At 38.5% G+C, this 70,189-nt stretch overlaps 6 protein-coding genes across 12 annotated transcripts; 1 reads left to right on the forward strand and 5 right to left on the reverse strand.

Annotated features, from left to right (window-relative positions):
• Positions 1-17,192: 17,192 nt before the first annotated feature.
• Positions 17,193-17,797, forward strand: LOC149949427 (single-pass membrane and coiled-coil domain-containing protein 4 homolog). Of its 2 annotated transcripts, none has more exons than XM_090167774.1 (2): positions 17,193-17,353; positions 17,511-17,797. In XM_090167774.1, exon 2 carries the CDS (start codon positions 17,558-17,560, stop codon positions 17,735-17,737), a length of 180 nt encoding a protein of 59 aa, XP_090023900.1. In that variant the 5' UTR covers positions 17,193-17,353; positions 17,511-17,557; the 3' UTR covers positions 17,738-17,797. The 2 variants fall into 2 exon arrangements, with proteins under 2 accessions (XP_090023900.1, XP_090023899.1); XM_090167773.1 differs by having other exon boundaries at positions 17,193-17,450; positions 17,511-17,796.
• Positions 17,798-20,099: 2,302 nt separating this feature from the next.
• Dp (transcription factor Dp) lies at positions 20,100-26,537 on the reverse strand. Of its 5 annotated transcripts, none has more exons than XM_090167768.1 (12): positions 26,435-26,537; positions 25,325-25,454; positions 25,180-25,237; positions 22,150-22,286; positions 21,937-22,079; positions 21,656-21,872; positions 21,452-21,595; positions 21,151-21,219; positions 20,942-21,087; positions 20,710-20,876; positions 20,571-20,640; positions 20,100-20,300 (listed from the first exon to the last, which is right to left on the reverse strand). In XM_090167768.1, the coding sequence occupies exons 2-12, from the start codon at positions 25,436-25,438 to the stop codon at positions 20,123-20,125; spliced, it is 1,443 nt and encodes a 480-aa protein (XP_090023894.1). In that variant the 5' UTR covers positions 25,439-25,454; positions 26,435-26,537; the 3' UTR covers positions 20,100-20,122. The 5 variants fall into 5 exon arrangements, with proteins under 5 accessions (XP_090023894.1, XP_090023898.1, XP_090023893.1 ...); XM_090167772.1 differs by lacking the exon at positions 26,435-26,537 and adding an exon at positions 26,207-26,424 and having other exon boundaries at positions 21,656-21,866; XM_090167767.1 differs by lacking the exon at positions 26,435-26,537 and adding an exon at positions 26,207-26,424.
• Positions 26,538-26,634: 97 nt separating this feature from the next.
• Positions 26,635-34,024, reverse strand: LOC149949429 (uncharacterized). 2 transcript variants are annotated; one of them, XM_090167766.1, is made up of 12 exons: positions 33,880-34,023; positions 33,667-33,707; positions 33,565-33,600; positions 33,446-33,484; positions 33,155-33,388; positions 33,038-33,072; positions 31,758-31,840; positions 31,657-31,696; positions 27,956-31,588; positions 27,720-27,884; positions 27,093-27,182; positions 26,635-27,029 (listed from the first exon to the last, which is right to left on the reverse strand). In XM_090167766.1, the coding sequence occupies exons 1-12, from the start codon at positions 33,925-33,927 to the stop codon at positions 26,866-26,868; spliced, it is 4,608 nt and encodes a 1,535-aa protein (XP_090023892.1). In that variant the 5' UTR covers positions 33,928-34,023; the 3' UTR covers positions 26,635-26,865. The 2 variants fall into 2 exon arrangements, with proteins under 2 accessions (XP_090023892.1, XP_090023891.1); XM_090167765.1 differs by lacking the exon at positions 33,565-33,600 and having other exon boundaries at positions 33,446-33,535; positions 33,880-34,024.
• Positions 34,025-38,976: 4,952 nt separating this feature from the next.
• LOC149949430 (phospholipid scramblase 1-like) lies at positions 38,977-45,454 on the reverse strand. Its single transcript, XM_090169418.1, has 6 exons — positions 45,283-45,454; positions 45,016-45,210; positions 44,812-44,954; positions 39,580-39,747; positions 39,175-39,323; positions 38,977-39,094 (listed from the first exon to the last, which is right to left on the reverse strand). The coding sequence occupies exons 1-6, from the start codon at positions 45,452-45,454 to the stop codon at positions 38,977-38,979; spliced, it is 945 nt and encodes a 314-aa protein (XP_090025544.1).
• A 1,045-nt stretch (positions 45,455-46,499) lies between these two features.
• LOC149949431 (phospholipid scramblase 1-like) lies at positions 46,500-49,599 on the reverse strand. Its single transcript, XM_090167776.1, has 5 exons — positions 48,451-49,599; positions 48,249-48,388; positions 47,582-47,749; positions 46,822-46,983; positions 46,500-46,738 (listed from the first exon to the last, which is right to left on the reverse strand). The coding sequence occupies exons 1-5, from the start codon at positions 48,626-48,628 to the stop codon at positions 46,706-46,708; spliced, it is 681 nt and encodes a 226-aa protein (XP_090023902.1). The 5' UTR covers positions 48,629-49,599; the 3' UTR covers positions 46,500-46,705.
• Positions 49,600-54,479: 4,880 nt separating this feature from the next.
• Positions 54,480-58,414, reverse strand: LOC149949432 (phospholipid scramblase 2-like). Its single transcript, XM_090167775.1, has 6 exons — positions 58,182-58,414; positions 56,127-56,309; positions 55,919-56,058; positions 55,644-55,808; positions 55,006-55,167; positions 54,480-54,933 (listed from the first exon to the last, which is right to left on the reverse strand). The coding sequence occupies exons 1-6, from the start codon at positions 58,231-58,233 to the stop codon at positions 54,868-54,870; spliced, it is 768 nt and encodes a 255-aa protein (XP_090023901.1). The 5' UTR covers positions 58,234-58,414; the 3' UTR covers positions 54,480-54,867.
• Between the last annotated feature and the right edge of the window lie 11,775 nt (positions 58,415-70,189).

The following is a 70,189-nucleotide window of genomic DNA, read 5'->3' on the forward strand; positions in this document are numbered from 1 at the left end:
TCATATAAAATTACAAACCAGCCCTTACTAAATATACAATATTATTCTAGGTTTAAAAAGATGAAAGCTTAAAACTTGTTGAAACCTAATTTATTGCGCTTATAATATATTTTAACTTAATATTATTTAATAAAAAATGTTAAAATAATATATTTACCCTGAAGTTACAGTGATCTTCTTTTCAGTTTTTGTTTTATTTATTTATTTACATGTGTTTCAAGTATTAAACAATAACACTATGTTGCTGGCAGCATCTAGAGTATGTTCTTTCTGTTTAACTCTTTTATAATTTATAAACACCGTTAAAAAATTAGAATCATGAAAAAAATATTATACTATTAGTTAAATATTAACCTACATTCGGTTTAATTCAATGTTTTTCAAAATTTATGTAAAAATAATTGTTTTTGTGGATTTTTCCTATCTGAATAACGTTAAATTTTGGTCGTAGCAAGAGACATAGAAGAAAAAGAGTCTGCCTCAGCGCTGCCCCGTGAAAACTTCCAACTACTCCCTCAGTTCTGTTTCCCCATTGGGGGGGCGCTAGATTACTAGGAATTTGACGGGCGTAGCACTTTGAAAATGCTGAAATTATACTCCTTGCATAGTTGCAACTTGCAGCATTCTAGTTACCTATGAGATTTCTATGGTAGAAACGTACGCGAAATGCGTTGTCTCATGCGATTCCCTAGTGGGAGAGGTGGGGGACTGGGGGTGGAAGTTTAGTCTGAAAAGTTTCAGCGGGTTCGTCTGCTTCGATATATGGACCTCGTGTCCTCGTTCGGGCCTCGGACTAAAAATGGATCAGGCTTATTGTCAAAAGGAAGTTCGTCAGTGTGGATTGAACTCGTAGTTTGTCTTGAACCTTTTGTTTGGTGTAACGAGTGATGAAGTTTTTTAATGTCTCTTGTTGGTTTATTTAAATAAGAAAATAAGTATCTCATTGTGGGGCTTTTAGAGCATTTATAAGTACATATGGGGAAGAGGGCATTTATAAGTACATATGGGGAAGAGGGCATTTAAAATTTTCGAGCTCGTTTATTCGAGTACTCACTTTCGAGCGAGGCATCTTAAGCGAGTGTGCCCACCTACCACTGCTCACCACCCGAACATTTAACATTTTCGAGCTCGTTTATTCGAGTACTCACTTTCGAGCGAGGCATCTTAAGCGAGTGTGCCCACCTACCACTGCTCACCACCCGAACATTTAAAATTTTCGAGCTCGTTTATTCGAGTACTCACTTTCGAGCGAGGTATCTTAAGCGAGTGTGCCCACCACCCACCACCCACCACCCGACGCGAAGTTTGAGGTTCACTTGACCTTAAATTCCGAAAATATACGTAAAATAAGGCGGAAAAACGGACGAGAATTTCGACAACTTAACTAGCCAACTCCCCCCGCGCCGCTAAAACTGACGATAATACAGTAGAAGTTCCGAACATATTTGGGAAACTTCCAGTGGCCGAGAGCGTAAAGGCGTCATTATACGGAGTTTTTGACTGTGAGTTCGATTCCCGGTTTCGCCAATACGGCAAATTATTTTCGCAGCGCCATCTGCCGTGTCGTTGCTTTCCACACCAAACAAACAAACACACACACAACACTTAACGACAATCCGTCCATAGCAATAGTCCCACTTCGATATATATATATCTCGATGTGGAACTAATTATTTTCGCAGCGCCATCTGCCGTGTCGTTGCTTTCCACACCAAACAAACAAACACACACACAACACTTAACGACAATCCGTCCATAGCAATAGTCCCACTTCGATATATATATATCTCGATGTGGAACTAATGATGACAAATGAAGCATTCCATTAGGCCTACTTGTCCATATTTACAATTGAGGGCACCAACGTTATTAATAAACTTCGCTACAATTTCAATTTAACCCAACTTATGATTAAAGATGATTTGTGATAGTTCTTACAACTCTTGAATTGGCAAGATTTTCCCATATTTAGTTTACACCTTGGTAAAATAAAATTCCAATCAGTAAAATAAAGAAAATTTACGGTTCAAATCAAACTTGGTCGAAACCAAAGAATATATAACGCTTCGCTTACTAGACAGGCGTGTTCTATGGCTCAACTTGCATACCGACTGTGGCTCCATCTCGACGCTGGCCCAAAATTTCCCCTACCTTGAGCTGTGTTACTAGTGGCGCCTCTAGCCGCGGGTCCAAATATTACCCCAGCTTTTCCAGTGCTACGGAGGTGTTAACAGGTTTTTCCTAGGAACACGCCTGTCTAGTAAGCGAAGCGTTATATAGTCTTTGGTCGAAACCTCGGGCCTCGTCCTCCAGTCCCGATTTCTTTTGTTTAGACTGCCAGCAGCCAGCACCGAACTCGGATACGAGATTTAAAACTGAACCGAACTGAATTTTTCAGACTTTTTAGCCCCACGCTATTACATTGCCCCCCGCAACTAGGGAATCGTATGGTTAGACGGGAGCCCGTAGGAATCTCGCTGAATTTCCAATCTAGGGTACGTAGTCTAGATTATCTTTGATTTCAGCAGCACTATTTGCAACTTACCGAACACGTTTTTACCAAGGCTTAGTGTATTATTTAATATTATAAGTACTGAAAATTTTAAAAACCAATTGAAATGGAAACTAGGGAAATTGGCTGGGAAATCATATTGAAAGATTATGAGAAGAAAACAGGAAATAAATGGCATGAGAGATAACGGATGCCTAAAAGAAATATTAGAAAATATGAGTTCTCAGTATAACTTAAAGGGGCTCCAAAGTTCGGTGGCAAAATGTGTGTAAAGTCAGTAAAGTGCGAAATTTACGGTTAACTCTGCCCGCCTCTGCCAAGGCCGAGTGAGGGGTTGGGGGAAGGAAAAGCATGCTCAATTTTCTTTTTTTTTGACATCGAACTTTGGAGCCCCTTTAAGGCACTGAACACCAATTTAACGGACATCTTTAAGCTTTGCAAAAGCATTGTACTGCGTCGACTTCATAGAAACCTCATAGGTAACTAGAATGCTGCCGCCTACGGCCGAGCTTGACGCCAGTTCGCCTTGAACCTTCAGCCAACGAGAGGCCGTAGAGTGGTTCCGCCAAGGAGGATAATAATCCTCCTTGGATCCGCTACTATAGCTGGAGATAGGAGACGTAATTCTCTCTGGTGACATTAAATTCTTGTTAGAACCACTCTTTGAGCTCTGATTGGCTGAGATCTGGCTATCGTCTGCCACGGCGTTTGGCCCATTTGCCAGTTACACGGCAGCATTCTAGTTACCTATGAGATTTCTATGGTTGACTTATTGGTCAACTTCACCCTACTTTTCTTTCCCGACATTTTAAAATTTATTTCACGTAAAAGTATAATAAAAAACGATTATAACGTAATAAGCCTATGTTTGGAAACTCGTTGACTAAAGCAGACGAAGTTTCGTGAATTCGGCCGAATTACTAATAGGGTCGCTAGTGTCGCGATACTATTTTTTCCCCAAAAAAAGATTGGCTCGCTAGTATAGGGCGTAAGAGGGAGGTTGGTGAAGTTGGAAGCATGGAGGAAGCACGTGACTGATTATGCGTTCAGTCAATAGGAGCGGACATCTCCATAGAAGAGGAGGGGTTCAAAAATCAAGTGGCTCTGCCCACGGCCAACTTTGATTTCTCGCGCATCTCTCGCGCTACAGCGGCCATCTCATTCGTTGACGTTCCTGTGTTAACCTATGAGCAAAAGATGTGTATGACGTCAGCGCCATTAGCGGATTATTATTTTTAGTATAGTTTTTACATTGGGGACAATATAACCACCGAACGTGGCGCTGAACTCCTACACATTATAGTACAGTTTATAGGGGGAAAATCCTTGCTCGCGGAATTTCGACGAATGTGTTGGCCGTAGTAGCGCGAGCAGCACGTGATCAAAGTTGGCCGTGCTCTGCCGAACGGCGGAGACACGAACTGAGTCTAAGCGGACGAATTTTCGTGAAAATTGTTTTTCTCCCTAATGCTTTTCCTACGGGAATCTGTTTTCCTAACTGTGTTGCAATTCGGAGACTTTTTAATAATTTTAGTGTTTGTACTCAACTTTGAATTTTTCATATGATTTTTAGTAAGTTTCCAGGTTTTATTTAAGACTACTTTCATAATTTTCCCTTAATTATTTCGCTTGTAATCTACTTTTAAAATCGACGAAAATTTTAAGGCGAGGAAATGAATTCCCCGCCTTTGGGACCTGTATTTGTGCTAGGCCTTGGTTTTAGTGTTTGGAATTTAAAAATCATTGCGCAATACCGAGGCCTAGCACAAATACAGGTCCCAAAGGCGGGGAATTCATTTCCTCGCCTTAAAATTTTCGTCGATTTTAAAAGTAGATTACAAGCGAAATAATTAAGGGAAAATTATGAAAGTAGTCTTAAATAAAACCTGGAGACTTAATAAAAATCATATGAAAAATTCAAAGTTGAGTACAAACACTAAAATTATTAAAAAGTTTCCGAATTGCAACACAGTTAGGAAAACAAATTCCCGTTGGAAAAGCATTAGAGAGAAAAAACAATTTTCACGAAAATTCGTCCGCTTAGACTCAGTTGGTGTCTCCGCCGTTCGGCAGAGCCACTTGATTTTTGAACCCCTCCTCTTCTATGGAGATGTCTGCTCCTATTGACTGAACGCTGTATCAGTCACGTGCTTCCTCCATGTTGGAAGTTTTCAGGAAACTTGTGGTGGAAGCAAAGATAATCTAGACTACGTACCCTAGATTGGAAATTCAACGAGATTCCTACGGGCTTCCGTCTAACCCAGGGGCTAAAAAGTCTGAAAAATTCAGTTCGGTTCAGTTTTAAATCTCGTATCCGAGGTCGGTGCTGGCTGCTGGCAGTCTAAACAAAAGAAATCGGGACTGGAGGACGAGGCCCGAGGTTTCGACCAAGTTTGATTTGAAGCGTCAATTTTCTTTATTTTACTGATTGGAATTTTATTTTACCAAGGTGTAAACTAAATATGGGAAAATCTTGCCAATTCAAGAGTTGTAAGAACTATCACAAATCATCTTTAATCATAAGTTGGGTTAAATTGAAATTGTAGCGAAGTTTATTAATAACGTTGGTGCCTTCAATTGTAAATATGGACAAGTAGGCCTAATGGAATGCTTCATTTGTCATCATTAGTTCCACATCGAGATATATATATATCGAAGTGGGACTATTGCTATGGACGGATTGTCGTTAAGTGTTGTGTGTGTGTTTGTTTGTTTGTTTGTTTGTTTGGTGTGGAAAGCAACGACACGGCAGATGGCGCTGCGAAAATAATTTGCCGTTTTGGCGAAACCGGGATTCGAACTCACAGTCAAAAACTCCGTATAATGACGCCTTTACGCTCTCAGCTACTGGAAGCTTCCCAAACATGTTCGGAATTTCTACTGTATTCTCGTCAGTTTTAGCGGCGCGGGGGGAGTTGGCTAGTTAAGTTGTCGAAATTCTCGTCCGTTTTTGCGCCTTATTTTACGTATATTTTCGGAATTTAAGGTCAAGTGAACCTCAAACTTCGCGTCGGGTGGTGGGTGGTGGGTGGTGGGCACACTCGCTTAAGATGCCTCGCTCGAAAGTGAGTACTCGAATAAACGAGCTCGAAAATTTTAAATGCCCTCTTCCCCATATGTACTTATAAATGCTCTAAAAGTCCCACAATGAGATACTTATTTTCTTATTTAAATAAATCAACAAGAGACATTAAAAAACTTCATCACTCGTTACACCAAACAAAAGGTTCAAGACAAACTACGAGTTCAATCCACACTGACGAACTTCCTTTTGGGTAATAAAAGCAATAGAACCATAGAGAAACAATTATAAATTGAAGTCACTATCGGGAGAAGCTATTATATTATTAAGAACACGCGTACGCTTAAAAAGTTAAAGCATTGAAGACTCTATTTCCCTTCACACACTTACGTACCGCCATTATTAATTATTGGACTCCCATACTCATCCAAAAACTAGGGGCATTCGGGCATATGTAGTTTTATATCTATGAAGGTAAATTTTTATTACGATAATCTTTGCCGTATACCATTAGGTATATTAACTTACAAGTTCACGTAAAGACTACCCGTTTATAGCTCTACCACAAATAGATCGAAATTTAAAATATAGCTTTTTGTCAAATTACCTTGCAAGTTAAGTCAATAAATGACCTCAACAGCTTATGAATTGGTTTGCCCACCCATGTATCCTGAGGGTGGGCGGTGGCCTCTCTTTAACATAGGATGGTAAATAGTATATCTAACTATAGGAAATCACATGGGCTCAACAGTTTTTATATTAGTTTGCCCACCCCTAAATAGTATATCTAACTATAGGAAATCACATGGGCTCAACAGTTTTTATATTAGTTTGCCCACCCGGGTCTCCTGATGGTGGGCGGCATCCACCCTTTCACTTAGGGTGGCAATTTATATATCCAACGATAAGAAATCACAAAGCCTCAAAAGGTTTGTATTAGTTTGCCTACCTGTGTCTACTAAGGGTGTATGGCTTTGCCCATTCGAATACACTGATGTAGAACTAATATTACGGCCTGGGCCGACTTGTTTTTTATTGGATTTGCCTTAATTAGAGATCGGCGTTTGAATAAGGAATTATCCAATTATTTATTTTTATTCAAAACCGCAAATTATCCCAAAAAAATACGAAAAAAAACGATTATTTTTGCAAGTTAAGTCGTTGTTTATTCCTATAAAATGTTCATAAAAAACAGTTAACCAAACGTTTTATGGTTAATCGAAATTTTGCCGGTTAATTTATTCGTTCCGCCGACCTCTAGCCTTAATTTTTTTCTAAGCAAAGCTGTTTAAAAAGAATAAAAATATAGAAAAACATTTGAAATTAAGCATTTAAAACTTATTTTTACAAAAGGTTAATCAGGAGATTCAATCTCTTCATTGGGCAAAGATATTAATTTTGAAGAGTTTTTTTAAGTTTACCACTGAAATTATATTTAAGACAAACAATTTATCGATGATAATTAAAATTGTAATACTAACCATTCGGCTTTTTAGATTTGGGTTGTTTCTTTTGACAATAAGCGTGATCCATTTTTAGTCCGAGGCCCGAACGAGGACACGAGGTCCATATATTGAAGCAGACGAACCCGCTGAAACTTTTCAGACTAAACTTCCACCCCCAGTCCCCCACCTCTCCCACTAAGGAATCGCATGAGACAACGCATTTCGCATTACGTTTCTACCCCCTGGTGGAAGCTAGGGGAGAGCTCAATAGGCAGACTCTTTGTCTTCTATGTCTCTTGGTCGTAGCGAAAGCCTGGTGGGAAAATATATACACGGTAATTTCAGGCGATTGATGGGGCCGCTAAAGCGCGGTACGCGCGATCGAAGTTGGCCGTGGACTAGCTGTCCATATTAAATGTAAGTTTGTTTTTCTTTAAAATAAATTATTACTTTTGATGAATGAAAAGTTAAATTTTTAAAACAAGTTCATTATTTAAATTTCACTCTAGAGTTAAATTCTTAAATGAGATATGACAACTGAAAATGGGTAACTAATTTGTTTCTCAGCTAACTTTAATTAAAGTTTGTAGACTTTTCTAGATATTGACTTACTTACAATCTCTCTAACCTTTTCATGTTTTGCAGAAATTGTGCGGGTTAAATTATCAATAACAGCAGGAATCAGACGTAGCACCGCCAGCGGTAGGCACAAGTAGGCACGTGCCTACGTTGAAAAATTTTGGGCCTACTTGGGACCTCCAATTTAAGAAAAGGTGCCTACTTTAGGCCTCCAATTTACGAAAAAGGTGCCTTCTTGGGGTCTAAAATTCATTGAAAAGATGACTAGTAGACTACCAGTTTTTTTTATTCCTGAACGGCCGGTAATCTTTGCTTTCCACTTTAGAAAACAAGCCCCCTCAGGGGCCCCCGGCAGCCTAAAAATGGTAGTTTAAGCGGGGTTAACATTCCGAGTTTATTTGTAGTTCGGGGAAAAAACAGCTGCTTCCATAAGCCGCACACGTTATCGTAAAACGTAACAAGTCGGCCCAGGCCATAATATTAGTTCCACATCAGTGTATTCGAATGGGCAAAGCCATACACCCTTAGTAGACACAGGTAGGCAAAGTAATACAAAGCTTTTGAGGCTTTGTGATTTCTTATCGTTGGATATATAAATTGCCACCCTAAGTGAAAGGTTGGATGCCGCCCACCATCAGGAGACCCGGGTGGGCAAACTAATATAAAAACTGTTGAGCCCATGTGATTTCCTATAGTTAGATATACTATTTAGGGGTGGGCAAACTAATATAAAAACTGTTGAGCCCATGTGATTTCCTATATATAGATATACTATTTACCATCCTATGTTAAAGAGAGGCCACCGCCCACCCTCAGGATACACGGGTGGGCAAACCAATTAATAAGCTGTTGAGGTCATTTGATTTCCTATCGTTAGATAGACGTAAAGTATCAAAGGTGAAATAGGTAAGCAAAACACGACAAACATAATTTTTTTAAATTATTGAAATTAGTGGAAAAAGGATTTAAAGAAATTCTTAAACTGGGATTCAAATATGTTTATTTTAGGAAATTTATGTCAAACATTTGGGTATGGTTCAAACACCAAAATTCCTATTATTGCACAAATTCAAAAAAAAAGATACCCTTGAATGTAATTAAGCTTAAGTCCGACTGCTTTGGATTTTTTGGTCTCCCATATTCTAAGTACATAAATTCATTCTTGATTAATGCATAGTTTTTGGATGAGTATGGGAGTCCAATAATTAATAATGGCGGTACGTAAGTGTGTGAAGGGAAATAGAGTCTTCAATGCTTTAATTTTTTAAGCGTACGCGTGTTCTTAATAATATAATACCTTCTCCCGATAGTGGCTTCAATTTATAATTGTTTCTCTATGGTTCTATTGCTTTTATTACCCAAAAGGAAGTTCGTCAGTGTGGATTGAACTCGTAGTTTGTCTTGAACCTTTTGATTGGTGTAACGAGTGATGAAGTTTTTTAATGTCTCTTGTTGATTTATTTAAATAAGAAAATAAGTATTTCATTGTGGGGCTTTTAGATCATTTATAAGTACACTCTGTTTGAAAAGTCTTCGACAGCTGAAATTTTTGCCCTCTTTTTAATTCTGCTAGAAAACTATAATAGATAGCTCGATGAAACCAATTGCAATTTTTATTTATTTTCCAATATCTTTCGTTATTTATCGGTTTCGTCCGCCAAAAATTAATAGTTTGGCGGGAACCGTCAAAACTCATTTTTGCCAACTGTTTAAATATTGGTTCTACGGCACTGACTCGCGCGTTTTTGAATTCACAATGGTCGGTTCATATTTAGAAAGTGGAAAAATTATCCCTCTACAACCAACGGTTGAGAAGTTATCGCGTTTCCAAATTGTCGTCGAAGTTGCGTTATTTATAATCGCTTGATGTATTTTAGGTGTTTCCTAGTTCCGAGGAAAGTTTGGAAACGCTATAACTTCTCAACCGTTGGTTGTAGAGGGATAATTTTTCCACTTTCTAAATATGAACCGACCATTGTGAATTCAAAATCGCGCGAGTCAGTGCCGTAGAACCAATATTTAAAAAGTTGTAAAAAATGAGTTTTGACGGTTCCCGCCAAACTATTAATTTTTGGCGGACGAAACCAATAAATAACGAAAGATATTGGAAAATAAATAAAAGTTGCAATTGGTTTCATTAAACTATCTAATATAGTTTTCTAGCAGAATTAAAAAGAGGGAAAAAATTTCAGCTGTCGAAGACTTTTCAAACAGAGTGTACATATGGGGAAGAGGGCATTTAAAATTTTCGAGCTCGTTTATTCGAGTACTCACTTTCGAGCGAGGCATCTTAAGCGAGTGTGCCCACCTACCACTGCTCACCACCAGAACATTTAAAATTTTCGAGCTCGTTTATTCGAGTACTCACTTTCGAGCGAGGCATCTTAAGCGAGTGTGCCCACCACCCACCGCCCACCACCCACCACCCGACGCGAAGTTTGAGGTTCACTTGACCTTAAATTTCGGAAAATATACGTAAAATAAGGCGTAAAAACGGACGAGAATTTCGACAACTTAACTAGCCAACTCCCCCCGCGCCGCTAAAACTAACGAGAATTCAGTAGAAGTTCCGAACAAATTTTAGGAAGCTTCCAGTGGCCGAGAGCGTAAAGGCGTCATTGTTCGGATTTTTGACTGTGAGTTCGAATCCCGGTTTCGCCAAAACTGCATTTTATTTTCGTTGCTTTCCACACCAAACAAACAAACAAACAAACACACAACACTTAACGACAATCCGTCCATAGCCATAGTCCCACTTCGATATATATATATCTCGATGTGGAACTAAAAATGACCTCGGACCTTAGCTCCCCTCTACCTCATGGCAAGTTCAAAGCGAAATGTCTCCCACCCCCACAAGATGCAAATCGAGAAAGGGGGCCCCCGCACCTGACACCTGTTCATCCGAGAGCTAACGTGTTGTCAAGAATTTCGTTTGTTGATAAGCGCAATATCGTCCTAGAAGGGGTGGGCCTCCAACATGGGGTTAAAACTGGAAAGCTCCAGCTTATTTGGGGGTTTGTGACTCGCCCACTGGGTCACGTGTTCGAAAGGCCGGTGGTCACTCTTATCTTAACGAAGTCAAGACATTATTTTTTACCAAAGTTGCATTTTATTTTGTGCGCTTCTTCAAAGCAGCTCTCTACATTTCGAGTCTTTCTCAGTCAGTTAATTTAGTGTCCTTTTTGTTTAAATATTTTTGGCAAGTGCCGACTTCTACCTCCTAGAGGTTTAAAGAAGCCGTACTGCGCTTGTTTTAAATAAAAACATTTCGGGCTGGTTTATATAGTTACTTGGCTTTTTTCAAGCTTTTAGTAGCTAGATATTTTGAACCAAACTATTGGTGGTGCCGAGGGTGGTACCATTCTTAAAACTAGTTTTTTTTAAGACTATAGTGGTACCATTTTTAAAAGGCGTAATATCTGGAGTTTTTACTTCAAAACTAAAACCAGAATGAGTTCCCGAAAGTTTATGTCGGGGGCCCAAACGCCAAAAATGTAAGAGAGAAGCGAGCATAGTTAGAAGTCAGAAAGACGCAATGGAACGATTTCTTCAACCGTCAGCTAAAATAAATAAACTGAATTCAGGGGAGAAAACAGTAAAAAAAATGTTGTTGACGTTTTACCTAATGTCCATGTCCGTCCGGCTAAGGAGGTAGTTCTAGTTCTAAATTCTGAGTTATCGGAAATTTTGGTTGAATCCTCTAATAGAGCCTCGAGTGCAAAGATAGACAATTCAAACGTAAGACGATTAATTGCTTTAGATATTAGTTTAGATAAGGATTGTCTGCCCGTTCAACCTAACTTCGCGTATTTTACCAAAACCCTAATGGGTGGTAAAAACCGAGGCTTCAATTCTTCTTGGTACACCTAATACCAAATGCTCGAATATTTTGTAGCAAACGATAAAGTTTATTGTTTTGGTTGTCGGCATTTTTTAGGTGGCAGAAATACGGGATTTATTGAGGGGTTTTCGAACTGGAAAAATATGGCCAAAACGTTCGAAGAACACTTTACTTCGACTAAATCTTAACACCAACAGTCTTATAAAAAATATTCAGACTATTTGGAATCGAAATCTCGAGGCTCAATAGTATGTCAGGTTGATCAGCATCATAAAACAGACGTTTCTAGAAATAGAGATGTCTTAGCTGCTCACGTGCAGATAATAATACTGTGCGCCCAAAAGGTCTCACTCTTCGGGGGCATAGGTTGGACGATGAAAATGGTAACAGGGGCAATTTCGTAGAAATTTTAGATTTATTAAAGATAAATTGTCCCGACTTAAAAGCCAAGTGCGAAAGTATGCCAAATAATGCTAAATACATACATAGCACTGTCCAAAATGAGCTGATTAACCTTAGTGGAAATTTTGTTAGGGGAATGATGGTTAATGAATCAGGTGGTTTCTTTTCCGTAATTGCCGATGAAACTAGAGATAATGCGGGAGTAGAACAGCTGAGTGTTTGCATTAGAAAGGAAATTGGCGTAGTAGAGCGATTTTTAGCATACACAGATTTGCATAAGTTCGACTCTGAAAGCATCAGCTATAATTACCCTTTTGACGGAGAATGGACTGAAAATTGAAAATTGCGTTGCTCAGACTTATGATGGGGCCAGTGTAATGAGTGCACTGGGCACGTAAAAGGGGTGAGGGTTCAAATAGAGAAGGCAGTAGGTGGAAATTGTCCGTACGGCCATTGCTATGCCCATCGTTTAAATTTAGTTTTGGTTGAATGCTGCTCCAATATAGTCGCGGTTAGGGAATTACTCGGACTAGCTCAAGTGATCTATAATTTCCAAAGCAAAAAGAGCTGGGCTACGAAATAGTTCTTAAAATGCCGCAAAGCTGCGACACTAGGTGGTGGAGCAAAAAAAAAGGTCTTCATTACTTCAGAAGTAGATTTGATTCTGTTCTATTAGCATTGGAGAACTTGGTAGAAAATGGTAAGCCCGATTAAGAAGCTGCCGAGTGTCGAGGGTACATATTGCAATTACAAAACTTCACTAACTTGAATTTGATTACGGCTTTAGATGAAATATTAGGTATTACCTACTCCTTGTCGGAATATTTACAAAGTTCGAGAGTCGTTCTAACTGAAGCTATCGCTATTTGCAAAGCTACCATAACTACCTTAGAGGAAGTAAGGAACCCCGAAAAATTCGATTTAATTTGGGACGAAGCTTCTAAGTTAGCAGAATCCGTTTTTAAGCACGGTTCCCGATCGCAACACTGCACCTTTAGCTTTAAGAAAACGAAAAATAATCCCTAATCAAAGACTGAAGCATAATGTGGTAACGTGTACAACAGGAAACCGAGACACTGAAGCAAATACCTTAAATGAACAGTTGCAAGCACGTAGATATAGAAAGTATAAGGGGGGGGGGGGACGGGTTATAACACAACCAGATGAAATCGCGAGCGCGAAATTTTTCGTTAGCAATAACGCATATTTAAAGTACTGGCTAGACGAGTGACAATGACATTTCCGCACGTGTATCAAACGACGTTTTTTAATACATTTGCGAGAAAATGATAATAAAACAAAGAACAAAATTGATATTGTTTTGCAAAACTTAATTTCGCAAGAAAGGAATCGAGTCCTAAGGGGGGGGGGGGTTGAACCCCCTAAACCCCCCCCCCCCTTATATACGTCCTTGAACAGTTGAGATCAACTTACTACCATATAATCGATAACTTTATATGAGAAATGAAAAACTGATTTTTAGAAAATAATAGCCTAATTAAAGGAATAACTGCGTCTGACCCCGACTCGGAAAACTTTCTCGTAGAAAATGACGTCCTAGCCCACTGCCAAATATACACTCGCTTTAATTTCGACCTAGATTCATTGAAAGGTCAAATTAAAATAGCCAGAAATTTAATAAAATCGAAAAATTTGAAAAGCGTAACAGACTGTTATCACTATCTAATGACGATGGAAAGTGGCTTTCCCGACTTACAAGGAGACGACCCGAGGTGTAACACACCGATTTTGTTGAAACTCGGGGGTTTGGTAGACCTTCATATAACTTGAAACACCCATATAAGTCAATATAACAACCGAACGTGGCGCTGACCTCCTACACATTATAGTACAGTTTATAGGGGGAAAATCCTTGCTCGCGGAATTTCGACGAATGTGTTGGCCGTAGTAGCGCGAACAGCGCGTGATCAAAGTTGGCCGTGCTACGGCCAACACATTCGTCGAAATTCCGCGAGCAAGGATTTTCCCCCTATAAACTGTACTATAATGTGTAGGAGGTCAGCGCCACGTTCGGTTGTTATATTGACTTCAATGTAAAAGCTATTCTAAAAATAATAATCCGCTAGGGGCGCTGACGTCATACACATCTTTTGCTCTTAGGTACACAGAAACCATTATAGCGTATCTGTATTCACCTTGCACAGAAACGTCAACGAATGAGATGGCCGCTGTAGAGATGCGCGAGAAATCAAAGTTGGCCGTGATATACGTTTTCTATATCTATGATTTCGCCTAAGATTAAATGGCCGACTTTAGCTCGACGCTAACGCGGTTTTTTAAAGCGACTTATGTTTAATTAAAGTTGAAGAATGGCTCAAAATTGCGTAATTAAACTGTGTAATAGTAACTATACAAAAGAAAACATATTTTTTCACAGGTTAGTGTTAGAAATAGTTTTCTTTTTACCATAATTTCCAATCGCTAACAACGCACTATAGAAAACGCGTTTCTTTCAAATCATAGAAAGATAGTTTTTTTTAAATAAAAATGAAGAATGGTTCAAAATTGCGTAATTAAATATTTTAGGAGTAATTACTCAAACAAAAACATATCTTTTCACAGGTTACTGTTAGAAATAGTTGTTTTACGCCAAATTACGCGCAATGGTTATGGGGGAAACCGGTGTACAGTAATGGTTTATCGCGAATATCTACGCTAGTATTGTATGTACGGCTATAAACCCAATTACCAAAATTAGGGGCCGGCTATTTCCTACAAAAAATGTTCTATGAGCATTTTACATACGAACAATTGTTGTGTCGTATTCGCGGTTTTAAAGATGCACCCGAAACACGTAGATTTTGCGCCTTTGTTGATTAAAACGCGTCCGCCGCTCTTCATGTAACCGCGTTCAATTTACCACCCAGCTAACTCTTGTTACTTCTGCAATAAATCGCTTGAAAATTAAGCTATTTTGAAGGTTCTGTGAGAGAAAATGATGGGAAAGTCGGAATAAAGGGTCACTTCAATTTAAGTTCATATTTACTACCGTAACGATTAAATCCACAAGACTAGTATCAATGCTTTGAAAAGAAAACACGTAAAGCCCCATTTTCATGCTCGCTGGTAGCGCGTAAAAATCGAAAAATTCCGCTTCAGCTATACACTTTTTCACTTTCCGCGTCGATCTGTTTCAAACAGATATTTTAGCTTTATTTTCACGCTTGCGAGTGGCGGATGCGAATTTTGATGATTTTTATCCGCTACCAGCGAGCATGAAAATGGGGCTTTAGACTGTTCGACAAGTAGAACGCGAGCGAATCAAACGTAAAATAAATTATATTTAATACTTTAAATTAGGACATATACATTGTGTATTATTTCAATGATAAATGTAGACCTCAGAGCCAGCAAGAATATACTTGGTTAATACCTTAAATAATCCTTTAGAAAAGACAGTTTCTCTAAACAAAAGTTCATCTAATTTTAACAGAAAACTAACTGAAAACCTACTATTATAAATAGTGAAGCCTATGCGACCAATGTAAAATTCCCAAACAAACAGTGAAGAAAAATTTAACTTTTGGATATGAGCTAGCTAGGTAACATATAATTGCATAACATTAGCTTGTCAGCCATTCGATTAAGCGTTCTAGTTTGTTATCCGATTTTTATGGCCACGGCCAACTTCGATCACGCGTACCGCGCTTTAGCGGCCCCGTCAATCGCCTCGCATCTAATGTTAATTTGCGTGTATGAATAATCCCGATAGGGGCGCTACATACGACCAAAAACCTACTATACAAGCGAAATCGCGGGAAAAAATTTTTCTTCGGTTTTCCACTTTCCTATTTAGAAAAAACAAGGTATAGTAAGTTAAACTATCTTTATTTATGTATAATTCAAAATTTAAAAAAAATAAAACCTTATAAATATTAAATGAAGAAAAAGAGACGCATTTTTTACGAGAAGGCGCCATATTAGAATACATAGTTTCGAAGGCTGTAGAGGTGTTTAGAGCGTTTTGACGCGTATATAATGTATCTCTTAAAATTTATAAATCTTTAATAATAACATATCTTTATTAATAGTATATATATATATACTCTTGCCTTTGACTTTAGAAATGTTTGGCGCCACTGCACAGGGTAATTTGAAAAAATGAAGGGGTCTTCCGTAAAGATTGCTTTGCAGGTTATATTCCCTTTAATAAAGTCAGCTAAAATTACAAACCGGCCCTTACAATATTATTCTAGGTTTAAAAAGACGAAAGCTTAAAACTTGTTGAAACCTAAAATTATAATTTATTGCGCTTATAATATATTTTAACTTAATATTATTTAATAAAAAATTTTATAATATATTTACCCTGAAGTTTCAAATATTAAACAATAATACCAAAAGTAAATAGGGGGAGAAAGTCTGGCACTTGGGTCCAACCGCACGACGTCTTATTTGAGGGGTAAAATTTTTGGGCTTCGGAAATGACTTCCCCCTCGCCTCTTTACTGGGACACAAAGGTATCGGTTATACTCTGCCACGATGAAAAATAGTTCTCTATAAAATACGTGAATATTAAACTTTTGCTTTCGATAATTTGGTTAATTTAGTTCCTAAATAAAGTAGATATATGATAGAAACTAAAATGCGACATTTAAAAAATAATAACACGACTTTTGAAAATAAATAAACCGTAACTAGAAAAACGCTCACTTAAATCGTGGAGAGCGTGGCTCCATCTAAGAGCAGAGATCGGGACTTATTGGTATATCTACGATGTTAAGGCCTAACAATTTGCAAGTTTAACTGAAATAATAGATATAGCTACGAGCTTTTTTTGTTTATTTTACAATTGATATAGCAATTATTAATTAAAATCAACCGTTATCGAAGGAAATTAAGGTCAGCATTTGACAGAAAGACCATGGACTAATTTATGTATTGAGAGACTATTTGAAATCGCGAGGCGGTGACATGGTTGCCAGGGAATAAAATTCCAAATTTTCATCTTGAGCGCGGACCGGAATACCACAAATACACTATTTCGCGCGTAATGTGCTATCCTTATTGGTTAGAAATATAACGTGATCACTAGCTCTTTAAAAAGGGTGTCAGGCATGGCGGAAGGTAAAATCAGCATCTAGAGTATGTTCTTGGTTTCTGTTTAACTCTTTTATAATTTATAAACACCGTTAAAAATTCGAATAATTAAAAAAATATTATACTATTAGTTAAATATTAACCTACATTCGGTTTAATTCAATGTTTTTCAAAATTTATTTAAAAATAATTGTTTTTTGTGGATTTTTCCTATCTGACTAACGTTAAATTTTGGTCGTAGCGAAACCCTGGTGGGAAAATATATAAACGGTAAATTCAGGTGATTTACGGGGCCGCTAAAGCGCAATACGCGCGATCGAAGTTGGCCGTGCTACGGCTATGGCGCAACAGCGAGTGACTGCGACAATCAAAGTCGACCGTGGTTGCAGCTAGTAGTTGGAGCCATAGAATCTTCCGTCTTGTAAAACGTGTTAAATTTTCCATGTAACATTTTTTCGAACTTTATCTAACTTTGCACGTGTGCATTGGTAAAGGTCTATATTAATTTTATTAATATTAAAATGACATTAACCTTGTAATGTTTATGATATCAAAATTTCAATCGTTGAATTTCCAAGCTTTTATGTAAGTTTCAGAAAAATGTTTGTTTACATTTTATTCTCATTACTTTTTCATCATTTTTAGCCAAATGTAACTGATGACTTATCTGAAATATAAAGAACGATAGGAAAATGAGACAACTTAAAGGAAAAGTGAAAGAAACACGCAGAGAGAAAAGAGAGCGCAAACAAGATAATGTGAAAAACAAGCATTTGTTTTTTACAATTGCTCTTCCTGTATTAGCAATCATTATTGGCATGTTAATAACTTATATATATCTGAATACCAGACCAAAAATTGTTCAGCAATAAAACATTCCGCAGATGTATTGTATTTTTCTACAAACTAAAAAAATCTATACTATTTTTTTTATAAATTCTTTATTAAAGAAAACAATGCTCAAAAAATGTGTAGTACATGTTTAATGAGCTCACAATGGTTTTATTTGAAAACCACTATTACCACCATTTTTTTAGTTTCCTAAAGCTACGTAAACATGTAACAAATAGGCAAATTATGTACATTTGGGATAATCAGGTTGATTCAACACTCCTTAACTTTGACCTGTTCTGTTCAACTTACATTCAAAACCCCCAGAAAATTGTCAGGAGGGAAAATGTAAAAGTGCAATATGGTTTTTTTTTCTTAAAATGAACTATTCCTATCCTTATCTAAAAATAGTTGAGACAAATAATTACTTTTTTTTTGGTACCTCTAAAATGAAATTATTCTGGTATTTTAAATTTCACACGAATTTTAAATGCCAAGTTATTGTGCTACACAACAGTTTTGGGGGACTAGTTTATAGAGATTTGGTCCTTTTCTTTTTAGTTTTCAAGTTTTTTCGCAGTTTAAGCTTTGCATATTATTTAATCTATCATAATCATTGCAAATAAAATTTAAAGGCCCATGTTTCAACATTCCATATTGTCTTTCAGTTTGTACTGAAAGTTGACTTCCGCGTATTGCAAATACGTTTAAATTTCAGCCAACCACCAGTTAAAACTACAATAAAATCGCTAATGTTGGCCTTTAAAATATAAAAAACTTTGGAGCCAAAGAGGTAGTTAAAATTAAGTGTAGTTTCTACATAAACTACTTTAGTAATTGCTTCTTTAAATTATTATCTAGTTACAATTGCCAATTTCCGTGTACCCAATACCAAAAATTATGGTAAAAACTAACGTTTACAATGATAAGTTAGTTTCTTAAAACGTTGTAGGTGTGACCAACTATACAAAACATACTAGTCTTGTCTTTAAGGTCAAAATTAAATGGTTAGGCACTTTTATGGTCACTAAAAAGTAATATATCACTGACCAAGATTTGGAAAAAAGGGGGGGGTTAACAACTTGTTTTCAAAAATAAAATGGAACATTGGACAAAAAATAAGGGGTCAATGAAATGTTGCATTATTTTTTCATCATATGATCATATATATACTTTGTTTTATAAGTTCACATGACATTATCAAAACATATTTACAAAAAATCTTGGGTGAAAAATTATTTTAAAAGATGGGCAGTTACGTTCCCATCCCAAAAACAAACTTAAGAGCAAATAAGATCATAAAAATGTGTATGCGCTATGTGAAATATAATTCTTAACAAAATACCAAAACTTATTGGCATAATAATTGTGATGGCTTGCAAATAAAACATTTAAAGCAAAAAAAAACTTAAAATTTATGCATATATAATGTATGGTAGTGGTGTTAAAAGTTTGAAAAGGCAAAATTAAGTTATATAAAAAATCATCTAACTTTAAAAATTAGAAGCAATACATTTTCTGTATTGGCAGGATTCCTTTTTCTTAAACATGATCACAGAATTACTTAAAACTACCTAAAGCCGCTTTTAAATAATTGAAGCATTTTCCCATCACCAAAGAAAGGTTTCAATCAACCTTACGAATAGGAAGTGCAGATAATTATGTTTAAGTTTGGTTTGGAAACTACTTGCTATAGTGAAAAATACATTAGATGATAGTTGGGCTAAAGACTGACCCTTCCAAACAACCTAAAGCCAGAGTTAACCTTCATTAAAATATTGGTCAAGCCCTGCACTCGCCATCTATAGCAATTGAATCTAGTTTTTCCTAAAGAATGCGCACTTTTTCCTAAGACCCGTGAAATTTTTACAAACTCCAAAGTCTAGCCCCTACAACCATCTAATGAATCATTACAACAAATAGCTTCTTCCAGACCATATTTTTAAGCTCATAAGCAAGGCTTTACAAGTTTACTGTTGCTAATTCTTAATTATTCAGATTTTTGAGCTCAAAATGGAATTTCTTCTCTCTAAAAACACATTTACAATTTTCATCCTAAAGATGTGCTTTTAAAATCAATGTTAAGATTTTTAAACGTAACGCTAACTATTTAATGTGGTGCTGAAAATTAGTAAGTGACAAAAAAATTTAAGCGCATATTGACGCAAGTACTAAACAAAACCACAAAAAATTATGTCTAACAATAGAATAAATATCCATACAAAAAATTGAAGAAATTTAACGTTTAAAACTGAGTAGCTTAATGTAAAGGAAATAAATTTCCAAGGGCATATAATGTTTTCTTTTCTCTAAAACAAAGACACAAACCCCTTTTTTCCATGTGTTAAAATTTGTTTTTAGGTATTACTACATAGAACCAGAAAATAAAAAAAAGCGTAATACTTGAAAGTAATGGGCACAAAACTTTACTCTCCGCAACTTGAAGCTTGTGGCTCGGAATCACTGTCTGAGAAGTCATCTTCGGATTCGCTGCTGGATTCGGGGCGTGAATGCAAATCCGAGGAAGACCCAACACTAGATTGTCTGGAAAAATGAGCGCTGGGGTCTCCATCCGCAGCACTAGAGGATGAAGCAGCTCGATGTCTAAACAAATAAAAATATCATTTAAGAATACTTTAGTCAAATTAAATCATACTTCTATACTGAAACTGTCTATGTTCAATACCAATAGGATTACTAAATACATATTCAAGACCATCCAGAGGAAAAAATTTTGATTTTCATTTAAAATAAATTGAAAACGAATATATAAATTCACAAAATTTATTGTTGACTAGTCAGTTTCAAGCAATCATAATATTTTCACTGAAAAAAATTACACATCGCTAAGCGATTGTAGCAAAATTGCAGTACCTGTCAGGTCGGGATGCAGCAGCGCTGAGAGTCATACCAGGAGGGAGATCGCCGCCTCCGTTGGCCATTTCTAACATTAAAAAAGTATTTTAAGTTATGAGATTTAAAACTATAGAAAAATCGAAGGAAAAATTTTTACGTATGACATAAGGCTCTAAGGCTTTTGGCACCATTTTCCTAGCTTTCTCCAAGTTCTCGGGAGTGCAAATCCCTTTATCCAAATCAAAAGCTAGACCCATTCTCTTTAATACTTCAATATCATCATGAATTTCGAATGTGTCATCAAAAGTAAACAGGTACTCGGATCTAATCAATATAAACCATTATTACAATCTCTCCAATTAAATGAATGATTGATGGGCAAAATTTACTTGTCACTGGAAATGCTGCAGTCAATCACAGTTCTCTTATTTGTATTAACGATTATGAATGGCAGTTGAATGGCTGAATTGTGGGATGGTTGATTCTGCTTTTCCAAATGTTTATTTCTCTCAACCAAATTTTTGAAGGCAATTTGCTGGAAAATATTAATTCCAAATTTTAATTATCTTTATCAACGCATCGTAATCAGTAAACTCACTTGTAATATAAGATCATGTAATTGTTGATTCTTTAACCTTAACCTTTCCAATCTTTTTGATTTTTCAATCTAGAAATAATAAGGGATTGTCATTAAGAGCCCAGCGTTGTTAAGTTTAAAAAAAATTATCTTGACAAATTGTAAAACAATTTAAGTGAAGTGGTAATGTAGAATTAATTTAATTACGAATTAATACATTCGTAAAAACATTGAAGTATAATAAATTGACTTAAGTCAAAATTTAGAATAAATTAAATTTAAATTGGACCATCCTGCACAGTAAAAGAGGACCAAAAATTACTTCTAGATTCTGGCATTCCTGAGCGGAATTAGTAGGCAACCCCAGCCACTTTATTTCCTTCTTCTCCTTAGAAATGATATTCATGGCCATCAGAACATTTAGAGCATCGTAAACACGTCTCCTTATATTTTTCTGATCATAAGCCTATGGGTGAAAAACCATGTTAATAGTTTTCCCAAATTTCGATCTGGAAGAATAAAATACTATTGCCTGATCGCAGCTGTTAGAGGCAGCGGCTCTATGAGACTGCATTGTGAATTCAGCCACAAGCTCATCAGCCACTTCGTTATACGAAGTTGTGCCTTTCTTTTGTACTTTTTCGCAGACTTTCATGGAGAAATGGCGCAAGCCCTTCCCACTTTTGTCTCCTACTACTCCTCCATTTCCACCAACACCAGCGACTCCTCGCCGATTCCTTTTACTAAAGTCGTACCTCAGTTACAAACATTAAGGAACCACCTACCCTATAGAGAAATAAAACTTACGCGTCATTAAAATCATCGACGTAATCGTGAGATCGTTTCCCGCTCCACGACCCTTGTTCAGAGACCAATTGAGAAGATTTGGGGCTTGGGCTCAACAACTGAGGGCCTGTAGAAGATACAATCCTTTGTTGATTGTTCAGTATCTTTAAAGAAATAAAAATAAACCATTTTAGAATTTAAAAATTGCATTGTAATTATTCAATCTTAACTAACCATGGGTGCATGTGGTAGGTGAACTGTTTTGGGTAGAATGGTGGGTTCCGTTTTGAACGTGGCCACTTTTGAGGGTGTTGCGGTGGCTGCATTAGTAGCAGCTATTGGCACAGCTATGTATTGCGTTGTCCCCAAATCTAAAAGAAAATATCAATTCAAAAAATAAAACAGATAAAACTATAGAAAATACTGAGATAAGCCTTATGATAAAATCTTATTTCAATTATCAATTTTTAATTTAAGTACCCACCAAAAAATTTATTAAAGTTGTAAACAAAATTTTAATAAAAATTGACCTATGAAATTTAGTAAACCATATGCTTTGGTTGCCTTTCACTTCACAAATTGCCTTGGGAAAAATATCATTTTTGCTTAAAAATGAGAAATTTTAAGTATCCTTAACTATAATAAGGCTATCCTAACTCCCAAGCACCCCCCTTGGAAATGACAGAAGGTTCTTTAATTTAATATAAAAAAGGCCAGCATCAATGCTTTACCTAACCAAGAGTCTTAAGAATATTAGTTTTTAACATGGTCCAATGAGCATTTTTACCCTGGGGCTTTTTTTTTCAGATATCTTTTTTAGCCCCCAGAGATCAACTAAAAACCCACCCTATTTCCTGGGCAGTAATGACTCTCTGCCATAAAAAACTTCAATATTTTGTTCAACAAGTTATTATTTCCTCCAAGATTAGTCCATCACCAACAGTGGTTAGTTACCTGCCCCCCAAACAGACAGACAAAAAGTACACTGATACAACACCAAAGAATGAGGGATAGGACTTTTTTTTCATTATTTCAATATCCAAAAATAATTAAGGGGCAGTTATTAATAAGATTTGATACATTGTATTTGGCCAAGCGTTAAATAGCAAGTCCATTAAATGTAATATTATAGATTGTTGCAGGTAGTGAACAACTCTCGAAACTCAAACCAGTATACCAGAATAGCCAAAAACGGGTTATGGTTCACCAAAGTGGTTAGGTGAAATGATTTAATTATGCGGTAGAGGTAAGTCTATATATTTGGAAAAATGCTTTAAAAAATCTGATATGACAACGACATTTAAAAAAAAAAACCATTTTTGTATGAATCATCAAAGCTTAAGAAAAATTACATACTATTAAGATCAAATTAAAGATAAGTAGGCATATGTTACACTGTATAAGTTCCTACACTGCAATTAGTATTTTGAAATTAGCCCCCACTAAACTTGATTCCTACTTAAAAAAAAATTAAGCGTGCTCTCAAGAGTGTTATGTTACTGCCAAATTTATTTTCAGTCAGTTTCCACCCAAGACAGGATGCTTCCCCAACAGTTTTGAGTGGTCATATGCCTCTTCTAATGACCTAACTACATATAGCTATCAATGACATATTAAAATGGAAACCAGTTCTTAGCATCCAAAAATTGCCAATAAATGTGATTAAGTGCATATTCACAAAGGGGGAAAACTGGGAAACGCGCAAACCAATTTTTCTATGACGTAAAATGTTTGGCAACAAAATATGCATATCAATTCCAATATTTCTGAGTGTTTCTGTGGGGGAGGAAAATCCCTCCTACCCAGTGGTGTAGCCAGTGGGGTGGTTTCCACATCAATTTTTTCCTTTAGTTTGACTGTACTAAATTTTAACCCCCTTTTCCACCCTCCTATCTGAAACTTTAGAACTTCACATAGTCTGACCTCCACTTGACGCGTTTCTGGCTACGCCACGGCTCCTACAAATTACGTAATCAAGCCCGCGAAAAAAGCTTACAGCTAGGCCAATAGAACCGCTTTTCTACCCTCCCTTTCCCCTGCAAGAAAAAGGCGCCAAAGTGTAAACGTAGGGTTTTTCGAGAGGGAAAACCGCGCTTCAGAGTGAATGAAAAGGAAGTAGCGAACGCGCGAGACTAGTCGCCTATTTTATGGCGGGAAATCCAAGAAACGATGATTCGCCGTTTTGGGCGGGAAGAAAAGGGAAGCCTGTTGCTGTAGCAACCAACCACTAAAACTGGCGCGCAAAATCGGCATGGCCCCAGTTACTACAAAATCGATCTAGTTTTACGCATTACGATATTTTAGGGAATCAAAGATATAACCTCTAAAAAAATATATTGAAACCGTTTGATTTTTGAAGAATCACAAAACTACCCCTTACTGAGATGTTTTCACTTACACTGAAGGGATTTGAAAATTTAAATAATATTAATAACGCCACCATTTTAATAGAAAACGATTAGGAAATATTTCATTAGGTCAAATGTTATATTCTGGCAAAGGAATTTATGGGAAAAAATTTAACTCTCACCGAAAAAGGCGGGAAATAAAAAAATGGTGGGGAGGGTGGGAAAAAAGGATGTTTTATAGCATGATGTTGGGGGTCGCAAAAATCACTGCTAGCTTCCCTCTCTTATAGTGCCAGCACAGAGGGGCGACAGCTAAATGTTCCCCCACCCCCTGGAGGTATAATTATAAGTATGAAAAAAAAATGAATTGTTTGGGATTCTTTACCATGTATTAAAAGGATTCATAATTGATTTTTTAAGTTTCAAATGACTAATGAAGTAAGCCTAGCAGTATTTTTGCTAAAATTTACTAAAATAATTATAGAATGTGACTATCGTTCCCTAAAGGCATTCTTAATCAAAATTTGATAGATCACAGATTCAGTCATAATTTGATATAACCGCACATTATTACTTATGCGATGTTCAATTCCTTCTCTTAAATATATGGGTGACATTCTGACTCAAAACAGTTTAGTATGTGATATCAAAATCTATCTAATAATTTTAACTAATTATGCACCATTTTATCCGAAATCTTAAGTAAAAAAACAAATTCTTGTAAATTGACAGAAATATTGATATTACTACAAATAGTGCTAGAATATTTAGTACAACAGAAGCTGTATTGACACCCAGTTTTTCAAAATTCAAGAAAAATCGAACAGTCGCAAACCTAAAATTTGCTATATACTTAACTAGGATTGGCCCAAAATTCTAGTCAAACTTTTACTAGTGAGCAAAAATATTATCTCACTTTTTGGAGTAGCCACGGCTTTAAACATAACTGTTCCTTTTGCTTCACGATAAACTCCCTAAGACAAATATCAAACTCAAAATTAAACCAAGCACCTAAGCCAAATTTAAACATAGTCAAGCGAGACACCAAGAATTTTACTTACATCAGGGCCTTTGATGTACCTGAGAAGCTGTTGAGCATTAGCGTCAGTTTTGGAGCCACTAGGTGATGCAACAGCAATTACCGTGCTTCCAGGAGTTACTCCAACTTTGGACATGTTTATTTTCAAATTCCTGTTATAGAGAGTATCGCTATTTAACTATTGCAAACAACGGTTTTATGGCTTAAATTAAGCAGTTAAACAGCTGATTTTGTGGTTAATTCATCATTTCCAAGTCAAATAATAACACAATGCTTGTGAGGAAGTCAGCTTGTGTGTTGATCAAAAATTGTCCACACGTTAAACTATGATGCACTCATTAACATTAATTCAAACAAAGAAAACTTCCAAAAAAAGTTCCCTTTTGTCCCAAAACAAAGATGATTTGCAAACAATAAACAATATGTATATATATATACATATCATAATCAACTTGTTTAAAGACCAATCAGCGGTACGTTATTTCCTAAATACTTATTAAAAACCGTAACATGAGGTAATTTTTTTTATTAAAGAAAAAATTCCTTCCCACTACCCCCACGCTTAGGCTTAAAACAACGTGGATAGTGATAAACGCAAGACAAATATTGACCTTATTGAATTAAGAATCGCGATGCAGCGATACCCGACAAAACTTTCTATTATTTAAACCTAATAACATTTGTTCATGATGTTGAAAGAAACGAATATTTGGGGCCCTCGTAAATGATCACGTTGCCCGCGTTTATAGTACTTAGTACATGACCCGATTAATACTACAAAACGTTGCACAGCATTCCAATTTACATTTAAACTCAAAATGTACGCTTCTTTTAACACAGAAGCTTTTTGGCTATTTTTGTCGGTTACTTTGAAGAGTGCAGCGATAATTAAATTACTATTTACCTGTTGTTGTAACCACCTTCAAAGTCAGCCCTTCATCATCGGCATTTACTATGGTAAAATGGCGATAGGAAACACGGGCGGATTTTACAATTACTGTCGTGCTTTTTCAAGTTTTTACTAATATTAAACGAAAACCGGCACTCTTAATTTAACGTAATGAATATAATTCGATAATCGTTGTCTTTAAATGAGTAAAAACTTAAATCGCAAACGAAAAGAAACGCTAACCTTTAATTTTTTCCTGTAGCCATCCTGTTCCCAAGCCTTCAGTTTCCCCCTTACGTTAAAAATTGAAAACACACTTGGCGCTGGCAAGTTTATTTTCTGAAAAATTACCACGTGATCTTGGGCATGCGCCAATCGTAGCTCTCGCTCCATTCATAAATTTAGGGGGGGAAAACATTTATTTACTATTCCGTAGGCAAATTTATAATAAAAACATAAAACAGTAACGATTTATTTTGCTTTTATACTAACATGTTTTTAGTTCTGTGATATTAAAAAAAAATAATATATATCATTATTTATATACACACAATATACAAGATTTGAGAAAAATTTAATATTTTTTTTGCGAAACAAATATCACTCTTTTAAAAAAATACACCTGAAAAGTTTGGTAACAATGTTTAAAAATGTTTAATAAGCGACCAAAGACGTTATTTTGTTTCAATCACAGAAAACTTGTTAATTAAAAATTTCGGTTTGATGGTTTCACGATGATTGTCTATCCAGAATTTAACAATCTCCAATTGAGGGTTTTCCAACAAATCTTTTAGGTGCAATATATTAAAAAGTGTCACCTCCATAATTTCTTCTGGAGCTATAAATAATGTAAAGTTGGAGCATAAACCTTTAGAATTAGTAAATATTAAAAATATATTACTTTTCTCATTCGTAAGAAGTTGTAGAAAAACTTTCATAATTGTTGATACATCCTTCTTCAATTTTGAAGGATAATTATTTAAAATAATACCTGAAATAAAATTAAAATAATTACATGTATAATGAAATGAAATAAAAATAATTACATCTATGTATAATGAAATAAAATAAAAATAATTACATCTATGTATAATGAAATGAAATGAAAATAATTACATCTATTTATAATGAAATTAAATAAAAATAATTACATCTATGTACAAAGAAATGAAAATAATTACATCTATGTATAATGAAATGAAAATAATTAAATCTATGTATAATGAAATGAAATTAAAATAATTACATCTATGTATAATGATATGAAATGAAAATAATTACATCTATGTATAATGAAATGAAATGAAAAAATTACATCTATGTATAATGAACTGAAATGAAATGAAAATAATTACATCTATGTATAATGAAATGAAAATAATTAAATCTATATATAATGAAATAAAATGAAAATAATTAAATCTATTTATAATGAAATAAAATGAAAATAATTACATCCATGTATAATGAAATAAAATGAAAATAATTACATCCATGTATAATGAAATAAAATAGATTAAATATTTACCTAAGAGTTTTAACAGTGCAACTGAATTCAAATTATGTAGAATATTTTGTTCAATCAATGGAAGTAGTTCAATATAAATTAACTGTTTCAATCGCCAATCCCAAGATTTGCAGGATGCTACGATTTCTAAAGCGTGAGAAGTTTCAGCCAATAATGAACCTGTAGCTACAATTATAAAATAAACATATTTACACTAGGCCTATATTTTTATATAGCACTTATGTATTATTATTTACCATTTTTGTCCTGAAAATTGTTTAAGCATTCTTTAACGATATCGTCAATGTTTAGTTTGGAATTTTCATCATTTACTTCGCAAAATTTTCTGATTGGTTTCATGGCATATTTTTTTAAAGTTGAGTTTAATTCTGTTTCAGTGTTAAGTAATACTTTGAAGAAGGTATCTCTCAAAATACTCGGTTTATTTTTATTTGGTGCAAATATTTGAGGCCAAGTTGATATTATATTAGCAACCAAATATAGAGAAATCTTGGGTTGTTCCTTCAGCAGATTAAAACACATCACGCGAGCCATTTGAGAATCCCCATCTCGCATACATATCACCGTTAACAATCTGTAAACTGCGGCTGCTCCATTAAGTGATAGTTTACGATTTGAAAATAAAAAAAATAAAGCTTGATCTTTAAAGTCCTTAACTAAATTCTTGAAACTTTCAATCTTGTTTGCCAGGTGATATAGTAAAGCCGTAGTGCCAGTTTCAAAGGGGGAAATAAATTTAAAGTGTTTTTTGGTAGGGATAAATGGATTCTTCTTAACTTTACTTAAGAACATCAAAATAGCGTCAATTAAAAGTTTTGGATTGGGTACCACCTTCTGATTTGTCAATTGCGTGTAGATGTTCTGGGCAACATTTTTCCTCATTTCCTCATTGTTATTATCAAATTTGTACATTTCTTGTAATACTAGCTCTATTGCTGGGTTTTTATTGAACATTTTTGTTGTGGACTTGCAAAATTTTCTAATTCTAGTTAATTCTTTATTATCATACCTTGGTGTACATATTTTCTTCGTGACTTGCTCAGAGTCATCAGATGCGCCCTTTTCATGACATTCGGTGCTTTGTTTTCTTTTCAGAGTAGAGCATGCATTAGATGGCGCCATTTCAGCTGCATCCACTTTGGCTTTTTTCGTTAAAATTGGCATTTCTTTGCTGAAACCTTCATTTTTGGCACAATGACTAATTCGTTTCGGTAACATTGGTTGTAGAATGGGAATTTCTCGATCGAGTACAGTAGACTTCTCCAGAGGAACCTTGTCATTTTTTGGTGGCGGTTTTGGTGTGTCTTTGTTTATGGTGCTAAGTTTACTACTCGGATCTGTTAACTTCTCCACTGGTTCAAGATTTTCCAACCTTTCTTTGGAGGTATTTACTAAAGGCAGGGCTGAGACATCACTCGAAACTTTTTTCGACTTGGAATCCTTCTTTAAAAATGGCCTTTTCAATAAAGATGAGGTTGTAAGCTGTTTATCCGTATTTAAAGATGGCGCTGTTATTGGTTTCTCCAAATATAAAATCGTGTGTTGCGGTCTATCGGGGGTTACAAATGATTTTCTCGGGTTAATAAACGTGTTATTACAAGGGGAGAACTTTTGAGAAGGCGGCTTTATGACTGTGCCTGCTGGAGTACTATTCTTGAGTAGAGAATTTCTCTGAGAAGAATTACTCTTTTCATTTGAGTCTTTACTTTTCTTGGCTGAATTTTCATGTAGAGACAGAGGTGAGATCTGGGAACTACTTCTTTTGACAGAATCGTTTGTGTTAAAAGTATTATTGGTTCTAGGTGAATCACGCGTTTCATTTTCTTCCACGTTTAAGCCAGAATCATTCAAGCTTTCGTAACAAGAGTCCTTCAAAGAAGAGTGGGTAGGTTTGTAAATTGGTTTCTCCATAGATGAGGTTGCACAATTATTATCCTCTAAAGATTGAAGAGAGCCAGGGCCAAAATTTAAACTAAATTCATTGGTGATTGTGTCTATTTCAAAGTGCATATTTTTAACCGGGTTATTGGAATCTGGAAGACGAATGCTAATACTATAACTCCCAGTGGAGGCATTATGAGAAAAATTGGCTTTCAATTTTGGGTTAAATTCTTTGGGGGGGTGCAAATGTTGGACCAAATTGTTAAAAGGCCCATTGTTTCCTGGTTCTGGAAAATTAGAGTTCGCAATAGTGTTTGTTTCATTGGTTGCTCCACTGTTAGACACATTGTCATTTCTAGCATTGTTTAGACTATTATCTCTGTTTATCTGACCGAGAGAGTTGTTTTCACTAGTAGTAGAAGTTGTAATCGTACTGCTAGGACATTGACGATTAGAGTTACTCTGATCATTATTCTTAACTATGGACATGTTTGAATTTGAAAGTCGACGTGACAAAAGTGAGGAGCAAGGAGGATTTTTAAGGGACGGTCGTCTAGCTCTTTCAACAAGCTCATTAAGTGGACGTTCTTCAGAAACAAACTCAGATTCAAAACCTTGAGATTCCTGATGCTGGAAAGGCTTAGGAGGAACTAAATCTCCAAGTGAGTCAGAGTCATTTTCCGAATCGGTACCAAAAAGGTCATCAAGATTATCACTTGGCAATATATCTAGATTTCTGGGTGACTCTTCTCTATTTAAAAAGGGATTATCTTCAAGTTCGGAAATTGGTGAAAAGGGTGGTGGTGATGGTGGAATGGGTGACAGAGGTCTTTCAAAACTGGCACTCGAACTAATTCTTCTTGTCAACCTTCTAACCCTTCGTAAAGTTGTCTTAAACTTATCCTCCACAACTTTAACATTAACTGTTGTTGATTCCTCGATAAACTTTGTTGAAGTAACAGTACAATGACTTTCCATTTCCGTTTCTTTATCTACCGGTTTATCTTCCATCTCCTCCATGTTTTGAGATTCAGGTCGACTAGTTTGTGACAACGGTTGGGTTTCATCAGTTTCCACAATTATCCGTGGTTCAACACCATGTATCATCTCCAGCAATGGCAGAGTTTCTTCATTTCCATCAGAACACGTCATCTCAACTAAATACTCAACTACATCATAAACCTCCTGTACAATCGTGTATGTCCCAGAAACACTATTTAACAAACTAGGCATGTCACTATCACTTTCGCAGTCTTTACTGGTAGAAACAATCTCTAAAGTATTTAATTCTGTCAAATCTTTCATTTCACAATCTAAATTGCTTGGGCATTCTTCTACAGGTAACTTATCCAAGATATGTTCTTCAATAATTCTGGAACGGTCTTCTTCGTTTGGGTCCAAAAGCATTACGGATTTATTAGCAGAAGTAGAATCAATCTTAGGTTCAGTAGGAACTTTGCAATAATTCAATATTGTTTCACATTTTGGTTCAGGCAGAGGGTTCTCTTCATTTACAATAGTCACTGAATCACAAACACCATTGTCCACAATTATATTCGGAAGTTTCTTGATCTTATTAATACCACAAAGATGGTTGGTTTGCACATTAACAACCTTCTTAGGACTAGTTGAGGGCTTTCTCTTTTGACTTTGCAAAATTGGTGAGAGTGAATATGAATGATGTTCCAGAACTTGAAAACCAAATTCATTTTCATCTTTTTTTGGGGGTGTTTCCATCACAATATCACTTTGACTGATAATCATTTTGGCTTTTTTTGGGGATTTTGTCACAGCTTCGTCAATTACATCGTCATTTTCACTTAAATTCTCAGTTTCCTTTTCACTTGTCTCTGGTTCATCATTCCCGTCTTGAAGCATACGTTCCAGAGCCAGCGCATCGTCATCTTCTTCTTCCCCACTCTCTTTGGATGTTGATACAATCTTTTTCAGAGCCGAAATTTCTTTAACTTCTTTTTTATTAAGTGAATCTTGTACATAAAGATACAAATTATAATAACTGCAAAACATTGGTATTAAGGAGCTCAAAAAAACCTACTTTTCAATTTGAGCTTTTCTGATAATTTCTCCACAACAGACTTCAAAAAAAAAATATTATTAAAAAAAAAAGAGTAAAAAATATAGTTATGTAACTCTTACTAAAGCTTTGGTATAAGAGTTCCGCAATTTTTTTAATCTTTGTTCATTTTTCTTTGCCTCTTCTTGCAGTTTTTGATTTCTCTCTAAACAAATCAAAGAAAAAATATGTAACTACGATTATTTAAGGATAGATATTTACGAGGCAGAAGTATCCTAAGCCACTTATCTAAGAGTTCTTCACATAACGAGATAACAGAATACAGATAAGCATTCAATATCCCATAATAATGAGCTTTTTCCATTAATTCAGTGCATTTTAAAGTAAGAAAGAAACATTTTAATCCTAAGAAAGATCACAGAGAAAAATGCAATATGATAAAATGGGAGCCATTTTACTAATAATAGCATTTATGTGCGTGCAAGGCAGCCTACCAAATATACTAATACAGGCGAGTCAATACGTTTCACCATTGGAAATTCCTGTAGGCGAGATAAACAAACAATCAGAAGATGAAATTAGCTCAAGTGAAGAACTAAATGTGGAAAAGAGGGATATTCCATTTGATATAGATGAAGGAAGTGGAATATTAAATCAAGGCAGAAGAAATAATCGTAAAGGTTATTTGCCAGTCAAAAAACCATTTAACAATTACAACACAGACTTCATATTTGAAAATGAAACTGCCAATGACCCAAAGGAAAATGTTAAAGATGAATCGTCCACAGACGCAGTCAGCTCTGTTAAAGTCACCATTACATCGACTCAAACTGATATGAAAACCACTACTCCTGAACCAAGTAAAACTAGCCTAACCTCAGCCACGTCTAAAGAGCCTACAACAGTTACAAAACCTAGTTGCCACGGTACTACCTGCGAAAACCATTTGGCTATAATACAACCCAACCACATCACTCAGGAAATTGGCAGTGCTTTTGAGCTAAAATGTTTATTGGATGACAAAAATGGTAATGTGACACTGCCTGAAAACTGGAAAGTAGTGTGGACAATTGAAAGGTACCAAATACCACCCGAAGAAATACATCAGTCAACATTAAGTATCACAAACACAACAGTTTTGGATTCAGGAATTTATACTTGTCTCTTAACATCAGCAGACAGGTGTTGTTTCAATAAAGTTTACATCATGGTCAACATTTATCAGAAACCAGACTATGCATTGCACTTGTTAATAACTGGCGCTATATGTGGGATACAATTACTGGCATGCATTCCTTTTATGATATACAGAAGAAGAAAAGTGTACGCTTATAATAAGGCGGATGAAAATGAAGTAGATGATGAACAAAAGCTAATAGCCTAAAAAAAAATCTTTGCTTACCTTTGCTTTTATCAAGTTGCTGCTCTTTTTTCTTCCTGATTAAAAATTATAAATTAATAATTAAATCGTTATTGTGAAGCATTTAATAAATTTGCTAAAATAAACAATTATACGTACAAATCTTTTTCAACTGTTGCAAGACCTTTATATTCCTCAGTTTCAGCTTCTTTTACTTTAGCCAATTCGCGATATTGTTCAGATATAACTAATGTTGCTTTTAATTCATCTTCTAGTTTTTTAATTCTAAAATGTTGATCACTGTTTGTTTTCTTAATTTCATCTAAAGCTTTTTTTGTAGGTAAAAGTTCTCCTAATACTTGTTTCAGCTCTCTTTCATACGTGGTACAGTCACTGAAATGTATTAAATGATAAAAATGTATTTCAAATAAATTAGTAGAAAACTTCTACCTTTCCAATCTTTTCTTCAGAGTTTTTAATTGATTACACTGTGTTACGCAAGTTAAGGATACATGCAGGATTGTGATAAATAAATTAACCCTAAAAAGTAATATAACAATAAAAGGATATCTGCTTCACGTTCTTGAAACTTCTTCAGTACCAAGCTACAAATACACAATCATGTTATAGAAAATTGAATTTTCATACTAAGAAAATATAATTTAACTTACTCAGTTGAAATAATTTTGCTCTTTAAAGAGGTGATGTCAACCTATTATGAAAAAAGATAGATGTGTTATATTATCAAATAGCTGTTTTTAAGAATAAAGTTGTTTCATTAATTCCTGTGACCATGCCAAAAAAATAAGAAGCCTCGGTTAGACACGGCTTTGGAAAAATATACTTAACGTCAAACTTTTCAAATGGCATAAGTAAAATCTTACCATCTTTATTTCTTGATTCTTTAATGGTAATATATCTCTACATTCCATAGTTATTGAACTCGTAAATTCGTTAATTTAGTAAATACGAACACAAAATCACGTAATAGGGACTTGGCAGCATAACGTAGATAAGATCACCCATGCTTTTTCAAAAGCGTACCAGCGGCGGCCATGGCGCTTGAATCGTATTTGTCCGGTATTGGGTCCTCCTCGTTTTTACCCCCATTGTCAGCCCCCCGGACATTGAGCACGTAATCCAGGATTCTATTTTGAATCCTTGGCGTAATTTACGAATCCCTTATCCTCCCTCGAGCAAAGATAATTTAAACTCGTACCCTAGATTCGAAATCACTCTCTCGCGCGTTGCCGATAGCGTTTACCCACTTCCCGCCGGAACTCAGAAAAAATTCGCTCCATGGTTTGCGCCTTACCGCAACCACGGCCAACTTCGATCACGCGCTATCGCGGCAGCGCGTGATCGAAGTTGGCTGTGCCACAACCGATGGAGCCCGATTTTTCTGAGGTCACGTGCCGGAAAAGGGTAAATGCTTCGTAACAAAACCGTCAATGGGAAAGCTCTCAGTATTCGAATCTAGGGTACGAGTTTAAATTATCTTTGCCTCGAGGTCCTCCCTGCTGCTATATTATATTAGTCATTATTTTAAAGAAAAATGGCTACCGGCAAGATTAGATAGATGTTGGTGTATGAGCCGTTACACCATGCGCGCCAGATTCAAAATAGAACAAAATGCAAAATTAACTAACATAGCGAACAATGCAATAAAATGAAAACACAAACAAACAATAGATTAAAATACTCGACAAAACAAAAAACAGAAATAATAGTCAGAATAAAGTTTTCAAGTCCGAACAGCGTTGTGAAGTATGACACAAGTGGCTGAGATTTTCCGACGTGAACCGCTTTCAACACACCCTTTAGAGAGAAGTGAGTTGCCCTCTTATGGAGAATACTAGAAGACCTCGCAAGGGGGCAATTTTCTGTTGAACCTTTCCACGTAGCCTTTCCGACGGGGTTGGCTTACGTGGGTTTTTACTTCTGTGGCGGGCCACAGCGTGGGCGTAAGACTTTTGGCGGACGATTGCTCGTGCCTCTCTGAAGGAAACACCCTGAGTCTGTGCCGCGGACTTGTAATACTTTCTGCTCCCGTTTCAGAAAAGGGCACTCTGAAGACTTGGAGCTGCGGGCGCTTTTACAGTTGACACAATAGGCCGTCGCTTCACAGTTCTGAGTAGGGTCGTAGACGTGATCCTTTCCGCATGTGTCGCAGATCTCATGTGACATGTGGGTTCTACAAGCCGAAGCAATGTGCCCGTAGTGCCGGCGCTTGTAACACTGTCTGTAGTGGCTACTAGTGGGCGAGGAGTCATACCATGCCATACATGAAGATGTTCCTCGGAACGGATTCCTTAGGAAAACCTATGATAAACGTACTTGAACACCGGCGGCCTGGAATGTAAGGCCTACTAAATATCCGCTTTGTTAATGTCCGTTGGGATATGAATAATCTGGGATCCCATCAAATCTCCGAAAGCGGTCGCTGATTTGATAGCTGCAGCTTGCTCCTCTCTGTTTGCGGAAAGACCAGCACGTCCCCCTGTGGGGGGGGGGGGGGGGAGGGCTGAAACAGTGAAAACAGACTCCTTCGACGAAAGCATTTTTTTTTCAAAACAACAAGTTATATTTATTGGAGTATATAGCTGATTACAAAGAAGTAAACACAAACAATAGAATTTACAATAAGGAAAAAAAAAGAAACAAAACTCTATAGGATCTAAAATTAATTAAAAATAGATTGTCAACCCCGGGGGGTGAAAATCGTCTAAAACCGGATGGCTTTGCGCAAGATGGGGCATAGAGCAGCTGTGCACCCAGTATGGATGGCGCGGAGGACACCTATTTCAAAAACCAAATCCAGTTTAATAATAAAATGTTTCTTTGAAACGCTAACTGGCACGTGGACCATCGAGATATAACCATTATTTGCCATGTGTGGTCCTGCTGCAATATTAGCGTCTCTAGCAACCAAAGACTATATATACGTTTCGCTTACTAGACAGGCGTCTCCGTACAAAAAACCTGTTAGCACTTTCGAAACACGGGAGAAGGCTTTTGACCAGCCGTTAGAGGCGCCACTAGTAGCACTCCTGAAGCGGATGGTAAATACTGACCAGCGTCTGCTATCGTACGCAAGTTGAGCCATTGAACACTCCAGTCTATTTAGCGAAGCGTATATATAGTCTTTGCTTTTTGGGTGGTTCTACTATCTCGACCAGTGATTCTCCGGTGCGCGATCTCGGAGTTTGGGTGGACTCCTCCCTCAACTTCAGTCACCACTGCACAAAAGCTGTCACCGGCTTGACACGTCGCTCTTTTTATTTTCGCTCCCCACGGCTGATACGTACCCTGTACAACTCCCTTGTCTTGCCCTATATCAACTTTGGATCCGAAGTGTGGAGCCCGCCCCTTCAAGGTGACCGGGACAACCTTACAAAAGCCCACAACCGTTTTACTAAACTCACTAAGGGCCTCGAGTGCCTTCCTCCGGTTGCGCGGAATGAGACCCTCAAGCTGGACTCCCCGCTTCTCAGACACGCGATTAATGACCTGGTGTGTATCTGGAGCATGTGGTCGGGTCAGTCTGCTCTCCAGTTGTCCACTTTCTTCAAATTAGACACTCTTCGCAAGACCAGGGGTCATGCAGCAAAAATATTCAAACCACGGGCCCGGACCAAACAACGTCAATGGCACCTTGCTTTCCGTGCTATCCAAACTTGGAACTCCCTCCCCGCAGATGTACTTTCTGCTCAATCTCGTTGGACTTTCCGCAGCCGCACTCGGGAGTTTCTCCATTCTACCGTTTAATTTTTTTTCTTGCTTTTCCACTTGTGGGTTGTATACAAGCTATTCTAGCTTCGTAACTTGTATTTTTCTTAATAATAAATAAATAAAATAGCAACCTTGGTCCTGCTGGACTGTGATTCTATTAAAAGTTTAAAAGATAAAAAGTTATTAATTGGTTAATAATAAATAATTAATCATCTTGGCTATACAAGTGAAACATATACCTTCGTAAGCTAGAGTCAAATCATTCCAATGAACTTGATATAACATGTTAAGATTTTAAAAATTTGGGGAAAAACTAAACTTAATTCGTGAAGTGTAAAATGCCCATTTTTGCACTATGTTTTGTCGTTTTGCAAATATCCACATCCCCGAATTTTACAGCTTATATTTCTCCGCCTACCAAAATAATTACCAATTTGTTTGTTATCTATTTTTCCGAAAATCAGTATATGCTGTATTTCGAAGAATCAACTGGAGTCTGGGAAGGCATATATTTTATTAAATAACATTAGGGCTGGCATTGGTGGTATAAGGAGATGCATACGTCCCTCTCTAACTTTCTAAGAGATGTAATTATATACTTTTGATAATACCACGACGGCATATTGTGCGGAATTACCTCAATTTTGTTTGTAATATTTTACCATTGTAGGCTTTCAAACTTTAGAAAATAATTACATTAGGTGTTTTTTTTTCTCCGAGGACAAAAAGTGTACACTTTTTACCCTAAAACGTTTTATTCGCCTGTTCTCGGGGTAAGATTTACCCTGTCCCGAATTTTGTTCGCTTTCTCCAGTGCTCAAAGGAGGTGTAGATGGAGTAATCCGAGAGTAATCTAACTTATATAGAAAATTTGTCTGCTTAAAGGGAATAGAACCTCCAACGCGTTCTTTATGGAAGACCCCATCAATTTCCTTTATTCCCTTCCCAATCAGCGATTATCAGCGCCGCAGGTGGGAAAAGCCATGGGAGGCAGCGGGCAATATTGGAACCCTCGGAGGGTGACAGAAATACGAGAGGTTATATTCCCTTTAAAGGGAATAGAACCTCCAACGCGTTCTTTATGGAAGACCCCATCAATTTCCTTTATTCCCTTCACAATCAGCGATTATCAGCGCCGCAGGTGTGAAAAGCCATGGGAGGCAGCGGACAATATTGGAACCCTCGGAGGGTGACAGAAATACGAGAGGTTATATTCCCTTTAAAGGGAATAGAACCTCCAACGCGTTCTTTATGGAAGACCCCATCAATTTCCTTTATTCCCTTCACAATCAGCGATTATCAGCGCCGCAGGTGGGAAAAGCCATGGGAGGCAGCGGGCAATATTGGAACCCTCGGAGGGTGACAGAAATACGAGAGGTTATATTCCCTTTAAAGGGAATAGAACCTCCAACGCGTTCTTTATGGAAGACCCCATCAATTTCCTTTATTCCCTTCACAATCAGCGATTATCAGCGCCGCAGGTGTGAAAAGCCATGGGAGGCAGCGGACAATATTGGAACCCTCGGAGGGTGACAGAAATACGAGAGGTTATATTCCCTTTAAAGGGAATAGAACCTCCAACGCGTTCTTTATGGAAGACCCCATCAATTTCCTTTATTCCCTTCACAATCAGCGATTATCAGCGCCGCAGGTGTGAAAAGCCATGGGAGGCAGCGGACAATATTGGAACCCTCGGAGGGCGACCGAAATACGAGAGGTTATATTCCCTTTAAATTTCGTTTCACGAATACATGACGGGTTTCGAATATCTTCACACGTGGCAAGCTTTTAATAACGAAAAAAACCAGTTGTTAAATGCTATTTAATGACTTTAAAAGTCGCTTGATGACTGAGGTCTAAGGCGGTACCTTGGCTGATTATTATCATTATTAAATAAATGAGAAAAATTAGTCATATAGTGATGACCTCACCACCGGTCGCCATCTTAAAACAAAACTACGACTGTTACGGCAAATAAATAACCTTTCACCTTTAACTACTCCCTTCTTACTCCAACTCGTAGTTTTCGTCAAGATATAATTGGAGTAAAATGACGTCATAGGGCTACACTTTTTACGTACTCAAAAAACCCAGAACAGGCGAAAACAACCCACCTATTTACTATCCACAAAATAACCTTAACTCATGATGCATCAACGTACACCAGAAGTAAATTCATATGCTCAGAATCGAATATTGAAACACAAATGAAACATTTATATATAATTTTAATTTTAACAAAAAAAATATCAAGTATTTGTATCAATAACCACAATATTATCAATTTCGGTGGGTCTTGTGAAAAATTTGTACATTCGCATGGGTTCAATGTCGTCGGTTTTTAGCATGTTCAAAAAATATAAAATCCTGTATCGAAAAATAAGTAAATTATGCTCGTTTAACAAAGAATTTATAGACGCTTATCGAAACTTACGATAAGAAACAACGCTCCCATAAGAGTGGCTTTTTGCGTAACATCAATGTCACCCGGAAAACTGACGCTAAAGTTATCAGCTTTCGTGGCATACTCTTGCACGAAACCGCTCCACTGTTTGGTGATTTTTCCGACTTCATTAATACCATTTTTGCATAGAATCTGAAAGAAATTAAATTTTAACGACAATTTCCCAATACTTAAAGATATGAATATGTTGAGATGATGACGCTATCGGAAGATATAAGTTTTAGGTTACCAATGAGAAATAGGACCGATTGAATTGACCTTTAAGGGGGAGGAACATTCTACCTCCCCCCGTGAAGTGGGCTGGCATAAACAATAATAATCATCTTCAAACAGTCATTCTAATTATGTATAAATACAATCTTCCGCAAAAAATTGTACAGAAACGCACCTGAAAATCGATATCAGAGCCGCACTCACAATGGCAACAGGAACCTTTAATGAGGTACACCACTTCATTATCTTTATTATAAATGGTGAAGTTCCCTGCTTTGCAGCAACCGCCATCTTGATGCACTTTACCAATTAGAGTTCCCGGTGGACTACTGACTTCCAATTCCTACCAAATACGCGGTAACATTAATATATAATATATATCGTAATAGCAAAAGCGACATAAGACACAAAAGTGTGTCAGTACGGTATTGGTTTAATGAGAGCTTGTCGCAAAGTAAAAAGAGGGAGTGGAAGAGGGGGTTGAAAATACGTCATCAAAATTTGAGATTTCCTAAACTTCAGCGCCGCCAAGTGAGGCGTTTTAGAACGTATGTCTACGGGATAATAAATCGAAGAGATAAAATCGCGGTAGACCATAGACTAAATATATAGTTGGTAGTACTATTCCAACTAGTAGGTTATGTAGTCTATTGTGAGACTAGTTTTCAGTAAATATTTTAACGGGCGCAAAGGTAGAGTTGACACACTTTTGGGTCTTATGTCACTTTTGGTAATAGAGTAGTATTTTATTATCTCTAAGTTGCTTAAAGGGCCACACCGACGTTTGAAAACATTCGGCCCGTATTTACCACGTGGTAGCAGATACGACCAATCCTATTCTGGAAGCAAAAATATATAATATACGCCTATATTGAAAAAGGGGTAAAAATGTTGACCCACCCAGCAAAATTTTAATTTATATGAAGACCAATAAGAAACTGCTATTTTGGTACAAGTCGTCTGAAACGCGGACGATTTTAAACCGAAAACAGGAAACTACGCAAGACCGGAAATTAATCTCCATATAAATTCAAATTTCCTAGGGTGGGTTGACATTTTTACCCACCTTTTAATATAGGCGTATATTCTATACAAAAAGTGTCGTTCTCGATGCGCAGGCTCCTACGTGAAATTTTCGATGCCCACAAAATCTCTGGTGTAGGCAAATATCAAGGTGCTACGCCCGCCTTTCGCGAAACCGGATTTCCTGAGATTATAGCTACGTTCAGTAGCTTGCAACAAATTAAACGTTGCAGTATTTCGGAACCGGTTTTCTACTGTACGCTTTTTTCCATTTCCGGTGTGACGTAGCGTTGCTGAACCATTGCTGAAACAATTGAACCTGCTCTTCCAGCCGGTTTCTTTGTTGTTAAACGGAATCGTGACGTCACAGCACGCGGGAAGGCTAGCTGCGGACGAAACAGCAGACGATATTTTATAAAAATTACAACAATCGTAAAAAAGCGTTCAACAAGACAGGATAAAAAGTCTCAACGGAATCAACGCAAACGTAAAACGGTATAAAGCTTGGTTTCCACCAGCGCGCGTCAAAAAGCGACACTCAGCTTTGAAATGTGCAAATGTTCTTACGCGCGACAAAAAATTAACATTATGACGCGCTCTTACGCGCGTTGGTGGAAACCAAGCTTTAGACCGTTAAGCTTCACTGAACGTAGCCCATAAGTAGTGTCATTGCGCGTTCGAAAATGGTCCGTGTAATCCTAATATAAAAATAATTTTTATTAACAGGCGTTACGATGATTTGTAAGAAAATTCCATTCCGCCATTAGTAAACTTACAGGGAGACTACACTGAGAATAAAAATCTTGTTAAATTTACAGAAAACTCTTGGACTCCGGTGAAGCCCAGAGGGTCCCGTAAATTTTACAAGTTATGATGTTATCTGATAATCCAAATTCGTAGGTGTAAATTTTACTGACAATATATTTGTCAATTTAAAAAGACCTTGCTTATATTTTTAATTATAAACCCTGTTAATATAACAATCTAGATAATGTAAAATATACTGGTAGGCGGTAAAATTTATCAAATACCATATATTACAATTTAAAACTATATTCAAGTACTTTTTACGAAAGGATCAGTACAACTAATGTTGAAAGAAAATAATTTTACGGTTCCTCGCTTAAAATTTACACCGAAAAATTATATTAATGACATTTAGGCTTAACTAGCTGGGATACCCAGTATTTCCCGGGGAGATAAGCCAATTACAGTAAAATGCAATTCTTTCCCGAGGGAATACGCCTATTTCAGGTAAGGGCAGGTTTTCAGAGGGAAATATGTGTATTACCGAAATGAGCATTTATTTACTGGGAATATACCATTTAAAAAAAACTGTAGTTTTTTAAAGAACTATACACGGAGGTGAATTCTGAAGAAAAGCACCAGTTTCGAAACCCCGATACGTACAACTCGATAATACAACGCTTGTATAACTCTCTCTCTACGCATGGCAGCGTACCCTATATAACCAACGGATTAATGACAATTTTAACCAATTATACGTTGCTAACATAATTTATTTGTCTTTTATTATACGGCTATAATAATATACTATTAATAATTGCTATAATTTAAGCGTTTTTCGTGTGTATGTTCAAACAATGAAGAAACTCGGTCTTTTGGCTAAGACCAAAGTGTTTGTTTTAAGAAGTAAGGGATGGGTTTGTAAAAACCACAGTAATGTGGAGTAAACTATATAATACGAAAGTATTTGTATATTTTACATTATTGATTACTGTTGAAACTACATTTTTTTTTCTCTCAGTGTAGTAAGTGTACCCGAGGTGGTTATCACCGATTTTGTTGAAATTCGGGGGTTCGGTAGACCTTATGGTAGTATGAAAATTGCTAAAGCGAAAAGTTGCAATGGGCTTTAGTTTTCCCATGGCAACCGAAAATGTTTTTGACCTCTCCATTTAATAAAAGCATGGGATTTTCTCGGTTACCCAAATTTTGTTAAAATTTAACCAAAATTGATCAATTTTACCCAAAATAGGTCAAATTCATCTTTTTGGGTATGTTTTGAAAATTTAATTTTTTCAAATTTTTAATTAAGTAAGTACCCTGTGAAACTGAGAAAATCCCATGCTTTTTTAAATGGAGATTTTTTTGTTTTGAGAGATCAAACACATTTTCGGTTGCTATGGGAAAACTAAAGCCCATTGCAACTTTTCCCTTTGGCAATTTTCATACTACCATAAGGTCTACCTAACCCCCGAGTTTCAACAAAATCGGTGATAACCACCTCTGGTAGTCTCCTTGTTAGTACTTTTATTTATTGTATGTGTTATAATTTTTCTTTATACAATAATCTTGAATTTTAATATAGCTGACTTCTGATTGGTTCGGATTATACCATGCGTGGTTTGTAAATTTTAAAATAATCATTTGTCCGGAAATCTACTATATATTTCTGAATGTCGGTCTCTGTGTGTGTTTGTCTGTTTGTGGATTTGTCTGTCCGCACCGTTTCACCTAGGAATATGAATGACCTAGAGCAGCACCCAAAGAACTTTTCACATTAAACCCTACAATATAAATAAGCTCGTAGTCGGTTACTAATTCCTTGATATTTTATAAATTTTATGTCAACAAAACGCCTGCAAAAAAAATCCAATTATTTATTTCGCAATGCAAATTAATAATTGATAGATAAGCTAAAACAACCACAGGCGTATTTTTCATTAATTACGGCGATTTCGCGATCGAAAAACACGTTTTCTACTCCAAAATCTGTCAGTGGGTAATACGGTCGGGTCCAGTGCGCGCGTTGCTTTGGTTTGCTAAATATCCAAAGGTTACCTTCCAATTATGACGGTCCGCGCGTTACTCTCACTCCTTCTGTTTTGGAATGCCAGTATTTAAACTGAAATTACAAGTGGGCGCTCTAATCACGCTACTCGGGAACTTCAACACTAAAACTCCTCCAGAAGACCTCTTGGGCGGCGCCCGGCTCAACATGCCCCCGCTACCCCCCTATCGGTACGCCTCTGCTTAAAAGTCAAAAGTTTTAGACACCAACGATTAAGGCAAACTAAATAACAGATATTCACTAAAAATGTTGTCTAAAAATTCTATATAGAGATTTTATAATTTGCGGGGTCTTACTGCCATATATTTTTCTCAGAATTTTGTTTCGCTACGTTTACTTATTCAAGTTTGATTTTGATTACAATAATCTTCGTGCGTAGTTTAAATATTTTTCGCCTACCAAACGAGTTTTGAATTGAATATATGAAATCTGTCTGCTCGTTCAAAATTATCTCTGCGCAACAGCTGAAAGTTCAACCCAGCTATTTCTTCACATATTTAGTTGCCTATTCAGCTAAACTCTTGGAACTACATTTGTTTACAATAGCCTATCTGGGTTCCGACCGAACTTCCCGGCTAGTTTGTTCATAATAAGGACAGTACGCGAATCACACAATTTTTTTGTGCTCTCCTGTAGTCCGCGGGCCATGTCAATCTGCCTGACAGTCTAATATATTTCTAAACGTTGTATGTCTGTCTCGCTATAGGCGTCCGTAACCTTTGCTCTAGAACGCCCAAATTGGCCACATTTGTGGTCCGCGGGTCATAGACCGTTGATTTTCATTTTCCCCACGCTCAAGGCTCGTAAAAATGCTTGCCGCACCCTCACGTTCTTTCAACTCTCAAGAACTGAAGGTCCGAAGGTTGGTGTCCGCTCTCTCTCCCTCTTAGTTCGCGGAGTAGCCAAGGGCTCGGCTTTAGCTATAATAGAGTCCGTGATGTAACTCAAGTGATAAATCCCTATTTTAATTCTGCCGGGTAAAGCAAAATGTTGGCTGTCCTTCTGATTTTTATACCCCAATTTTTACCCCCACTAGTCAGGCTGACTACTAAAAAAATATCCTTATGTCCAACCCTGTTTTTCGGACGTTATCGTGAGTCCTTCTTAAAATAGTTTCTATCGGCTAAAGCTCTTGGCCTGTTACAGATGATGTTGTCTGCACAAGAAATTTCATAGTTCATACAAACAATAGCCAAAGCTACAGAACTCGCGAAGCTCGACAATTTTTGTATAGAATATATTATTTATTTTTGGTGAAAGTGTTTAAATACAAACGTTGGTGTGCCCCATTAATTTTATTTGCAGGGTCTCGATGATTTTTCGGAAATAGATTTCGGAAGCAAATATGGTGCAGCGCTAAATACATCGTATATAGCAATTTTCTAAAACAATTACACTGGTAATTATATAAGTGTAATTTTAGATCGTTAAGGGGAGTCATGACATCCGCGATTTGGCAATAAAAAGTGCCTACATGGATACTCTTACAAGACAGTGATGTGTTATAAATTCGGACAGTAATTAAGTATACGATTGTTCGGAGGTGCCTCAAAAACATTTTCTACTAACCTGAAGACAACTATTAAGACCGCAACAACAAGGACATTTGAACGGCCTATGCATGTGCATAACTTCCAAACCAAAGTTATCCAACACTTTCATTTCGAAGGAGCGCGCATTACCGCAGCACAAACTGGGTCGACAATCCAACTCTGTTGATTGCCAAAAATTAATCAAATATCATCCTAGTTCCAAATTGTTTAAAATATTTACCTTCTACGGCGTAGAAAACCTTCTGACCCGTGTTATTTAAAATGACGTATTTATTGGCAGTTTCGTAACCCGTCAAAACTTCTAAGATCTCAATCTGTTGTTTGACCAGCAGTTGATCGACGGTGGATAAATACTGAACGGCGGGTGGAAAGGAGCTGTTGTTCTGCCCAACCCATCTAACCTGATTATTGGCACCTGTTAAGGAATCAACAACCACTTACATTCCGAATCATAGTCTCCTTTTACTGGATTTGAAACTCTACGTACCAGGATTGTTAGGTTGTGGGTTGATGTTGTTCGGATAACCCGCCGCATTGGGATAAGGGTTGTTGTTATTAGGGTAACCTACAGTGTTGGGATAAGGATATTGATTGTTGGCAGGATAAGCGTTAATACTCGTGGGTTGACCAGTAACAACCGGTTCTACGCTATTATACATTCTTCTACCCTAAAACTTCGAATTTCAAAGGGGATGACATGTTGGATTTTAAATTAATCTCATACCGCTTTCACAAATAAAATAAGGGTAACCATCAAATTTGAAACGCGTGTCACAGGCGACAGTATCCCGCACTTTCCGTTAAAACACTTTAAGATGTTAAAATCGAGGTATATTTTGGAGGTTAAAATTGAGCTACATTTCAAACGTTAAAACCTAGTAATAATTTGGAGGTTAAAATCGAGCTATATCCCAGATTTTAAAATCGAACTATATTCCAGATTTTAAAATCGAACTATATTCCAGATGTTAAAATCGAACTATATTTCACACGGTAAAATCGAACTATATTTTGGAAGTTAAAATCGTTCTATAATTCTGTATAAAATCTAGCTGTATTTGTTTGGGTTTTTTTAGCTTTCGTAACCACTCAGTGCGCGGGATTCTTGAAGCGAATTTGTTTTAAAGTCTATCCTGAAGTCACAACGCGTACATTGGTAACGCCAAAGTAAACGTTAATCCTTGGGAGCTGGGCGTTAGTCATTAACTAAGCAACTCGCGGTGCACTCGTAATGAACGTTTCTCTAAGAGCTTACGGCAAATAACCCAAGGCAAAACTGCCCTAACTATTTATTCATGACCTAATTTAGCCGGACTCGTGCTTAGCGTTTTTGTTCGGACGCGGCTGGCGAGGTGGGGTGTGTCATTTACAAAACGGATCGATGCAACCGAGCGTCGTCCGACGTCCAAGTTTTCACTACTCAGATCACGCCATACCTGTTGTTACTCTGTACCGTGACCTTTAAAAGTAAAAGTAGTTTTCCGGGAAACGTGAGGGAACGCGCTCGCGCTGTCCATAGTAATTACCACCACCATTGGCGGATCCCTTAACGAGTGGGCGGGGACAAAGGGTTATCGTCCAGCTTAATGGAAGCGTAAGCAAAACGAGAACGTTACCAGAAATATACAAATATTTAATACATACAACAATATACAAGTGTAGAGGAATCAAAATTAGTAAAGTTATACAAAGATTTTAACGACATTATTCGTTGGTATCGTAACGAAAAGTGGCAGGCCTGCATGGGTATGAAGAGGTCAACATCACGATTGATTTTATATAGATTTCGAAAACCCAGTCTTGATCGATTCTGGAAACGCTCCTGCTGAGTTCCATCTAGATCAAGAACCGTGAATCGCTGCAAGTGGCTCGGGGTACACACAAAGGAGGGAGTTCACTCAGTTTAACAATTAGTTGTTGCCTTTCTCGAAGAACATAAAGTCCTAAATAAGGGTAATTCCATGTAATAACCCTAAACGTCGAAATATCATCCTACGACTGAAAAGTGCCGTTTTGATTGACTTACGATCAAGAACAGGGCTCCGATCAAAGTTGCCTTCATGGTAACATCGATATCTACTGGGAATGTTATTCCGAAGTTGTCGGCGTCTGTCATTGCTTCCTTCAACAGACCGGTCCACTGTTTCTTAATGGTTCCGAACTCGTTTATGCCATTCTTACATAGAAGCTATAAGGAAACGTAATAGATGATACATATAACACGATCATATGTAACATGATTACATAAAAGATAACTATGACTTTGCGTATTTTTTTAATAGGGACGGTTTGGTTCTCTGACCACTGGTTAAATTGTTTAACCCCCTGAGCTATCTCCTCAGGCGCGGCTCCAGCATAGGTAGTGTAGAGAGCTGTTGACTCGCGTCACCACCCAGCCACCTGATTTAAGGAATTGAAAATCGCTAACTGACTTGGGACTAAGGTGATGCTAGCTGATTATCATTGTTATTATTAATGTTAATTTTCTTACCGAATCTTTTTTTTTTAATAATAATCAATAATCAGCTATTTTTATAGGCTAATACTGACACTCTCGCCCAGCTCCAACTTAAAAGTGCAACAAAGAGAATAGTATATAGCCGTCCTTGGTAGTAGTATATTTAGCCTTAAACATATTTAGACACTAGGGGGTTGTGTGCCGAACTAAACATTGATTGAGCAATAACTCTAAAAATCAGTTCGGTATTAATTTCTGCTAATTGTCACACTTATCGTATTATGTTACTTATGTCGCGAGTGAATAAACAATATCTTATCGGTCGTACTTGATATTCCGAATCCTGAAAACAATTGCACTGACAGCAAGGTCCTTTGATGGTGTACTTCGTATTCCCCTCATAGTCCAGTACTTTGAAATTAGCTGGATCGCAAAATGTCCCTTCTTGGATCACGCTACCAACGACAGCTCCAGGAGGGGCGCTCACTTCTAATGACTAAGCAGAGGTTCAAAATTATCAATTATCGTATAGTTGTCTAATACTTTATGCAAGTATCCATCTAGGGCATTAAAACGAAACATGTACCTTCGCAGACACGAGTCACTTTTCAATGAACGGCGGATGCGTATTCAAATTTGCCATGTGCATTAATTAGTTACTGATATACAAACCATATTGTAGCCGGTGTTATGGTTTTAACACGTATTTGGCACCGTAGTATTTTTCCTTACGAAGCCTATTTTGAAAAATAGACCGCAAAGATACATGTCTCGAGCGAATAACATTAGCAAAATAAGTCTTCTCTCGCAAGAGATATATTAGACAGGTTATTCCACCCCTTGAAAACGTGTGGAGAAACTTAATTTTATCTGAGTGTAGAGGTAGCGTTGTTACGCACAATCTACACCTCTACAAGTTCCCCCTACACGGTTTCAAGGGGTGGCTTTACCACAACTACAAAATAGACAATTCATCTAAATCATTCAAGCCTAACCTGCCTCCCACAAGGAAAACAGTAGCAGGGTAAACTCAAAGGTCGACTAAGATGAATAACTTCCGTGCCGTAGTTATCTAAGATTTTGATATCGAATGGCCTTCCTGGACCGCAACAGGCTCGAGTGCACCAGTCGGTGTCTGTACGGTAACGAACTAGTATCAAATACAAACCGAAGTTGAGAAAGTGGAATTGTCAGTACCTTCGACGGCGAAGTAAACTCTTTGGCCCATACTATTAACAATCAAGTACTTGTTGGCCGCTTCGAATCCCGTAAGTGCTTCGAATAGTTCCACATTCTGTTTCACCAGAAGCTGATCCACACTGGACAAGTACTCCAACCCGGGAGGACAGCTTTCAATTTCGTCAGCTTGCGACATCCAAATTTGATTGGAATTACCTATAGAAATGTTTATACCAACCCAAAAGCGACGACATACGTTAAATTACTTACGATTAACGGACACATTCAAACGCGAACTCGTTGGTTGGACAGTAACGGCTATACTCGAAGCGGTTACACTCATTTTGGCTGAGCTCGATAATCGCGACGACTTCGCCGACCAAACTCGAAAGGAACGTTAGATTTTCCACCGTAACGAGCCAACTGTGCGCTTCGCATTGACCCAGATACATTTCAATCGAACTGGGCGGAATTTTAGGGTTACGCCAATGTTTACATACGAAAAAGTAATTATCTATTGTCAATTGAATAAAATGAACCGTCGCGTCAATGTCTATCGTAAGAAACACCCATTTACTCAAAACATAAACGACCGAAATTCGATAATTTATGAGTGAGGACTACAGGGAGACTATTGTTTGCTGTTTTAAGCTACTGGCAAATCAATAGAAACAGTACCTCCACTTTCTGCGAGACGGAGGTCCCTACTGTTGCTTTAGTCTCAATCCATACTTTTGTTATTTAAATTACATCCGCGTTATATTCGATTTGTCAAATACAAACCAAGAATGTTTTCGAGTTAATAGATAATATGTGGGGATCACCTTATATGCCACGTGATTCCTGGAACCAAAACCACGCCCCTCCGATTTCCTCCTGTAAATCTTTCCCCTTTTCTCCAGGAAAGGAGGAAGACACTCCGCTACAATTACAGGCTATATCTCCTAGCGGGTGGAGAATCTCTGCCGGGAATCATGTAAACAGAGGCTATAGTTACGGCTGCATATTCTTTGTTAACCCGAATACATTCTTGGTACATGCCGTGCGAAAAGTACGTTAAAGAAATAGAGTAATGTGTCTTGCGTTATTGACCGGGTCTGACATTGCCAGCGCTAAATTAGGACTAAGTTTTCACTGTTACAAAATAGTTGGATACTTTTCCCTTGTTCCGGAACTTATACTGTAAACCAAACTATTCTCGTCTACACCATAATCTAATGTCCCAGTACAGCTGAGATTCGGGTACCACTTTCAACTTCTCTTCAAAGATGGCTGTCTATAACGTCTAGTTTGGAGCGGCTCTATTGACGCATCAATAAAGATCTTCAAGGAAATTGCCAAGAATTAATATTTCCGAGAGCCAGGACCGGCAAGTGGCTGTTTATATAGTGGTTGTAGAAATAATTTAAACTTTTCACCGGTAAATAGAACGTCGTGTTTTTGCTAAGCGTTAACATGTAACCTAGTTAAAAGGAAACACTTTTTGCATACCGTAAAAGTGAAAAGTTTCCATTATTTCAACAAGCACCATATAAACAGTAACTTACAGGTCCTGGAGTGACGGCGAAGGTCAACGCAAAAAAACCCACGTTAGGCCTAATGCAATTTTTTATCGTCGATGTTCACCGTCGTGGCGTTTTTGCTTTAGTGAAAACCAGCCCTTAAAGTAAAACGTATACAATTGATAGTTCCAGACAGTGGCGTAGTTAGAAAAATGAAGCCCCAGTGCAAAATGGGAAAATTGGTGATCCGTCGATACTTATGCCCAGTGATGGGCACCGCCGCTCTCATTGTTAGCGCTTTTGTTATTATGAGCGAAATTGAGCGGCAAAATGTTTATTTAAAAGAGCGCCAATTTCAGCGCTCAAAAAAGAGTGAAAAGAGAGGAGAGCTTATTTTACCAGTCAAAAAACAGCGAAAAGGAGAGGAGAGCTTCTTTTACCGCTCAAAAAAGAGCGAAAAGAGAGTAGCGCCTATTTTCCCACCTAAAAAAGAGCGAAAAGAGAGCAGCGCAAATGTTTCCCCTCAAAAAAGAGCCCCGATATTGGCTTTCAAATGAGCGGGAATCGAAAAAAGCGCTCTTAAAATTGTTCCTAATGTTTAAGGGGGTGGCCCTCTTCATATTCTTCATTAGGGCCCCCAAGGCTACAGCCTGAGCCTAGCGCCTACTTGCCATCAGGTAAACTCAATGGCGTAGCCAGGATTCCCAGAAATCCAGGATTTTAGTAAGAAAGTTGTTCATAAAACCATACATTTCGGGGGCGACACGTGCTTCCCTTGGCTACACTGCTTATGCCACGGACAATTCACTCTCCGTGGCAAACGGCTAGGATTGTTGGCCCGAGGGGCAGATCACTTTTAAATCACGATTAAATTTTCAAACCGATTTAATCTTTTAATCTTTATTGAATCACAAGTTAATCTGTTTAATCACGATCTAATCTTTAAACCAAAATTTAATCGACTTATTCGCGATTGATGGCGTTTTTCTTTGGGTTGCTCCGAAACCACTCCCAACTTCCTTTCGGATCAAAAAAAATTGACGTGTGACGTCATCGATCCTTAAGAGAGCGGACGAGAGTACTTTTCCAATGATAAACGTTACTTTTTTCGAATCAGTATTTTTGGCGCGCTTTTCCCAATGATAAACAATTGTTTCTCAAACTTTCTTGTATAGAATTCAGACGCGTTTTATTAGGCCTAGAACGCTGTAAAAATGAGTCAAAAGGTGATTTTCGGCAGAAATAGCACTACGACCACCATGTCCTTTATTGTTTGGAAATCGAAAATTCTCCCTAAACCATAATTTTTTCTTATTAGTCTACAGTCTACATTTACATAACAATAAAGTAGAGGTAGTAATAAATTGATGTACTTCTTCATTTGAAAATCTATGCACTACATTTTTAATAAATCCCTCAAAAATATGGTCCAAAAAATCTTCCTCCTCTGAACTTGATGATGAAGATTCTAATAAAAACAAAATAATTCGTAAATCTTCTTCCCTAACCGCCGCCATTTTCCACAAAACTTGCTCCGAAAAGTCCGAATCCGTTGATAGGTTACTTATCTCGGATCAACAGAGAGCAAGAAATCAGCCACTCTCTCACGGAGCAACGTCCCAATGGTAAACGCGAATCTCTGCGGGATCTGCTCTCGAAAGCCCAATGGGACACGCAAGGACTTTCGGAGCACTCCGGGAGCAGAGAGAGCAGCCCAAAGAAACACGCCACCAATCACGATCTAATTTTGGGAATATATTTATTTTTAATTGCGATTTAAAGCGCTTAAACGTGATTTAATAGGCTTAATCACTAACCCGATTTAAGCAAACTTTTTTTCAAAGAAGGAAGAAAGAAGGGCTGAGTGAGTCTGAGAAGACCGCGAGGCCGGCGAAGACATCATCTGATTAATCAGGGCGAGATATGTCTAACGGCCACGCCAACGGGGGGATACGTGGGGACAGGGGTGGGGACACCCGTGGCGTCATCCTATCACGACCATCCACAAACTCTGCCTCCCGGACGCCTGGGATTACATGAGTGAGCCATTACTCCCGGCTGATTTAAGCAAACTTAATCATAGAAGTGAACTGCAGGCCTCAATGAACCAGCGAAAAGAATCTGGTATCTAAGATAAGACTTAATGAAATTCTACTGATTCTATAATAAAATATTTTATTTACTTAAATAAGACGACTAGTTTCGCGGACCCGAACGGGTCGGCTTATTCTATGTATAAGTGCCATTACTAATCTAGTATCTATTCCTATTTATAAATATTTTTATCCAAGCCACGTTATACTAACCTGAGCAATTCGAATTCTACCATATCTCGAAATTCCAAAGTCGGCTAAATGTATGGAGGGGTCAGACAATGGCCAAAATCCCGTAAAAAATTTGGGTAAAAATCTGCAAATTCAAAATCCAAGAATTTTCTTTTCATAGACTTTACATTGCAAATTCTTTAGAGAAAATCCCGGGTTTTTGGTTAAAAATCTCAAATACCGTACCCAAAATGCAAATGTATGACTCTTCGAAATGTATCCGCCTTAAGTACGGTGTAAAATGTGGAGTGATATTTTATCTAGTTTGTACCCTTATCTAAGTCTTCGACAATTTTAATCTTCGCTTCAGAAGTTCAGATGCACCTACTCGCGCCAAGTAAAAATACAGCTTGATTTGGCGACCAACCATATTTCATAAAATTAAGCACGCGATGATATTAAATTATATTATAAAGTTATAATTCAAACCTAAGCTTATTTAAGAGTCTGATGTATTTAGCCATTAAGGGGTTGGAGTGTGCAATAACTGGTTTACCGGGAAGTTTGGGTGCGGCTCTTGTAACCCATAAGGGCGGTGGTGCACTGGGAGATGTTAGCTCTGATCAAATGGTCCTATCTCCACCTCCGACTTCGGTCAGGTATGGGCTGGAAACTGGGCTTCGTCTCAGGTCAACGGAGAGGGTCTAGGCAAACTGGTCGCCTCGGAGGACTGGGAAGCCTGTTGTGGGGCGGCGGGTCACCGTATGAGGCGCAGTGGTCCAGTTTCCCGGCCTTTTGGAGCGCACCGGGATATCCGGTGCCAGCTGTGCTGGGTTATGTGGACCGCTGTGTGCCCGTCGTTCCCTTTAGGAGCTCTCTCTCTACAGGGTTTGACTCTTTACCTACGTAGGTAGGGTGTCGGCTGGAGTTGCTATAGCATCCGCTCTTATTCCCACTGCTGTGTGCGAAGTGAGGGGTTGGTCGTCCCATTGTTGCACCTTCTGCTGGGTTGAGCGGCTCGCGTCGAAGGTGAGACCGTCAGCGGTAGGGTTCTCGTGCTGCCTTGGCTGTTCTGTCACCTGTCCGGGCTGTGGACGCTGGCGTAGGGCAATATGATGAGGACCTCCGGTGGTATGCACTGTTTGCGGTACACCGGGCTACAAATCTGATGTATTTAGTCCAGTTTATGACCTTAGATTCGAATTCTTGGGTTTTGTAACGAAGCGTTTACCCGTTTCCTGCACGTGACCTCCAAAAAATCGGCCTGCATCGGTCGCTGTATTTATTTAGACCCGCGCGTGAGCACACCCCTTTGAATGACCTATCACGGCCAAGTAAATGATGCGCTATTTTTGCAACAGCGCGTCATCAGAGTTGGCTATGATCTTATCTATAGTTGGTTACCATGATGCAAATTGTTTTCGGAGTTCCGGCAGGAAGTTAGTAAACGGAAATGATTACGCGCGAGGCAGTTATTTCGAATCTAGGGTAAGAGGTTTATATTGTCGCTGTTATTACTTAACATGGTCATTATCAGAGACAGATTTCAAAGCTACAAAAGTTTATAAGTTCCGGCTGCTTCTTTAAAAACCAACGATTTTGAAATGCGTATCTAATAACCTGTTACGTGCAAATATAACCTGGGACAAATTAACTAATGGACAGTATGGACTCTTAATCATAAGGAAAAACCCCATATTTCAAATGGCACCGCCTGCCAGCTAGGAGCAACAAACACAAGGAGAACGCAGCTAGCCTTTAAACACGCTAACGAAGGGTTGTGTACGAATTTCATTGGACGAGGGTCACTAGCCTTAAAGCTGACTGTTTTACGGGCGGGGGGGGGGAAGACAATTTCCGAATTTTTCCCTTCCGACGGCAGCAGGCGCTAAAGCGTCTAGCCAATGAAAACTGAACACAAAAAAATCCACGACTTTTGACGGGTTGCGTTCTTCTTGTGTGGGGTGTTGTGTTTGTTGCTCCTAGCTGCCAGCGCTCCTACTGAAAGAGAAGAAACTTTTCCACTTATGTTACAAATGTTACAAATTACATAAATACTTTAAACCATATAACGATGGTAGGCCGAATGCTTGGGTGTATATGTTTCCAATATCGGACGACATGGCGCTACATGCGTCGTTGCTCTGAAAGAACTTGGCTAGATTTGGGTCCTGCTGTAGTTTATTCGTTTAAAATGTGATGTATTTTTTAATATTTTATAACCATGAGCAGCAGTACTAATTTCATTTTCTTTAAAAAAAATAACTCCCCATAATAGTGATTTGTAACAATGGCACATTTACATGTATTTCGGAAGATATTAGACAAAAAGGTACAAAATGTATACAAGTATTTTTAAAACATTTCATTAAAAAAAAGGGAGTAATTTATAACATTTCATTGTGAAAAATACTGGTGCTCTTCAATATTTTCCAGTCACGAATGCACGGTGGAGAAAAGTAACGAGAGTTTAAAACGGGCACAGCGTCTTTGTCAACAATAAAAATGTCCTTTTTCAATACGACTACCAAGGCCTAAGCAGCGCGAAATTCGAACTAGATAAGACCACATACGTTTTGGCGTTCAAGTTACTTTTCTTCCTCCGTGTAAACAATAATTCGGGGACAGAAAATGATAAATTTCGGAGGAACATCTACGAACTAAAACAACTAGCCCAAGGCAGAAAGAACACCACCAAGAACGCCTTCATTGTTTGTCTCGAAGAACATAAAATCCTACAGGAAAAATGCGTCAAAGTTTATAAGTGTTTAGTTAAAACGTATGTACATACTAAATTAAAAACTTACAATTAAAAACAAGGCACCCATCAGCGTAGCTTTCATGGTTACGTCCAGGTCCAGAGGAAAGGTAATGCCAAAATGATCGGCGTCGGTGAAGGCTTCTTTTAGTAATCCCGTCCATTGTTTTCTAATTGAACCGATTTCCGTCTCTCCATCCCGACCGTATACCTAAAAGTGTTCAAAATTTAGCCAAAGAAAATAAAACAGATGTACTATTTTCACTGGCGCAATGATAGTTAATTTCCCGACAAATCACAGATGCCTACGCCGCATCAAAACTTAACATTTACCGATTAACGACGTAAAATGTAGAAATTAAATTGCGTAGGGATATTAACTTATTTATAAACTATATTTTCACGATGTAGGCCTAATAGTTTTAGCATATCATTTTAAGACGTATTTCGCTCCGTACTATTTTCTTTCGAAACAAAGTTTCAAATTCACTGACTTTTCCCTGACCACTTATATAACTTTTAAGGCCAAAATTTTATATTTTAGAACTTTAAATTTTACTTCTATCAAACGTTGTTTTTTTTTTACTTTTATTCCCTGACTTTTCTCAAATTCTTAAAATTCCGAGTTCCGGCAACCCTGCGGAACCATATCTCGTAAGAGTATTATGCGCTTCTGTTTTTACGTACTTTAAAGATAACGTCGGAGCAACACCTGCACTGGATACAAGGCCCCTTAATTTTGAAGATGTCCTCCCCGGCGGCATTACGGACAGTGAAGTAAGGACTGCAAAAGCTCATGTCTTGATGGACAGTACCGATAACGTTGCCAGGCGGTGCTGATATTTCCATTTCCTATAATAATAATAATAATCAATAATCAGCTAGGCTAATACCCAAGGCCCAAGCCATCTAAAGGGAAGAAATTGTAGAATCATTTCCGATTAGGGGCTTTTGAATAGTACCTGTCTGAAGCAGCAACACCAACAGCACTGGCACCTTAATGGACGGTTCAAGTGCATGACTTCTTGACCATTGTTATCGAGGATTTTCATGTCGAAACATCTTCCGGGACCGCAACAATTTCGAGTACAGCAATCGGAATCTATTTCGGCGAGGAATTTTATTATCAAACTAAGTGGTACTCGTCAGTGAATGATAGAACTAATTCACCTTCGGCGGCGTAGTAGACCTTTTGTCCCATCGAATTCATGATGGCGTACTTATTGGCAGTTTCGAAACCTATTAGCATCTCCAGAACTTCAACTTTTTGCTTGACGAGTAACTGGTCAACAGCGGTCAGGTACTCCAGCCCAGGCGGGCAGTTGATTGGCACCATCGGAGGTTGCATATTGCCTTCAATGAACACGCGGACATGTCGTGAGCTTATAAGACGTTTGTGAGAATCTCGCGGAAGTTATTCAATGTTAATATTTGAGGCCTTAACTTGTTATATCATAACACGTTTTATAATAAACTAAAGGGGTTTTTAATGCGCGAATGACGAAATGCATGACAGGAAACAGCGAAACTAAGATATGGTAGTGGATGACCAAAGATAGTCTATCTTGAAATGTCGAATTGACGTTTCTTAGTAACAACGACAGGAGACGTCAGTTCTTTCGGTGTATTTCGCGACATTTTAGGGTAGTACTTAGTCTTCTTTGTAGGCCTACTACTGACAAAAAGTAAATACTTTGAGAGGGTATATTTAATACGTTTATCGCGCAGTTATATACCTCCGTTGATAAGATAAATAAAACTAAAGATATCCCACGGAGGTTTTAGAGATCGCGCTGTGACTACCACCCCCTCTTTCTCGCTATCTTTAATTCTTTACCACCACCACCCATACAGATTAATCCGTATAAATATATTATTTCAGGTAATATTTGAAATCTTAGAGAGGGGCGTTTGAAGGTAATATTTCTCATTCTTTGATTAGTCCCTTTATCTCTAAATATTAGGGCAACCGGTACATAAAAAGTAAACTTTCGAAAGGGCAAAATTGGGAGGAGGAAAAAACGGGGGTGGTAATATTGAAGTAACGGTAGAAGACAGGCTTAGTAGGAAATTCAACGCGTCGGTAGAGCGTAATTTCCTAGGGTAAACTTTGGAACGGAAATCCGTAAAAACTGCTCGATAAAACGAGATCTAAAATCATAGATGTCTTCAAATAGGCCTTTTCCTTGGCTCTCAAATTAACAGCTCGAAACTGGGTAAACCCGATTCCCAACTCCAACCATGTGTCTCGCCTCGATGAAATACGGGCGCATGTGTTTAACTACTATTGCGCAACGTTATGTTACTTGTATAGGTTATCGTGTCACTTTTAACGATCTTTTTTCCGCATAGGGATTATATTTATATACGTTTTGCTATCCTATGGTTAAGGGGGAAGAATACAGTAAAAGCCTCTTTTTCGTTTAAGCGGAACGTTCCTGTTTTAACAATTACATAATTGAATTATATTTTCCTTATTAGGCTGAACCTTCCTCTAGTGCTTAAAATAATTTTGAAAATTATAATATTAATAGTTAACGAGATATAAGGTCCTAACTAAAGGGTAGTTTGGGCGCTTGCCCAACTTGTTTAGCTCCGGGTGTCCGAATTAAAACGTAATAACTTAATTACTTATAAATTTAAAATTGTCAAAATTATTTTAGTCACTAAAAAAGAGGCTGTTCTACACTTAAATATTAATTTTATAAGTTAATATACAAAATTAAAAGAGTTCAGCTTGAAATAGCGCGAAAGTAGACAATGGCCACAGTAGTCTTCCCCCTTAAGAGAATTTATACGTAGTGCAGAAATATTTAAAGCTGTTTAAGAATTAACTACATTGATAAGATACAACCGCGTGAAATATTTACGACGATAGTATAAAAGGGTACGTTGAAAACCAGTTTTGTATATGGAAAAAGAACTCGAAAGTAGTGTCTTTGTTATGGGTCTACGCTAAGAAGAAAAAGCATCCCGGCCATCCTTGGGCCCTCGCTGCTTTTGACATTTACAGAAGACTTCCCCTCCACCTCAATCAACCAACTCTGACCTTGAGTTTTATGGGTCTCACCACCCGGTAAGGGAGGGGGGGGGGGCTATAGTTCAGTTGCAAACAGTTTGGAAATGGAGTAAAGTTACTTATATATGGTTACCGTTAAAAACGCGTTTAAAGAAGAAAAGTTCGGTATAATGATAAAAGTAAACATCCAAGTAATCGATAATTACCTTGAGGATAGCCACCGTGGCCCGGCGGCTGAGTCGTTACCGTTACCGACATGGCGAAAGCGAGTTACGTAGCTACTGTAATTAAAAATTACTAAAATCCTACTTTCAATTTAGTAATTGTTAAAAACGCCCGGCGATTGTAAGGATGGTATCGAATTAATGAATTCGCATCGAACAACAGGCGGCTCAAACGCCAGGAAGACAACTGGGAAAATACACGGGGAGACTTTGTAACACCCGCCCCTACATTTGCGAACTGCACCCGACCGTGTTCCCTGGTGGACGGCCTTGGAAACAGCGATAAAAATTGGAAATAGCGCGGCCGAGCTGGGAACGCCCACAAAAAAATCCTAACCCGGAATATACGAAAATAAAATACTTCTAGCGCTTCGGCGGCAGCTAGGAGTAGGGATGTGTTTTTGGTACTCCTAGTCGGCAGTCTCATTTCCTCGAAAATGCTTCGAGCAAAGTTACGAGTAGTTTTAAGATTGACTGTACCCCCTTAGGCTTTGACTAGAATTGTCCGTTGCACTTCGGGCGCGTTCGAAGCGGATGGTTGTACGCCATTGTACCTTCTGGATCCAACGGAGAGCGCGTCCCTTCCTCCCCACCCTCCCTAGTTCCGGAGAAAGGACTTCATTGCAAACTCATCTGGAGCTTTTCAATCCGCAACCAATGTTGTAGTCCAGTTGACAGAGTCTGCGCGAAGATACGTTGAGGAGGAGCGAATTGATGATCCCTTTCTTCAAAATCAACCATAGCATTATATTTACATTTAAGGACGACAGCACCGAGCTATTACAACATCCCACGTAATTTGGATACTTAAGTGTGTATTGAAACTAAAAAATATACTTAATAGTTAGTATCAATTAAAAGACGTAACTTTGTTTAAGAAATTGTTCAATTAATTAAATTGTTTAAGAAAGTGAAAATTAACCAAAAATAATCTTATCAGGAACACTCAACGTTGGGTCCGTTGAGTAAATGCGGTTTCCGGTTTCGTACTGAACGCTTTAACGCGTTTCCGGTTTCGACGTCACGTTCGCAATGAAGTCACAGCATGGATGAGCCGGTTTTTCCGATGATTGGCAACGGTGTGACATCGTAACGAATTTTTTAATCTATTGATATAGAATTATTATTATTATTAACAGAAGTATATAAGATATTTCTTACGAGATAAGTATTAATCTACCGATCTTGCAAATGTTATTTCTCAAAAAATGTTTGGAAAGAAAAAACTGTGTGAAGCCCAGTTCACACTATGCAATTAGTTGGGCTACTTAACTGTTCAAACGGTACAATTTTCTTGCTTACAATTAGTTGGATACAGTAAAATGGCTCATATATTGATTTTCTAGTACTATTTTATCGGGAAAATATGGTTTATCAATAGGTGTAATTTTTACATTTTACATCTTTAAGTAGGGCTGTGCGAGTACATCATCGAGTACTCGGCCTTTTTTGAGGTCGATTACTCGAACTGGACCTCGAATAATTAATTGGAGAATACTCATCGATTACCGAGTACCAAAAAATTGCAGATTCAGGTACCCGATTACTCGAATAAGCTGCTCTCTAAACTCATCGAGTATTTGTTTTTTTCTATCCTCGTTGCTTCAAAGTTCAAAGAGGAGTTTTTACAACTTTTTGGGGGGCAATAAACGGTACCTACAAAGTTGTGAAAACTGTGGTTCATTTAAAATAATGGAATATTTTTCAGCATTGAAAGTTACTTTATGCTCCTTTTAAATTTAATTTCCTAATTACTTGAATAAAACCAGCTCCTAATGAAGTGCTCGATAACCCGATTCGTTAAAGATATTACTCGAAGTTTTTTTTTAGTTTCCCCTTAATCAAGTACTCGATTACTCGACTCGACTTTAATACTACTCGATGAAAATAAAATTAATACTCGTTAACCGACTCGATTGCCTAAAACCACTAATCGCACAGCCCTATATCTATAAGCGAAATAATTTATATTAAAAGGTACATGTTTCATTTCAAAGGCCTAGATGAATACATTTCTTATAGATATATTATAAATATATTATAAATATTATTTATGATATATTATAAATATATTATAAATATTATTTATTGTTTTTTAGTTTAATACCCTTAAATTACATAATATCAATATTAATTTTATTATCATCTCTAGGGTTTAATTATTAAAAAAATATAAAATTTTCCGGTTTCTTGACCAAGAAGGCCAAAGAGATGACACAGCGTTAAGAAATCGGGCTACAAAAAAAGTCTTACAATAGCCCTCGGAAATAAAGTTTTCTTAGAAAACGTTTCTAACGGATGATGCTTAATTCTTTCCTTATCTTATCTGATAATTATTGAAACATTTCAGGAAATAAGAATGAAATTTTGAAAATTATCACAAACCCAATAAAATATTTAATTTCTCAGAACTTTTTTTATTGAAGGTATAATAAATAATTTACATATTTTTCTTTGGTATTACAGTTGATAGACAAAAATATTTGTATGATCATAAGTAACCTTTTACACATAAGTATGACATTTCCTATTCCTACAACGCAAAGTTCTTTAATGATAGTCTGATATGTCAATGACCATATAAATCATTATGGGACTGACAAAGCAATTTACGATTATATTACTTAGGTATTTTCAAATTTGAGATTCTAACTCATTTTTTCTCGTATTAATAGCCATTAAACTAATTTGGAAGTATTTTCGCCAGCAAAGAGAGAATGAAGGGGTTAGTTTTCGGTGACGCGACTTCCGATTACGCAATCACTCTACGACAGACTATCATTAACCAAAATCGTTCAGTGTCCTACTTATGTCTTTATGTTACTTATGGTATGATTAACAATGGTAAAACAAAAAAGTTTTTTTCAAATATTATCCAAAAGGGTTTAAAATATCACCTTTCTTGATGCATAGTTTTTTTGGTAATTCTGCAAAATACTTAAATAAAAAAACCAGGAATCCATACCTCTACTTGAAATGCTTATCGCGGCAGGTTTTCGTCTCGATGTGGCTGACGGTTATTTTGACGTCACTATGTCTGAAAGACTAATGATCAGATTCAAGATGGGGGTCCATATTGGAGAACAATAATCAATTACTGGGAGAACCAAGGTGTTATACGAGGTTTTAATTGGAGTGACCACAGCACGTGAGCGCTGGACCGATAATCACTCCCAAATCCCGCTCTGAGAACGTGGTGCGCAAGGGTTACCTTTAATGTAATTAAGTTGCGTTAGGACTACGCCTACCCAAATGCAAAACAGCACATTTGTCTGTGTTAAAAGAAAGGTCATTGGCCCGATCCGACCTGACCCAAAAAAAAATCCAAATAAATTTTATCCGAATCGACCCGATCCGAAAAAAATCAAAATAAATTTTACCCGGCCCGATCCGACCAGAATAAACCCGGCTTGACCCGACTGAAATAATAGAACAAGTAAATGCTTACAAAATTACGAATGCCGATGACACCGCTAAATTCTACAAAACTTTCCAACTGATATATCTATAATGTCAATCAACAGAAAATAATATTCCATCTGTAGCCCATTATGAATTTTTAAGTAGGATTTAAGCCAATTCGAGGGACCTAACAATCGGCGTACGCATTGTTGTGATGTTTGAATTAGTACCAATTCAATATTCATTTTTTTGAAAATATTTTTCTAATATCGGTATCGGCCAATATCGGCTTAAGCGAAGCCGATATTGGCCGATATCGATATTAGAAAATAGGACTATATATCAGTGCATTCCTAGTTAATGATAGAAACGAAAATGATACAGTAATCCGTAGGTGATGGTGATATCAAAGATAATCTAGACTACGGTGATATCGTGCCCTCGCCAAAGCTGTTTCAATTTTTGGGCATTTGGGCCCATTAATTGGGAGTAAGCTGTCTCTCAAACCATTACCAATGGAAAATGGAGCATTAATTACCATTTTCAAGGTTTCCAAAAATGTAACTAAAGTAACTATTTGTTAGAAATATAATTATCTTCAATTTTAAAATATTTTGGAAAAATTGCGAAATACAACAAATTGTTTGTTTTATTAGGGGAATTTTTATGGATGGAAACAGTCGAATATCGGAAACAAAACTAAAATTTAAAGCAATCTCCGGGTGACGATGTCCGACTAATCAGACGTTCTTGATAGTCATTTAGACAAAATGTAGAAACGTTTACCTCTCCACGGTTTTATTAACGAAAACGTTTATCGGGTCGGGTCGAGCCAAAACTTCCTGCCCAACCCGATTTAAAATAAGCACGACCCGACCCGGTCCCGATTTATTTCAACAAAAAAAAGCCCAGCCCAACCCGACCCGGCTATATAGTAGTAGCACTCCGTAGCTTTGGCCATGGCCGCCATTGTGGGCGCGAATTTTTTATGAATAGGAAAAAGCATGGGTGACGTTGTGTGACGTAGCACTGCCATTACTCTATGGTTCATAAAGCTACGCGAAGGGTGTTTGGCGGCTCGGTTTTGCGAGTAGTTACGAACTTCCAACGGATAGAGCATTCTCTATGTATTTTTGCGCTAAGCCGGGGTACACGAAGAAATTAAGAGTGTTTAGACGAGGCTAAAACAATTATAATAAAAAGCTCATAGGACTGCAGTTCGTGATTTCTATTTCGTCGTCATGTACCCTATTGTAGTAAAAATACTAGCCCTCCATTTAAGATATTAAGTAATATCATAAGTTAATGATACCTCTAAGTAGACAAATGGCTATGCTGCCTATGGCGGATATGCTTGTCCAAATCGACCTATGTCTCTCCGTACTGCGTATCAAAGTAGCCTTAACATACACTTGGAACTTCCGAAGCTGACGTTTCTTTAATCCCGTTTGGTGCAAGGCTAGCTTGAACTTCCCCAAAAGAGGTAAATTTCGGTATTCGTTCCCCCCGCAGAGGCAAAAGAACGTTTTTTTTTTGCTATTGGGGGGGGGGGGGGGGGCAGAATAACAATAGTCGCGGGGATTGGTGTATATAGCAACGAGGCCTTCACACCAGGCGCACAGGGAGAAAAGTCCGCGAACAAACGTTATTGAGAAAGAACAAACGCGCTGAAAGGGATACACATCAGAAAAATAAATACAAAAAGAACAATAATCACAATCATCGCGGAAAAGCTTTACGATGAAGTTTACAAGTGTCCAAAATCACATCTTGCCAACCCGCGTGAACGGCGGTGAGAACACCCACCACGGAGTCCGGGAGACCCCGCGCCTGGAGCGAAAGGTAGAGATTCCGCCGAGGGGTCGCGAAGGAGACACACGCGAACAGGACGTGTTCGGCGTCCTCTCGTACCGCACACCGAGGGCAGGAGTCCGAGTTCCGAAGCCCGAAACGATGAAGAACCACCTTCGTGGGAAGTCTGCCACAACAAGCCGCGCGAGAAGAGTGTCCTCCAGTCTAGGAAGTTGAACGGCCAGAACGGCTCGAGAGTCAGGGTTAGGCTTCGCAGCCAGGAGAGGTCACTGGGCTGCGAGAGACCGCCAGGTGCGAGTCCACGAAGAGGTGATAGCTTTCCCACAGACACTCTTTAGCTCCGAGAGTGTCGAGGGAAGGAAGAAGTGCACCCCCTGAGGACGTTGAAGCTGGGTGACCCCGGCCAGTTTGTCCGCCGTTTCGTTGCCTGGCACTCCCACGTGAGCTAGGCACCGAAGGAAAGTGACGGAGCGGGGATAATTTGCACATAGATCATGGATTATTGAAACAACCGGATCAGAAGAGCGCGTCAGCAGTTGGGTGAGGGCAATCTGAGAGTCGGAGCAAATAACCAGCTCACCAGGCACATTTGTCACCGCGTATGAAAGAGCCATCTGGATAGCGAGTAGCTCAACCCGGTTGATAGGATGCCCGGAGTCCACGAAGGACCTCGCGCCGACGCCGAGGGCCGGAATCGCGAAAGCCGCACCAGCAACACCCGAGTCCGAGGAGAGCGAGCCGTCCGTATAGATGACCGTAGCATCTCTGGCGTAAGGTTCAAGGGTCGCGAAAAAGAGCTGCCGAAGCGCGTCAGATGGCAGGTCTCCCTTGGTAGAAGAGAGCCAGCGAGGAATGATCGTGGCCGCTGGTGGTTCCCACTCCGGTGTTCGCAGACGAGGGAGATGGGCCCTGGAGTAGTTGAAAAGAAAAGTGAGATTGTACTCCTGTGCAAGGCGCCACGCTCGAAGAGGGAAAGGGAGTCGGCCCGGTGGGAAACGGTCCTCGATGAGTTCCAGAGAAGGTAGGGTTGATCGCAATAGGGAAGGATAGAAATCGGGTGTGTCAGACGCTCCGCATGGAGCGATGTTAAAGAGATACAGGAGGTCTCCCCGAAAACGCAAAGGAGGAATGGCTGCTTCGGATTCTATGAGCCGGATGGGAGTGGACTGTGGAACTCAGCTAGGCTAGGCTAATCAGCTAGGCTAATACCCAAGGCACCACCTTAGGCCTAAGTCATCATGCGACTTTTGAAGCCATTAATTCAGGTGGCCGGGATACAATGCGTAGGAGGGTGCCACGAGATCGAGCCAACAGCTCCCTACACTAACTATTACCGTTAACCTAGACAAGTTTTTATGGAAGGGGAAACCGAAGAACTCGGGGGAAAACCCCTTAAACCAGTGGGGAGAGAACTTGCAAACTCAACGCAGAAGGAGTTGTTCCGAGTTTTCACCCAGTGCCACAAGCTGGGATCGAACCCGGCTCCTCTTGCTGCGAGACGAAAGTGCTAACCACTCCGCCACCCCACTTCCTTCCCGCCCCCCAACGAGTCGCGGAGACGGCTCTCAGAAGGTTAAGCCACTTCAGCGAAGAAGCGACGAGGACCTCGATGTGTGGGGACCAGGACAGCTTGTCGTCAATCAGGGCTCCGAGATACCGATAGGACGAGACCCGCTAGAGGGCAGTGCGCCCGAGCGTAGGTGAAGGCCAGCCTGGATCTGCTTTGATTTGGTGATGATCATGAATTGGCATTTCAGTGGTTGGAAATTTAGACCCCAGGTGATTCGCTAGCTCGAGATATTATCGTGAGCAAGCTGCATCGCAGGGAAGAGGCGGTTGAAGTTTGGACCGCAAATCCACGTGCTGATGTCATCCGCATGTTCCCCTTAGTCAACCGGCCTCGGACACATCTCGGGAATGTCGTCGAGCATGACGCAGAATAAGATTGGGCTGATTGCACTGCCCTGCGGCACGCCGCGGGTAACTGAGTACGGCTTTGAGAGTTTGCCATTAACTCGGACTCGGAAGGTACGGCCATCCAAAAAGCTCTCCACCCAGCGGAGGAGGTTTCCCTCAAGGCCGCGGCGTTGTAGCTTATAGAGAAGCGCCTGATGGTGGACGCTTCCAAAGGCGTCTTTTAAGTCGAGGAAAACTGCCAAACAGTGGTGATTAGTCGCCAGGGCCCCTTGAGCAGTGGTAAAAAGCCGGAGGGCGTTATCGGTTGCCCGGCGCCCTTTGCGGAAGCCGGATTGCTACGGCGGAAGCACGCGATTCACCTGCAGAAACCAGGTAAGACGGCCAAGAACAAGCCGCTCGTAAATTTTGCCAAGGTTCGGAAGGAGGGAGATGTTCCTGTAGGAAGTGGGGTCTCTGCATGGTTTGCCCGGCTTGAGTATGGGATGAAGAATCGCATGTTTCCACCGCGAGGGCATGATGCCATCGGCCCAGAGACGGTTGTAGAGCCTGAGAAGGGCTGCGCGAAACGCTGGGGTGGTGTTTTTAATGATTAGGTTCTTGAACCATCTGACCTGGGACCAGATTTGCGGCAGTGGCGTATGAGCATGGAGCCGATCGCAGAAGGCCCGCCATCTGGTCTTCTTCGTCTCCCTGACCAGTTTCTTGAAGATCGCCCTTTCCCGCTTATAAAGAAAAGAACCATGTCCGCAGAGAGGCCCGAGCCTTGGGCTCTGCGCCGCGCCGCTGTGACGACAGTAGCCTTCGCCGAGCAGTGGGTATCCCACCAAGGCGGCTGGCGAGGCGTATACCTCCTGTGGTCGCTGGTGAGGGGAATCGACGCCTTCACCGAGTTGAAGAGAAGGGATTCCGCGGAGGAGACTGTAAGGTGTTCTTCGCCTAGAGCATTATCAAGGACAATGCGAAAATGCTTCCAGTCCGCTTCCGCGTAACGCCAGTGAGGGGTACTCTCTTCCTTGTGGGCATCGTGAGACGCTTCCCCTATGAGAATAGGTAGGTGATCGCTTGTTCCTCTCTGCAAGACACGCCATGGGAGACCTGCGGCCAGGTCGACGCTAGCGAAGGCGAGGACAAGCGCACTCTCAGAGCCGTGGGTAGGGTGACGGGTTGCTTCTCCCGTATTGAGGAGTATCATGTTGTCGTGGTCCTCCAGCCAAGTCTGAATGAGGCGTCCTTGTGCGTCGGTGTGGCGGCCACCCCAGAGGAAATTATGTGCGTTGAAGTCACCAAGGATGATGAACGGCGGGTCAAGTCCGGTAAGGAGTTGGTCGAAAAATTCTTTGGGGGCGGTGCCCCGAGGGTCGTAGATGTTGAAAAGCGTGAGCCAGCCCAGCGGGAGATGAATCTTCACCACCAACGTCTCGACGCCCGCACAAACTGGGGAAGGGAGACGGATCGCTGGGATAGTTTTGGCTATCAGAGTGGTCAGACCTCCTCGCGCCCCGGAGTTCGAGTTGGGGGGGCAATTGCGCGAAATATTTCATAAAGACCAAAGTGAAAGTTACATACGTCCGTTGGAGAGAGAAACGTTTCCTGAAGAGCTAAAATAGATGGGCTGAAGTCGCCGAGAATGTCGATATTAGAGCGATCCAGATCACTTGAGAGCAGACATGGGCAAAATCGCTAGTGATTTTTAGAGATTCACTCTCCCTCAAGAGTGAGAGTGGAACCAAATAAAATTTTTCACTCTTTCCTACAACCACTTTTCGAAACTCACCGTTTGCACTCTTACGCAAAGAGTGAGATTAGTCAAGGTCACTAATTTCACTCATATTCTTTGCAGAAAACTTGAAATTTAAGTCGATAAATTTGAATTCGTTCCAAAAAGTATATTTTAGTTTCCCTTCCCGTAAATATATGGCAATACGCACTCCAGTAAATTCATTAATTTAAATTTGAATTTCCCGTCTTCATTTCACAGTCTTGAAAATTGATAAGTGTGAAATAGCTGACCTTGACCACCTTCAATCTTTTCCCACGAGCTCACTAGGCGATTGTCGAAAAAGTTCAAACTCCACTCTCACGAGTTTTATTAAGGAGTGGAGTGAGAAAAGTGTGGGGGGAAATCACTCGCAAAAATTCACTCCGAGATTTGCCCAACTCTGCTCGAGAGCAGTCAAATGGAAAACGCTATTAGAGACTAGTGGAGGAGTGGAAAAACTTATCTTAATAGATTAGCTAATAGCATACTTCTCAGCCCTTTCTCATTGGGCCTTGAGGATTTTCCCACCACTGACCCTGCACGGCCCTGAAATTAGCTCTTCCGAATTAAAATAGGCATTTCCATAAAATAACGTGGCCTTCTTGTTTATTGATTAAAGTATAGTTGTAATGGTTCTTTAAAATACGACACTTTTCACAAGGGCCATTAGGTACACAAAATATATACATTCTATAGTACAAAACACTTTTAATGAAAAATATTGAATAATATACAAACATAAGCAGTGGCAGCAAAGCAGATTAAGCCCGGCAGCCCCCTGGGGATAAAAACAAGATACAAGAGGCGAACGGCGATCTCACCATAGATATAAGAAATGTATATAAAGGTCTAGATAAATTCCGGGGCGTCTAAGCCTAACATAAAATACGGAAATGACACCTAGCAGACACCGAGGAAGGCACGTGACCAAGAGCGCGAGCTCTCTTAGCATTTTAGTACAAAGTGCTTGACCTTTCCGCAGGCCGTAGTCTTTAGATACCATCTGTTGGTGACTTTTAGTATAATTTTTAAGCAGGAGACAATGGCTCTCAAGACGATAGCACGAGCTTTCTTACCGATAGATAGCGCCTTATAAGGATAGCCTGCAGAAATTACGCGTTTAATAATAATAATAATCAGCTAGGATAATACCCAAGGCACCACCTTAGGCCTAAGTCATCAAGCGACTTTTAAAGCCATTTCTTCAGGTGGCCGGGTTACAATGCGTAGGAGGGTGGTGACAAGCCCTGCATGCCACGCGTTCGAGCCAACAGCTCCCTACACTAACTATTACCGTTAACCTCGACTCCAATGACTGTTGTTCTCCGTCTTTCCCCCCACGCAAATATATTCTTTGCCCCAACGCCCCACAGCGACATTCTGCCGACGTCGAATTTCTATCACGCAGGGTTGCCAATTGGCCGGAAAGTCGCCCAATTTGGGCTACTTTTAAAAATGTTTGGGCGAATTGAGCGAAATTTGGGCTACTTCTAAAACATTTTTTACGTGATTTGCAATGGTTAAATTTTTTTTTTATTGAGATACACAAATATCGGTGTCGACCCGAGGCCTTAGACACCAGCACACACACAATAACTGATTAATCAGGGTGAGATATGTGTAACGGCCACGCCAACGGGGGGATACGTGGGGACAGGGGTGGAGACACCCGTGGCGGAAGAATCCCGACCACCCGTTGGGGGATTGGTAGTCGTCCTCACACGGCCTTCCACAAACACTGCCTCCCGGACGCCTGGGATTACAGGAGTGAGCCACTACTCCCGGCTGCAATGGTTAAATGGGCGAGATGTAAAAAAGGATATACAAATTAGAAGGAAAAAAAAGCCGCGATTAAAAGGTAAATATTTTAATATATATTTGTAAAAGTTACGAACGAATATAGCTAATTGTAAAGCAAAAATTATCTAGTTTTTTTGTCCTTAACAGAAGGTGGTGATTGACAACTTTTATTTGCGGAAATCATGAAGAAGTAATATTTCTTGCTTACCAGGACCTGTAAGGTATGCAACAAATGCTTCCTTTTAACCAGGTAGCTTTTTTAACGCAAAAACACGACGTTCTGTTTACAGGTGAAAAGTTTAAATTATATCAACAAGCAGTAACTTGCAGGTGCTGGATCTCGGATTTACAGCGTGTTTCGAAAGGTTATGCGAAAATTTAAAGTTGTAGGGGGTGAGTTGAGAAGTATGACTGTTTTTCCCCATTTTCCTACGATGAGTTAAAAGAGCGCCAGAGAGCTTCAAAGTGTGGCCTACTAGCCCCTGGAAGTAGGCTGCAACAAGCGCAAAACAAAGCCGCAGGGACTTTAAATACTGTTTAAGTTTACTTTTTTACGTTGGTTACCTCGATTTGTTTACAAATTCCTTTTTTACCTATCACACGCTTGTTGAAGCCTACTTCCAGGTGCTAGTAGGCCACACTTTGAAGCTCTCTGGCGCTCTTTTCACTCATCGTAGGAAAATGGGGGGAAAAACAGGCATACTTCTCAACTCACCCCTACAACTCTTAATATTTTTGAAAAACCTTTTGAAACACCCTGTATTACTTCTTGGCGATTTCCTTGAAGATGATTTATTTAAGCGCCTTTTCAAAAGCGGAGGTCCACTGTGCTAAATCAAATTTCCAATAACTCCACGTGTTGTAGCAATGACAAAATAATAGAAAGTTATAATGTAATTTAAGTTTTTTATCTGTTTTTTAAATACGTTTAGTAAAATGACACAGAAAGACTTATATATTTTTGCCCACCACTATAACTTTTTGAAACGTCAAAAATAAGTTCTTCGCTAAAGGATTTCGTTTTCCGACCACTAGCTTTTCCACCCCATTTTATACCGCGTGACTGGTTTGGCGGTTCAATTAAAAAATCATTAATTTAAATCACGTATTATATTTCAATTTATTTATGAAAATGTACGAAATATCAATTCAGTGAAACTGCAATTAAATTTTATTATTAATTCAATTTAAAAAGATTAATTTAAACTATAGTTTACGTTATCGCTGCAGTTAAATATGGTTAACCTTTATCCACGAGTTTCGACGGCGAAAAATGCCATAAAAGCGTTGGTCACCTCGT

Source organism: Leiobunum rupestre, chromosome 3, assembly GCF_980474605.1.
Source record: "Leiobunum rupestre chromosome 3, qqLeiRupe1.1.hap1, whole genome shotgun sequence".
NCBI classification, from domain to species: domain Eukaryota; kingdom Metazoa; phylum Arthropoda; class Arachnida; order Opiliones; family Sclerosomatidae; genus Leiobunum; species Leiobunum rupestre.

Excerpts from the sequence above, each read along its gene's own strand:
- LOC149949427 (XM_090167774.1), top strand. The coding sequence starts at position 17,558 with ATGAGACAACTTAAAGGAAAAGTGAAAGAAACACGCAGAGAGAAAAGA.
- Dp (XM_090167768.1), bottom strand. The coding sequence starts at position 25,438 with ATGTCCAAAGTTGGAGTAACTCCTGGAAGCACGGTAATTGCTGTTGCA. Across the intron at positions 22,287-25,179 it reads AGCCGTGGCTACTCCAAAAA|ATTTGGGGACAACGCAATAC; the intron begins GTGAGATAATAT and ends ATTTTCTTTTAG. Across the intron at positions 20,641-20,709 it reads CTTAGAGCCTTATGTCATAC|AAATGGCCAACGGAGGCGGC; the intron begins GTAAAAATTTTT and ends TTTTAATGTTAG.
- LOC149949431 (XM_090167776.1), bottom strand. The coding sequence starts at position 48,628 with ATGTCGCAAGCTGACGAAATTGAAAGCTGTCCTCCCGGGTTGGAGTAC. Across the intron at positions 48,389-48,450 it reads AGTTTACTTCGCCGTCGAAG|ACACCGACTGGTGCACTCGA; the intron begins GTACTGACAATT and ends GTTACCGTACAG. Across the intron at positions 47,750-48,248 it reads GTTTTCCTTGTGGGAGGCAG|TCATTAGAAGTGAGCGCCCC; the intron begins GTTAGGCTTGAA and ends ACCTCTGCTTAG.
- LOC149949432 (XM_090167775.1), bottom strand. The coding sequence starts at position 58,233 with ATGTCGGTAACGGTAACGACTCAGCCGCCGGGCCACGGTGGCTATCCT. Across the intron at positions 56,059-56,126 it reads GGTCTACTACGCCGCCGAAG|ATTCCGATTGCTGTACTCGA; the intron begins GTGAATTAGTTC and ends TCGCCGAAATAG. Across the intron at positions 54,934-55,005 it reads TGGGTGCCTTGTTTTTAATT|GATTTTATGTTCTTCGAGAC; the intron begins GTAAGTTTTTAA and ends TTTTTCCTGTAG.
- LOC149949429 (XM_090167765.1), bottom strand. The coding sequence starts at position 33,927 with ATGGAATGTAGAGATATATTACCATTAAAGAATCAAGAAATAAAGATG. Across the intron at positions 31,697-31,757 it reads ACTCTTATACCAAAGCTTTA|TCTGTTGTGGAGAAATTATC; the intron begins GTAAGAGTTACA and ends TTTTTTTTGAAG. Across the intron at positions 31,589-31,656 it reads AGAAAAGCTCAAATTGAAAA|ATTCACTTAATAAAAAAGAA; the intron begins GTAGGTTTTTTT and ends TTTATGTACAAG.
- LOC149949430 (XM_090169418.1), bottom strand. The coding sequence starts at position 45,454 with ATGTATAATAGCGTAGAACCGGTTGTTACTGGTCAACCCACGAGTATT. Across the intron at positions 39,748-44,811 it reads GTCTTAATAGTTGTCTTCAG|GAATTGGAAGTCAGTAGTCC; the intron begins GTTAGTAGAAAA and ends CGTATTTGGTAG. Across the intron at positions 39,095-39,174 it reads AAAGCCACTCTTATGGGAGC|GATTTTATATTTTTTGAACA; the intron begins GTTGTTTCTTAT and ends TTTTCGATACAG.